Here is a 58,247-nt window from a genome sequence, read left to right as displayed (position 1 = left end):
ATTGTTAGGACAATGTGTGGTGAAAGAGGTATGTTTCCAGTTAGATCAGGCTGCACCATGGATTTAGTTTGAGCATGTACCCATTTTCCTTTGTCATATATGAGGTAAACATTTTCTATCGAAGATTAGACCCCTTGGTATGTATTGTTTGCAGTTGAAAATAATAGCAGAACATTTAACAAATTTTTGGTATTGGTTGATTGAGTTTCGGGGTTTGGGTTTTGAATAATTGTAAATGGATATAGAGTTGATATGTGGGATCCGTTTGGCTGAGGGCAGTTAGTGAAATTGTGAGTTTTTCATTTCTGTTGAGAAATAATTAGGAAATTGTTCTGTAATTAGGCAAGTTTTGGAATGAAAATTGAGAAGTTTGTGGAGCAACTCCCCCTCCAAGTGGATCCCTAACAATACCATCATCTCTCTCTCTCTCTCTCTCTCCCCAATTTCACACGTTCATCACTTTTGAGGTAACACTTTTTTATAGCATCCCAAAAGGAGGGCTATCAATTGGTACCACAGTGAGATCCTCGGAAAGATCATGACAAATTGGGACTTCAAACAACAAGCCTTGCTGCAAGAAATGTCTGCAACAATCCAAAAGATGATCCAACAGTTTTCCAGATTGTTGAAAACCTCCCAAGCATATGGTGAAGCACTTGATCGTCTTGCAAACCGCATAGGAGATAATAGCACGACAAGAGTTTGATGAAATTTTCAACAGGCCTTCATAGGGCGATAGTGCACTATCAACTAGCCAAGGCCATGATGGCTCGAGAGAGTGAGAAACCTAGCGAGAACCGGAGAAACCTGTATATATATATATATATATATATATATATATATATATATATATATATATATAGAGAGAGAGAGAGAGAGAGAGAGAGAGAGAGAGGGGGCCTTCCCTTTTTTTTATACCTTGGCTTGCCAAGTTAAACAAAAAGGGGACAAACCTAGGCTAGGTCTCCACCGCCCAAACCCAAAAGCCCAGACTGTGGGGTTGTGCCTAGGGGCAGCCTTTGACAACTAAGGACTATATATACATAATATCAGGTATGACACCGACTTTTATACTTCACCTATATCCTTTGGCAGTGTAATTCTATACCATGCCTTGTTATGGTGACCCAAATTACAACACTTCATTTTGTTGGATCATTTTTCAGATCACACAGTTTCACAATCGTCATCATGATATAATACACGATAGAAAACAGTAAATACAACAGTGTATTCATGATTAACAGACAATCGAAACAAAAACAGGGTGCAAGCATGTCAGTTTCCGCAAGCAACCAAACTCCAGACCACAGTAAACATACAAACAATTGCATAGAACACAATGAAAACAACGAAAGCATGTTAATACTGTGAAATAGGCTAAGGCGTACGAAAGTACTCTCCTTAGAGAAGATTCGCCCCCACATACTGTGCAGATCAGGGTCCGGCATCCTTCCCTCCACGAACCAAATGTTGCAGAACACCCTTTCGTCTGTCTCAGTCTGTGCGTAACCCCAACCCTCACCACACTTTTATAACCCACGAACGGTTATGAAACGTGAAAGGACCCGTTACGGATTCTGAGGTTACGGAATCCGAGGGGCCATAACGGGCATGGAATACGAGGAGTCGTGACCCGTTATGGCCCCATAACCCATTACCGAATCCAAATAACCGAAGAAACTTTGGGTAAAAAGATACTTTGTCTTGATTGGATATGGCCCTAAAGGGCCAATTACCCGAACTTGGCACGGCACGGCGGGCGGGCGCACGTGTGTATGGTGGTCATCCCACTCCCTTATTCTCAGGAACAAATGTATGAGTTCATTAGTTGCTTATAAAGCCCTCAGAAAACTCAAGCAAAAGCAATATGGGACTATTCCACCTCATCAAGACCACTATCTCTAAACAACCCATTTTCTTCTTTGAATTTTCTCTCCCTTCCTTCTTACACCTAACACATTTGACCTCTTTATTAGAGGTAAGCATTTTAATATTTTTTTGTCTGAAATCATCTTGCAGACATGAATACTTGATTGAAATGACTGTACCCAAAGTTTTGCCCTTTATGCTTGCCTTTCTTAATTAGAGGTTTTTTACATTTTTTGGCAGCATCATACTGCATTTTCGTACTTTATCCTCATCTATTATTAATAATGCCAGTACACGGCAAGCTGAGTACAGTACTTTTCTGGTCTAATGGCTTGCTTGTCTAAGGTCCAAGACAGGAGAGAAATATTATGGAAAATGTTCGATAGTTATGAATGATAGACAAAGTAATTGACTGTAATTCACACTCACACACACGTAAAACAAAACCTTGTGCTTTGTGTGATCATGCAAAACTGGAAGGGCTAATTGCTGATAAGTTTTTATATGTAGATTATGTATAGCTGACATATAGGAGGAATTTCTGTTGGATTGGATCAAGCTTCTCTTTTGTTACTGTCAGGCATGAAAGTCGACTCTGAATTGGTTTAGTTAATCCGTTATCAACAAGTGTTTACATCAGCAAACTGATACCTAATATGTTGATAGTTTAGAGATGATCCAAATTTTTAATTCTAAATTATACTGAAAAACTTTATCTTGTTTTAGTTAGAGGAATATTTTGACCATGAAATATAGACTTTATGTTTGGGCAAGTCGTGTGGTGGTTGGGTGTGAAAATCATTTTGAAAATTCCATGTTCGTCGGTTCTTAATCTAAAGTATCAAATGAGACACATAAAACTGAAATGTTTTATAACCTGCATACATATTTGAAGGTTAGAAGTTAAAAGTCTTCCTTGTTATAGCGTGAAGCCCCGTATGGAAGTGGAAGGCTTGAATACTGTTTTTTTTATAGAGCTTTGCTATAAATTCATAAAGATGCCCTCTAGGGCCCTGCTTATCTGGTAGGGGAGACTTGTAAAAGTCACCAAGTTGATGGGACGCCACGAGTTCGAAACCCATGGGGGAGTCCTTTGCCACAAGGTTGATGCTGGGTGTACTCAAGCATTTGGGAAGATCCTCAAGAGGCCTGCCAATGTGCCGTCAGTGATGGGGGCCTTTCCCCTTGGCTTAGCAAAAAAATAAATTTGTGGGAAATGTAAATGAATATAAACAGAGAATTTGTGGGAAATGTAAAAGAATTAGGATACATGTCTGGTCTCCTGTGCATCATCATCTACTATATGAAGTCCATTCCTGCCTGCTGTATGTTGAGATTTTGTTGGAACCCTTGCTCAAGCCTAGCTGACATTACTATTCTTTGAGATGATTGGGAATATGTATTTCTTCAGCGCCTTAACTGTGGAAACATGAACCAGTCATCACTAGTGAGCTCATGTCTGTGTAGGTCATTTCCAATTTCCGCCTAGAATGAGGATGTCTCTTTTGAGGTGGTGAAATTGTTCATCTTGAAAGTTTGGATAGGTATTTTTCGTTCTCTTCACAGAAGTTTGGTTGGAAAGACACATACTTCATATAAGGTCTTTGTTTTTCATTTGACTAATGTAAAGATAGGTGGAGCACCTTCAAATGCGAACAAAGTGTTCACCAACAAGTGCAAAATGCACAAGCACAAATGCCACTAAGGACACAATCACAAATGGTACGAAGAGCACAATCACAAGTGTCACCCAGGGCATATACAAGATAAAAATAATGTCTTTATTAAAGAACAAGTATGCAAGAAGCATTACATTTACAAGGATGGACCCCTATTTATATACATAAGAGGGAGAGAAAAAGAGACAAAAAGAGAGAGAAGACAAATTAGAGAGAGAGGACAAACCCAACAAAGAGAAATCTAGCTCTTGGATTCAAGGGTTGACTTGGTCCAACCTTAGTGTATATATATACAATATATAATATATATATATATATATAAATACATATATACATATATTTCTATACATATACGTATATTATTTTATGTATGTATAATTTAACACTCCCTCTCAAACTTATAGTACGATGACCGAAAGTTTGCCTAAAAGGAAATGAATCTAAGAGCAAAAAAAATTTTGGTAAAGAAATATGTCAGTTGGTACTCATATGTGACATAGGGTAGATCAATGATTCCTTGAAGATACTCCTTTTGAGTATAGTGACAATATATCTCGATGTACTTTGTTCTTTCGTGAAAAGTGTTGTTGCTGGCAATATAGATAAAGCTCTTATTATCACAGTATATTTTTTATGCTTGTAGAATTTTGATTGTCATATCAGCCAACAAATTTTTTAGCTACACCGCCTTTATTGTGGTTGTAACCATGACTCTGTACTCAGTTTCAGTTGAGAAGAGGAAAACTTTCTGATGCTTTTTGCACCTCCACGAGATTAATGAATCACCTAGAAAAATACAAAAACGCTTGGTTGAGTGTCTGTTATTAGGATCACCTCTTCAATATGCATCAGTATATGCAAGTAAATCTAGTGCAGACGAGGAAGACATAAATAATCTTCTAGAAATTGAATTTCTTAGATTTCTAATAAGACACAAAACAACTCTCATGTGAACAGATGTGGGAGTATGCTGAAACTAACTAGCTATGTGTATAACATGTGCTATTTCAGGTATAGTAATAGTTAAGAGAGTGCTCCGATAAGCTATCAATAAAGAGTTGGATTATCCATAGGCTCCCTATCACTAATTTTTATTTTGACATTCGTTACTTCAGGAGTGTCAATCTTTTTGTCATCTAATATACCAGACCTAAGAACAATATCAGAAGCAAATTTAGATTGAGTTAATAAATACCCTCTAGGAGAATAAGCAATATCTATTCTTATAAAGTATCATAAAAAACCCAAATCAATCATTTCAAAACTTTTGTTTATCTCCTCTAGTGATTATTATATCACCAACATAGAGATGTAAGATGACAGTACCTGCATCAGAATTCTTAACAAATAAAGTTGTGTCAGTCAAGCAAGATCTAAAGCCAATATTAAGCATAACATCACTAAATTTATCGTACCAATCTTTGGGAGCTTATTTTAGGCCATATAATACTTTTTCTAGACGAAGAGCCTTCCCTTGAGGTATTCTCATACCAAAAGGTACCTCCATGTACACTTCTTCTATAAGATTGTTATTTAAAAAGATATTTTTAACATTCATTTGATATATGGACCAATTTTTAATTGAAGAAACTGCAATGAGGGTTCTAATTGTGGTCATGCAGGCATCAGGTGCAAATGTTTCTTCATAAACTATATCATATTCATGTGCATACCCTTTGGCGACTAGCCTAGCTTTATATCTCTCAAGGGTTTCATCGCTCTTAGTTTTTATCTTATATACCCATTTACAACTTATGAGTTTCTTTCCTTGTGGAAGATCTTGGACAGTTCAAGTATGAGCCTTTTCTAATGCATCTAATTCTATCATCATGGCTTTAACCCATTCGAAGTGATCTTTGGCCTGAGACAATGAGGAGGGCTCTATATATGAATGTATTAGAGCTATGCATGCTTAATATTTTGACAAAAAAGAGCCATAGAATACAAATTTAGATGGATGTTGTGAGACTCTAGATGATTTTCTAGTTTGCGATTCTTTTTTCATTCAAGTTAGAAAATTTTTCAAGTGCACATGAAGATTTTTGATACCCCCATCTAGAATATTGTAAACAAGATTGATTATCATGAAATTTTTCATCAAGGCACTCACTATCTCTTGATTCAATAATATTTTCAAAATCATATTCACAATCACAATCATTAACATCTTAGTTGAATCCAAAGTCAAATAAGAATGAGTACTCAGTTACTTCCTTAGCTTGCTCTTTTCCAAAGAAATTTTCTTTTTTCAAGAAGGTAATATTTCTAGAAATATACAATTTTCTATTTTTAGGATAATAACACTTATATCCTTTTTGGTTATCAGCATAACCGAAGAAGGTACATGAAATAAATCTTGGTGAAAATTTGTCATTTTTGTTGGTTAATACAAAACATTTGCAACCACAGACCCATAATCTGACATAGTTGGCAAACCCGGCGAGTCGACTCAAAAATCGCCCGAGTCGACCCAGTTCGAACCCCAACAAGGTCACTGATTTAGGACTCCCAATCCACATGCCTCTTATGTATTATTTTTCATTCATTTTGTGATTTTAATGCATAATTCTCATAAAAAAATACTTGTTATAAAGAATTATATGTTTTTAAATTATAAATATTAACAATTATGTATAGTTGAATGCTTATATAGCTTAGTCATTGATGTCATGTGCTAGATTTAGTGATTATACAATATGAATTTTGATTTTTTTCATATCTTAACACTAGAAAATACATAGTCCTAACTCGGTCGAGTTGCCAAGTTGATCCGCTGACTCGCAAGTCAAGGGTTGGGTGATCCGACTCTTAGTCACGAGTTTGCCAACTATGTAATCTTGCATAGTTAGGAGAGATTTTAACAATTTTTTCAATTAGAAAAATGTCTTGTAAAGAAGAGGATGTTATTTTGTTTATTAGATAAACATAGGTTAAGACAACTTTTGCCCAAAAGATCTTTGGCACATCAATAAGTAAGGTACTTGAAGTTTCAATGATGTGCCTATATTTTCTTTCAGTCAAGTCATTTTGTTGTGGTGTGTGAGGACAAGATCTTTGATGTATGATGTCATATAGATTAAAATAATTTTTAAATTCATTTGAAACAAATTCTCCCTTTGAATTAATTTGAAATATAGAGATTTCATTTTCATACATATTTGTAACTAATTTATGAAAGTTTCGAAAATAAAAAAAGACTTCGAATTTATGCTTAGAGAAATATATTCAAGTATGTTTAGTAAAATCATCCACAAATATGCATATCCACCTTTAGATAAAATAGGTGTGGGACCCTAATCATCCGAATATACAAGCTAAAGTGGTCTAGATGAAATAAAAGTTTTATCATTAAATGGTAATCTCTTCATTTTTCTAAGAACATAGTCTTCATAAGAAGAATCATTAAGATTATATTTTTTTTTAAATTTGAAAAATATTGAATTTTGGATACACTTGAATGTCCTAATATTCTATGCCATACATTCAAATCTAAATTTTGGATATTACAACAAAAGGCATCTTTGAGTGTCTCTAAAAAATTTATATAGTAGAGACCTCCTTCTCTGTGGCCTTTCCCAATTAGCTTTATTGACTGTCAATCATATATCAAACATTCATTTAAAGAGAAGAAAATATTACAACACAATCAGATATTTGAGAGACGGATAAAATATTTAAATTTAGTTTAGGGATATGATGAACCTTTGAAATAAAAAAGCTTTTTGAGTTTGAAAGTTTTTTTTCAAAATTTCTTATTCCTTCAATTTAAAGAGATATACCATCAATCGTAAAAATATTTAACACATTTGAGTTATTATGATATTTGGATAAAATGTCTTTGTTTGAAATTATATGAAAAGATGCACTAGAATCAAGAAGCCAAAGAATTTTACCGATGTCGGAATAAGATGAAGCAACAATTCCAGTTGAAGAAGATGAACCCTTGAGAAGAGGTTGAAATGCTTCAATTAATTGAGCCTAATACATGCTTTCAATGGATGAATCTCGTGGTGTAGAAATATTATTGGACTCTTGTGGAGAGCCTACCGACACAACCTTCTTCTCATATGTCTCTATTGGTTTGGGACATTGGTGCCTGATGTGTTTTGGTTCATGACAATGATGACAAATAACTTTCATTCTATTATAGTCATTGTCTTTTCTATAATGAGGTGGTTTATATGCACATATGTAATTTTTTGGTCTAGAAACGGCCAAGATCGAGTCATCTTCACTTTTAGTTACATGCTTTTTTAATATATTTTCCTCCATACTCAACTCTTCTATAGTATCTTCAATAGAAGAGACTTTTTCTCTATGAAGAAGAATAAACTTTGTAGATTCAAATTTCAGTCTTAGACTGTTGATGAATTGATAAAAATGTTCCGCATCAATTTATCTTTAGTGGAGTTCTATATCTTTGGGATAATTCTATTTTGGCTCTAGAAGAGTCAATTCTTCTCAAAGTTAGGATATATGATTATAGTATTCTCTAATAGTTTTATCTTCTTTGATAATAGTTCAAACTATGTCTTGCACATTGAATATATGTGCAATATCCTTAAGAGAGTACATTATCTTAAGATAATCCCAAGCCTTGTTAGCATGCTCAAATTTGGCAAGGCTTGAATATTTTTTAACATCTACACTACTAATAAGTCAAGACATAATCTTGTCATGTCTCATCCTCAATTCCTTCCATTTCTTCTCACAAGTGGTTATAACATTGGTCTTTTCATTTTTTGTTAGAGGTATCTCTTTCTCACCCTCTACCTTAATGAAAACTAGCTTAGGTTACAAATCAAATTCATCTAGTAGTTCTCACAACCATTTTCCTCAAATAAGGTGCTTCATAATAGAAGCACATGTTATATAATTGAAATCATTGAGTTTTATGAGTTTAATGGTGACATTATCATTGCCATACACTTTTACAAGGACTAAGAGAAAGAAAAAAAAGAGAAAAGAGAAGACGAGAAAGAACAATATGAGGAACATGAGCACTCCTCCACCAATGGTTCACATGATCACTCAAACACTTGCAAGATCACCAACACTTAAAAAAAAGTCTTCAAATAAGCTTCAATACTTCCAAGCTCTGATACCATGTAAAAAAAGGTAGAGCACCTTCAAAAACAAACAAACTGTCCACCAACAAGTGCAAAATGAACAAGTACAAATGCCACCAAGGACACAATCACAAATGTTACAAAGAGCACAATCACAAGTGTCACGAAGGGCATACACAAAGTATAAAAATAATGTCTTTATTGAAGGACAAGTATGCAAGAAGCATTACGACCCCTATTTATATACATAAAAAAGAGTGAAAATGAGACTATAAGAGAGACATAAGACAAATAATAGAGAGGACAAACCCAACAGCTAGATTTCTAACCATTGGACCTAGTCAAGTCCACCTTTGTTGACTTGGTCTAACCTTATTGTGTGTGTGTGTATATACACACAATATGTGAATTTTTGTACATATATGCATATTATTTTATGTATGTAAAATTTAACAACTTAACCATGGAGCATCAAAATTGCCACTCTTTCTTACTCACCTTGTTGTTCCTTTAAGATGAGAAAATCATTTCTACAGAGCGGCGTATACATGTGTCAGTGTTAATCTCTTGCGCAGAAGCATGTAGTATTGATGTAAAGACGATATCAACCTATACCAATGCCTTCCAATAAGAATGATTGCTGGTACCTTTAATTACTCCTTTTCTATTCCTGATTGATGGAGAAAGCTTTATGTTGTGGAATAGAATGTTCTGGGGTCAAATAAGGTAGTTGGATGGTTAGGTTGGACTATCATAACTGAAGGGTCTTGGGTTTGAAATCCAACCCTGGCATGCCTATTAGAGAAAGGGGGGGTTATTGGGGTGGATTTTTTTTTTGTGCTATGTGAATTTTAGAAAAAAAGTGTTTGATATGATTGGTGATGATAAGTATATGGGCTATCAGAATTGCAGGTATGGTGCACCTCACGAATGATTTGGAGTGGGCTTGGAATGGGCTGTCATGTTCTTCTGTGGATTGAATAGCATTCGCAAAACCTCACTTTTTCCACATGATCCCCAGAGGCTTGCCCCTTGATCCTTTCTTATTACTAGTATGTATTTTTTGTTCTTTTTTCTCGTGAAATTTGGGAATTCATGATTTGTGGTAAAAAAATGAAAAAACTTCCACAATCATAGTTTTTGGCTAGTGAAATGAGAATTAATTGATGTAGGGAAGGTTTTGGAATCATTAACAAGTTTTTTCATTCTTATTATTTTGTTCCCTCTTCTATCCTTCTTTTGTCTTTACTCATGTCTGTTTGTATGAGCACTATGTTACATACACGATAGTACCACTTCCATTATAATTCTTAAATTTCATTTTTGCATTCATTTTATAAGTGATCCAGACTTCTTGAGACTTTAGATTTTGATGCACTTCTATTTATTGTTCTGAATTATTCGACCCTGCTATATTAGTCATATGTTCATAAATTTTTCCCTCTTATTTTATATATATATTGGTGCTATTGAAGGCACAAAACTATTGAGTATAAATCACCTTTTTTCTCACATTTTTAGTTCTTTTTTTATAGATCAAACCTTATGGATGTGATTTACAAGTTTTGTTTGGTAAAAATTGAGTTTTGAATAATGTGATTGTGATGTCTAAGGAGGTTTTTAATGGGCTTCAATAATGGAAAATGATTGTACTATATGGGTAATTTGACCCAATTCCTTAAAAATCCTATGATTTTTTATATTCTCCTAATATCCAAAATCGCAAATATTCAACCTCGTCAGGATACTTTTACCCTCCACAACTGTGAATTTAGGGTTTTTTGCGATAAAATTATACCGTCCATGTGAATATATTCAACACCTACTTAAATCCAGAATCACACATTTTTTTAATGCAAATTTAGACCTCACAAACTCGCATAAATTTATTTGCAAAATCTTAGTGAAATTGAAACCACCAAAATCACAAATCTTCTAGTCTTTCACATATACGTTAATATTTTGCATAAATATATTTATGAAACACTTACAACTAATTTCATAAATATCTTGTTTTTCGCATATATTGAATACGAGCGTAAAGCTATTTGCGAATCTATAAATATCCCAAATATCATACTTAAATATTTATAAAATTATGACAAATATGCTATATTTTTTATTTTTTATGAATTTCTTGAATCATATATATACCTATTGTGGATTTTCGCATATAACAATCCAAATAACATTCAAATCATTTATACATTCAAATGATTTGAAAACATATAAACAATGACATTATATACAAATCATTCAACAATGCTTTCAATTTAAACATTGAACAATGCTTTGACAGTGGTTTTAGTTTTATATTCAAATCATTTAAACATTTAATAGTGGTTTCAGTTTTACATTCAAATCATTTAAACATTCAATCAATGACATTATATACAAATGAATGACAAACCAATGACCTTGTATAAAAATTCATTCATAGAAATATTCAAATGACATTATATACAAATCAATAAGTAATCAATGAGTTACAATATTAATCTTCAAATATATAAAAAAATAAAAAATAATCAAATAAATTTCTATGGTTAAGGATGTTATAATTGTCGTTATCATAGTTCCTCGATTACCTTATTTGCGTTCTTCAGAAGGTCAGCTTGAGTACGTATCATATCCTCTTGAGTATGCACCATATTCTTCAACATACAAATTTTTTCAAGTCCAAGAGTTGACTCTCCCTTTGATCCACTTACGATCTTTCTATGATTCTTTCTAACTTTCTTCTCCCCCTGAAAGACCCTCTTTGTCATTGAAGAACAAACAATCTGTTAGGCAACTACAAAATCGTCATTGGTAGTACGTTCTATAGATGACATGTTGATGTGTTTGTCGCCCTCGCGTCGGTCTTGAAGTTTGAAGAGGAATATCGTAGGGTAATCCTTCGTGACATGTGATAGAAATTTGCTAATTGCACGAGGGTGACTGGTTGGTTGCAAAACAAACTCAAACTGCTAAACAACTCAGCTAGCCATTTGGTGCTCAACATCATTCATGTTGTGCATCCAAATATCCTTTTTAGCGATGTCCTTTATACCCACAACCACGTCAGTATTCTCCTCCTCATTCAGCGTGCATTCATAGGGGCATCGATTTATCTACATTTTCTTTATGGTTAAGCCTACAAACATGCATTTATTAAAAAAACATATGAAATATTGATAATACTTATGTTTGCCCTAGTCAGCCTACGAAGCGATGCTGTGCAGTCGACATGTGACATGCGAGGACCCACTAATCTTCGATCACGACCCTCTTTGTTGCATGACTGACTTCACATTGTGGCACATAGAAATTCATAGGCAATGTCACATAATTGGGGCCTTTCAATGAATATGTGCTCTTATATCCAAACCTGCATAACAAGGATTAATACACAATATGCATCAAAACATAATATGTAAGTATATGAATAACTAAAAATCAAAAGTTTATGTACAATAAATGAATAAATACCTCTAGCAACACTAATATCCTAGCAAAAAAAAAAAAATTCACTCATCGTGCTATTCAAACTTGCATACATGTGTGTAAGTGAGGTTGTTCCCTATGCAAATTGATCGACATGATTTATGTCTTCTAATAGTTTGATGTACGATGCATGAACCGACTTTCTACCAATGTCGATGAATAAGCATGAGTCAAAAAAGTTTAGCAAGAATGATCTCACCATCTTTTCCACCCTACTACTACTCTTTCCTCAATACACAATAGTTTTGCCTTCATCCTCCTCGCCTTACTGGGGTCATAATTGCTCCTAAGCCATGAAAACTTGATCTTATCAGCTTCAAACACACTATTATCTACTTGCAAATAAATATCACACATCTATTTGAAATTTCTCCATCACTGTCCACTAACTGGCTCCCCATGATACTTCAGTCCGATTATTCGTACCACGTCCTCCAACGTGATGGTCATCTCAAGAAGGGGTGACTAATGTCCAATGATATGATCTCCAAGAATTTGTAAAAATGCATTTATTTCAACAACTCTTTTGCTTCCTTCGTTAGAGTTAAAAACCATTGATGTGCTTGGTTCTAATAGAACTGATGCATACAGGATGTTGGCTCTTCTGAATCAATTGGCCGAGAATCCTGCAATCCAAATTAATTTTACTCAAATCAGTCAATTGCAATGAATTTCTACATGTTTCACACAATACATGACAAAATAATCAATTACATTCATGTATAGTAGCAATATATATATATATATATATATATATATATATATATATATATATATATATATATATATATATAATCAATAAAATCAATCAATTGCAATGAATTTTTACCTGTCTACGAGCACCAGACCTTCTTCCTCATTGCGACCTCTTCATCAGAGCATGCACTTTCTCCCGCACATGGAGAGCAACATTGAACTCCTGAGCGTTATTCATATTCGACCTAGCCACATGACCCTCACTTATATCTATTTCTTGAGGAGAGTCCACATTAACCTCAGCCCCTTGGTCAGGTACTTTCTCTGCCCTCTCACTACTGCCATTACAAGTGACCATATCTTCGGCTTCATTTATCCAGGCATTAAGGTTAGCAACAACCTCATAATCAGCCAATGGGTCACCCTCCCCTTCCTTACATGCTTCCAGGATGGGAGACAAGATTGTTCCTACAAACTGCTCAACTTTTTTTGCACATTCTGCCTTAGATACATGCCACTTTGAAACTTGTAGTTGTTCAATGCTTAAACACAGATGCATGTAATTATTTATGGTACATTTTTGTTGGAAAACATCAAATACCTACATTTTTGGCAATAGATGTGGCTCTCTCACTACTCACTTATGCACACAAAGTCGTGCTTCCAAATTACTAGGATGACCCAATTTATAGTTCTTCGTTATCTTTTGTTACTGTGTTTGAGAAATTTAAGATGATGTGGGTGTAGTCCCATTCTTCTTATTGGTCATATTGTATTAATAAATAAATTTAAATTTTTATACAATAATAATACATGAAATATTGAACAAGCATTGCAAAAAACAAATAAAAGTGAATATTGTTTTCAGTCATTAAACAAAATGAAACAATGTTTGATTCAATCGTTAAACAAAATAGAACAACATGTGATTCAACCGTTAAACAAAAGGGCATACTGTGCTTACTAAAAGAACATGTTGATGGTTCAACAACGATGAAATGCCTCCGATGAATGGTTGCCAAAAATATTTGTTGGAAGGAAAGTATGTTAGGGACCACTAGTTGAAGACAAAAGACAAAAGACAAAAGACAAAAGACAAAAGACAAAAGACAAAAAAAACCTTAAATTATGCAAAAATAATCAGGTTGGAGACCACAATGGGTTTATATATGATTCGAGAAAATATTTTGCAATAAATAAGCAATATCACATATGTGTCATGTTTTCGCAAATAGTTAAATACAATATTTGTGATATTAAGTGATTCACAAACTATGTTATGCGAGAACGTGTAGTATATGCGAATAAGTAAGATATTTGTGAATTTAGTGAGGTTTGAAAAAATGAAACTGTATTATAAATGTATGCGATATTGAGTCATATATATGAATAAGATATTTGTGAATTTGGTGGTAAGTGTAGTTTCACACATAAATTCATGCGATTTTGAAAAGTATATGCGAAAAATATGATATTTGTGAATTTAATAGTAAGTGATAAATGAAGTTTCACACATATATTTTTGTGATTTCATGAAATATATGCAAAAAAGTAGGATATTTGTTATTTTGGTGGTGTTATTTTCACCAAAATTTTGCAAATAAATTTATGTGAGTTTATGAGGTTTAAATTCGCATAAAAAACCCGTGATTCTAGATTTAAGTAGGTGTTGAACATATTTGACGAGCGGTATAATTTTATCACAAAAGGCTTAAATTCACAGTTGAAAAAGGTAAGAGTGTCCTAACAATGTCACATATTTGTGATTTTGGATATGAGGAGAATATAAAAAATTGTTGGGTTTTAGAGAATCAGGTAAAATTACCCATACAGTGCAGCCATTTTCCGCTTCAAGAATCAGTGGCCCATAATGCACTAAAAGTTCATGACTAAAAATAACTTAATATATTTAAATAAAAAACAACACAATCCAAGATTTGACCATTAACAAACAAATCATGTTAAATACACATATGTGGTCAGGTAGGTGGTCAGGTTGAGTTGACAACTTGACCCAAGATTTTAAGCTCAACAATTTTGTCCCTTCAATAACACCAACTATTCACCCATATATATATATATATATATATATGGAATCACGCTGGCTGTCCATCACGCGCGTGATGGACAGCAAGCACATAGCATTTTTGTGTACTCTTGGGCTTTAGCAGCAGTTCTGGACTGCTGCTAAAACCCTAGAGGATGTGCCAGGCATTAAACAAAAGGGGTTTTATAAAGCCCAAAAGTGTGTGTTTTTTAAGCTTTTTCAGCATTTTTTCAAAAAATGCTGAGAGTCCATCACACGCCCGATGGATGCTCAGCAACATCCTGTTTTCATTGTGTACCTATAGATTGTGCTGCTCTCTCTCTCTCTCTCTCTCTCTCTCTATATATATATATATATATATATATATATATATATATATATATATATATATATATATATATATATATATATATATATATATATATATATATATTCGGTGTGCGCGCGGATGTGCATACGGTATTAATGAGTTAAACAAGCAAAAATCTTATTGCTTATATTCTTTTAAGTGAATCCAACTTTGTAGATATGATTTACATGGGCCGTTTGGTGGGGAGCCACTTTTGAATTACCGAAATCTGGTATGTGTATGGGTTTTTTGTAATTAAAAAATCAATGGCCAAATATGCATCAATTTTTTATGACATAAATTTTTATTTATTTTTTGTCAAAACATGACCCAAAGCCAAGGGTCGATCTGACTGTGCCGAACACATCTGCATCTGCAGGGTCAATTGAGTCAAAACAACTTACACAGACGTCCGTGTGTGTGGACAAGTCTTTGATATAAACGTACCTATAGTGTCAATGAGTGGAAAGTTGTAGGTATGAGTATGGTGCCAATGAGTGGAAACTCATAGGTATGAAGTTTAAATTCTATGACACTAGTTATATTCAACATGGTCATTTGCTAAGTATTAGCCTTGGGTCCTGAAACATTTACAGCCGCTTTTTTTTTTTTTGAATTTCTGGAAAAACCTGTTCGCAAATTGGAATCTATATATTTTACTAGCTAAGTGTAAACAAATTGCGCCAATGAGTTTCGACTCGTTGATACCGTGTGCACGTCCACACCAGACTTACCCTAATTTCTCTCTCTATCAACGGGGCCTCCGCTTGTCTGGCAGGAGCAATTAAGCACTGTTTGGAATCTCGACATCCATGGTAGCTGGGGAAGGAAGTATGAAATCCATAAATCCTGTAGATTGGGTACTTCCCACCTGCTTGTTTGGGAGCACCATCAAAATTCCGGCTGGAACTTTCAAATCCATTATTGAAGCTGGCGGATTTCATAGTTACCTCTTCAGGTTCACTGATTCCAAACAGACATGCAAACATGCTATTTGCATTTGATTGCTTTTGAGAGGTTACTAAAGAGCCTACACCAATATATTGGAGCTAAGTAACATAAAAAGCATAGCAGGAATACAAATGACTAGAGGCTTTATGAGATGCAGCCAAGTCACATGAAAAGCATAGCAGCAGGAAAAGCACAAAAATAACAATACGATAGCAATATACAACATGTCGCAAACAGCAAAACTACAGATCCTACTGTAATTCTCCCGATGCTACAACAGTGCTAGCTCATAGAACAGGATCGCATCCAGCCAACAGATTCGTTCTGAATCAGACTAAACAACTGCAAGGTCTGTCTGTACCGACTCTCAGCCCCCTCCTTAACAACCAACTCAAGCATTAATTAATAAAAAAGCACGAGGTATTTCTTGATGTGGGCAGGCTATAATCCTTTACAGATCCATGGAGTTCAGACTATGCTAACATCCACAATTCTCACATGGCACTCATTCTTCACCAAATACATAAACACCAATCACCACAAGCCCACCAACAGTTCTCGACTCTAGTTAAAGGATTAGCCCTCAAATCCTCCAGTAAGGCTTAAAACTGTTCACCTATAGAATCACATATACAGACCATAGCTCAAAAGGACTAGAGCAAGCAATTCATGATACTAGAAAGAAAAGTTCTTCAAATGCTTAAAAAGCAAAAGCAAACACAAAAACAAAATACAGGAACATGGAAAAAAAATCTTTTATTTTCTCTTTTTAGCAGATCACTATTAGAACACCAAATAAGTTGTGCCACATTTACATTCAGACTAGAAAGATTGGGATCAGAACAGAGAGCATCAGCAAAATACAAACCAGTAGTAAACCCCCATCCCCACCTACAAGCTACTTACCTAAGACAGTTAAAACTGAATCCTAATGCTACCGCAGAAGCTCACTACCAAAACTAACACCATAACCTAATGCTACCATAAGCCACTGGCACTCCCATCAATCTGATCACTAGAGTTGATAATCAAAGTTTTGTACAAGGGCAGAAACATTGCAGTCCTCTTACTGTCTTATAAAATCAGTAAGAAGGAAAAGAGCCAGGATGCCTGGAAATGTACCCACTCCCACTTCGATTTACATGGGAGACAAATCCACTCGACAAAGGCGTTTGTAAATTGTCATTACCATTATAATTGTATGATTTGATTTCTGTTTTATAACCATTAGTACATTACTGACAACTCCTGGGCTAGATGCTGTAAAATGGAATGAGAAAAAAAAAGGGATCAAGTCATACTCTACAAAGTGGTTCAAACTGAAGATAACACTGCAAGTCCCTATCTCTTGTATCTAAGTCATGCCCAGAAACCAAATTATTTGCAATCTGTGTATGCATGTGTATAGAATCTTTACAAGCCACGCCACCTTGTTCAAGTCTATACACACCAAGCTCATATCAAACTGAATAGAAGCTATTTTGCAAGCTCAGATGAGCTCATTACCAAGCCAAACAGATCCAATTTGTGAACAGATTGTTTAATTTACCAGTCTTACAGAGCACACAGGTTTGTAGCTCATTACCAAGCCAAGCAAAACATTGTTTGGGAGCAATCACATTAAGTACTTGTGTTGGGGATGGAGCTGGCAACCTTATTTAGGAGCACCTTAATGCAGAAAAAACATGTGTAGATGAAGGCCCAACATTCTACATGGAGCAAGATAACAGGAGCATTGACATTCTGAAATACACAAAATGATCTGAAAAAACCAAGCACCATGGTTCATATTTTGATACTGACCTGACCTGAACCAACAAATCCAGGTATGTGAATGTCGTCCTCGATATTATTTGGGTCAACGCAAGTAGCATGTGTGTCAAGTTTGAGCTATGATTTTTTACTGATATCCGACCTATCCAGCCGACCTGGTGTTTTCAGGTGTAATTTTCTGTCCAACAACAGAGAGAGACATCATGCTCATTCTTGCATACAAGCCAACAAGCATATGTAAGAATACATCCAAATAACTGCTAGAATGTCTGGAGTAGCTTCTTAAAGAAAGCAAACAATAAAGATTTTTCTGTAACTATTACCAGATATAACGCATATGAAAAAAATCCAATATGCAGGAGCAATCATTGATTCGAGAAACCTTGGCACAGAAACAACAACAAAAAATCAATAACAAGAAGCAATTACACAAATCAGAGGAGGAAAAAGAAGGTAATACGAACGTTCATTCTCAGAGAAAAACAAGCCATAAAGAAAACAAGCAAAGATCACCCAATCAAAATGAAACCCAAAATCAACAGATCATAAAGAAACCCATCTTACCGAAAAGTATAAAATGTTCAGAATCTTGATCGGTGGAGAGGGATCGCCGTCCAGGACGATCATGAGGTGGTAGGCCTGGAAGAAAGGTTTGCAGTCTTGGAAGAAGGGGAGGCTATCAAAGTGGTAGGTGTGTGGAAATAGGGAAGTAAAGTTAATATTGTAGGTGGGGAGGGCATCGGAGGCAGCCGGGCGCACCGTCGGGAGTGGAGTCGGCATGGGATTTGCCGACTACCACCTACTGATGGTGGTAGTTAAAATGTGGAACTGGTGTCGGCAAATGCCATGCCAGTTCCATGATTTCTATCTTTTCTCTCCATCCCAAATGGAGAGAAGAGATGGAATCCACCCGTGCCATGTTTGCCACTCCGACAGTGAGATTCCAAACAGGGCCTTAGTGCACGTCACCTTGTGTTGGGACGTTGCAAGTTCCAACCCATGGTTGTATAACTGGTAGGGGTCTGCCAAACCTCAGCTTTCTCTATCAAAAAACTCTCTCTCTCTCTCTCTCTCTCTCTCAAACACACATACACACCACACCACGAACGTTGCCATCTTATGTTATGGGTTCTCACGTGTGTGTACGCACACACCCCATGAACAGCATCTTATCGTACCCATGAACTTTGGTATCCTATGGAATACCCTACCAGGAAGAAATTATCTCTAAAGGCAACAAGTAGAAGAAAGAAAGTGCAATTCAACCACAGCCTTAACATACATCCCAACTCCCAGCATTCCACCACAGTTGGTTGTCTACATTTGCATTTTTGTACACAAACAAAGACAACCAACTCTTGCGTCACCCTTTTCTTGATCATCAAAATTACAAATAAAGTGCAATTCAATCACAGCCTTCACATACATCCCAAGCTCCCAACACGATCCCACCACAAAGCTGGTTATCAAAATTGGCATTTTTTTGAGAGCACTAACTCTTCCCTTCACCCTTTTTCTTGATAATCAAAAGTACTTTTCCCCTATCTCTTTGTCCACAGCTCCCATCTTCTGTCTCCACTGCACCATAATTCCTACAACCCATGTTGTACTGCAGGAGGGGAGAACCCATTTCCACTCTCACCTCTAGGTGAGGGTGAGTGCCCCTCCCCTTCTTCCGTGTCATATGATGGATAGTCCTCTTCACCCATGACCCCCTCTTCTCTTTCCTTCAACTCTTCAATTCTTGCCAATGCTTCCCTCATGTCCCATCTATCCTCCACGTCCTCCTCACAACATGCTAACCCGATTTGTAGCAGCTTCAACATTTCATCTTGCCCTCCTTTAGTACCCCCCATCTCTTCATCAAAGATCTCCCCAGTCCACTCCTCCCTCAGCATAGAATTGACCCAACAAGGCAAGTCTATACCTCCCTTCCCCTGTCTGAGATATACTGAAGGGATCTTGCCTGTCAGTATTTCTAGGATCAACACCCCCAAGCTCCACACATCTGACTTATTTGTAAGAAGGCCATCTGTGAGATACTCTGGGGATTTGTAGGCCACCATCAGTTGTGCGGCATGCTGCATGTTAACAGCTGGTGAAAGGGCATAGTCAGTGAGCAGAGGCTCATAGTCTTCACCTAGGAGGATATTGGAAGATTTCAGGTGACCATGAGGAAGAAGTAAATTAGGAAGCTCTGAGTAGAGGTATGTTAGGCCTCTTGCCACACCCTTAACTATCTTCAGACGTGTTGGCCAATCAAGTGGCGCAAAAGTTTGATTGTGGTTACCTGCAAGGTGGCATAGTCATGGTTAGTTCATGAATTGTGGTTTTCATAATTGGGCATGCATACTTTCTTTTTATAAGCAAGCTGGGATTAGGGGGACCCCTACCAGAACAACAGCCACCCCATGTGGCAGAGGGATTCGATCCTGGGCCTTCAGCTTGACACAGGACCCAGCTTACCACATGGGATACCACCTCGTTGGTAATTGGGCATTTGGTGCTTGCATTAGTGCACATCAAAGTAATGAATGCACACATGAAATGGGGGGGGGGGGGGGGGGGGGGGGGTTGTGCGCATACATGCATTCACCTGCATGCATGCATGCAAAATACACCTAATGCAATTCTTGTTAGGTATGAAAGTGCATGTGTACTAAAAATAGCTGACATGCTGTAACTTATGTCACAAAGATAAGGGTATGACCCAACACATTACTCGAGTTTGACACGAATTTAAATTTTGTTGAAAAAAGAAGATGCAAGCAACTTGGATTTTTTAAAATTTTAATAAATAAAAGCTATTTTTTGATATTTTAATGTAAAAAAGTACATTTTATTGAAACATTTTTTAAAAAAAGTATTAAAATTTATTAAATAATATTAAAACAATGTCTATAAGTGTCAGCTGTGTCATTGTGACATAGCCTATAACAAGCACCAACAAAAACCGTTCTAACAGAAGACAGATCCCTCACTGGACATGTATGCCTTGATTATTTGGTAGCTAACATGGTTAAGGGATAATGCAAATTAGATACTGCAATATCCTTTTAGAGAATGGAACATATCATCCAGGTTACTCTAAAGAAACATATGGCCTTTAATCATGTAGGTGAAACCATGCTGTGTGCTTAATCAATCATGACAATCGCATATTCTGAATCCAATTATTTTCTTCTCTCAATATGAAAAACTAGTGGAATTTTCTTTTCCTTGGGTGAATTAGATAAAGTGTTACCAAGGGATCTTACCATGAAGAAGATAGACTAAACTCCCATTTATAACATAATCATAGACAAACAGCTTCTCCTCCTTTCTGTAGTAATAAGCCACCAAAGGCAATATATTGGGATGGCTTAACCTCCCAAATTTCCTCATGTACTCATGGAACTCCTCTCTCCCAAAGTTGTTCATCTCCCTATACCTCTTCACCACCATTGGAGTGCCATCCAGTAGCACAGCCTTGTATGAAGACCCAAAGCTCCCACTGCCCAGTACTTCAGCAGATGCTCTAAGCAAGTCTTGCAAATCAAATGGTGCTCTGTCATCCCTCACAAAGACAAGCTCATTTGTTTTGCTCTCCTTGATGGCCTTCTTGTTGGTGCTGCTGCCACCGCGCTTTCTGGATGAACCTTCTTCAGGAGATGCCACCTTAAAGCTATGCGATGAGTGGCCAAACTGTGGTTCACTCCGGCGATTCACTAACATGATTCCGGCACCGATGATTGTGAACAAGACGATGATTGCTAGAGCAGATACAGAAACTATTATGATTGGAACAAAGGTGTTCTTTCTGGGGGTCTGTTGAGGGCATCTTGTTTGTAATGGTAGACCGCATAAGGCCTTGTTTCCTGCATGGCCGGACAACAGTGCCACGGAAAACTTGTTAAGGGTCTGTTGAAGTTGGAAAGAAACCATTAGAGGTAACTCAAAGGCATGATACAGTAAAGAACATGAAATTAGATGATATTCTTTCACTATGTGTGCTTGGTTGAAGGAGAAATACATAGAATGATATGCAAAACAATAGCTAATGATCAATAATGGTTTCATCAGTAACAATGGCAGATAAACTGTGAGATATGTGGCATTCATAATGATGAGGATGACAGTTCGCATCAGTGACAATGTTGATTATGATGTTAACATATTACCATACAAAGGTAATGATGTTAACAGCATAAACAATTAATAGGTTGGTGGTGATGGCAATTAGTAATATACCCATGATGGTGAGTTATACAGTTATCCTACTAGGCACGATGAAGCCAGGACAATTCCATCAATGGCAAATATGCAATTAACGACAACAAGGAATTGACTACTAAGTTGATGTTAGTCGTTGCAGCTGTTTTCTTTTTCCTTTATTACATTTTCTCAAATTGACGTTTGTCAAGACCATTGAAATGATGGCAACGATTACTATGCCAATGATGATGATGATGATATAACAAACAATTAAGATATTCATGGCAACAAAGACCATTATCAATGATAAGACCAAAAAATAGTTAAGATACGTTTGTTCTTGATGACCCTAATGATGATGATGATCATATTAGTTTAACTATCAAGCCTCATGGCGATCTTGATGATATCTACCACTCTAATGTTGGTAAAGAAAGACTCCCAAGGTTATGCTGCATTGAGTAACTCACCTTCAAAAGCACTGACATTCATATTTTTTAGGCTGACTGGTATCTCCCCTTCTAATTGATTGTAAGACACATTAAAAATTGCCAGATGGGTTCGTCCAAAATCTGGTATTTCCCCACTAAACTGGTTCTGCTCTAGCCTCAATTCCAGAAGCCGAGAACTGAATGCAAGAGATGCTGGAATTGGCCCGGAAAAGTTGTTTCCAGACAACCATACCTTCTTCAACCATGCCATACTTGTAAACCAATCCGCGGTTATCTCACCAGAGAACTGGTTATTTGACAAGAAAATACCTCTAAGTTCCCCAAGCCTGCCAAGATTTGGCATCAGACCTGATAAGTTGTTGTTCATGAAGCTCACTGATCGCAGTGTAGGGATGCCAGCAAGTGCATCAACATCAATGATCCCTCTCAGGCCAAGCCCTTCAAGTTGTATGATTGTAACCGATCCGCTTTTGCACCTGAGCCCGGTCCATATGGCCTTGTCACCACTACAAGGTGGTTGTGACGTGTTCCAATTCAAAAGAGCATCAGCATTCACAAGGGATTCTTTGAGCTTCAATAAGGAGTCGGCATCGGAGTCCGGTGAGGCGGTTATGCAAGGAACCAGGCAACACATGGTTGCCCAAACGATGATCACGACGACAATGGCGCATCGATGTGCACTGGTACGTGCAAGGGAGATGAAAGGAGACATGGTGGGAGGTTTGCACGTGCTAGAGGTGCTGGTGTCACTCATGGATGCTTAGACACAGGGTGGTGAAAGAATTGAATCTAGAGATGCAGAGCTTTTTGAGCATTGCTCTTTCAGCTAACAGAAAGACAAACTTACTTTTTGTGAATGATAATGATCAAGAGGGATATGAGATGACAAGGAGGGGAGTTAGCTCCAATAACAAACGTGTGGAATTTGTGGAGCTGGACAAAGTCCACTATATATGGACAATATGAGCTGGCCTCAGAGTAATTTAAGGGTGGCCATCAATAATCAAATCTGTTTCTGTGCTGCCATCCTTCGGGAAGAATGTGTTAGCTTTTCTAAAAATTGGAACTCTCACCATGCACTAAGCTTAACAATTTGTCAAATTGGGAAACCTAAACAGTGTTGGGCACCTAAAACATGGAAGTATACCATTTACATGTAATACTATGATGTACACTTTTTGCCTGTAGGCTTCTCCTTTGCCCATATTCCTGGCATTACGCCGCTATGCTCTCTCTCTCTCTCTTTATATATATATATATATATATATATATATATATATATATATATATATATATATATATATATATATATATATATATATATATATATATAGTCAGCTTGCCGGTATTGCAAGCCTCTATTCTCAACTATTCTAAGTGTGCTCTTGCTCTCTCTCTCTCTAAAAAATGAGATGCCTAGACTCTTTTGAAGGGGCAGTCTAAGTTCGAATCCCATGGGTGTCATCTCCTTGCGTAAGCTAAAGCTTGGCAACTCCTTGGGGTCGAGGGGTAAGCCATCGAAGTTTTATGCCTCACAAAATTTTGTTTCAAACATAATGACAATCTATTTCGATGTGTTTTGTTCATTTACGAAAGGTGTGATTATTGTCAATATGATCATTAGGGTTACCAGATCAATCAAAGTTTGTATAAACAATTAAATTAGGAAATGAAGAGGATAAAAATAACTCTTTTGTTATTGTTTCTTTAGATATCTGATAATTTGCACGACAACATTCATGTGAATAGTAGTAGGAGCATTTTGAAATTGACTTGTACTGTGAATGATGAGCAATATCTGGCTATCTCACATGGTACCTCCTGTCGGTGGAGATATGGTGCCACCAGTGATGAGAGAGAGGTAGAGCTACATCAAAACCTCGTCGGAGGATGCACATGGCAGTAGAGTGGTGCTAGTAGGAGGTTGCAGCCTCTCTCGCTGGATCATGGAGGCCCACAACAGCATCTTGTGGAAAGGGGAAACACGGTGTGTGTGTGTGTGTTGGGGGGGGGGGTTGACTCACATATGACTCGTCTCCTCTACCGATCATCTGAATGAAGGAGGACATGGTCGGGCATCTTGGGTGTCACTAGTTTCTTCATCATCCAGCGGAGTGGGTGCTTATAGTGGTTTCAAACCACCGTCGTCGGATCGAGGGTGCTCACATAGGGAGGTAGGTAGAGTGGATGCACGGAGAGAGAGAGAGAGAGAGAGAGAGAGAGAGAGAGAGAGGAATGGGCAAATTGGGGGGTGGTAGGCAACGACCTTAGGCAAGCGTATAGAATAGAGGGAGGGTCCTCCAGCGTTGAGAGGGTTTCGGAGCTCCGGCATGGAGCGTCTCCGGGAGGGTTGGAGAGAAAGAGGGGCGGAGGGCACAAAAATGAAGAAAAGGGTAAAGGTGAGGTCAAAATAAGTTTTAATACTTCTTTTTGCGGCTGTTATCTCATTTGGATCCAACAGCCACAAAATGTGACCGATTAATCAGCTACCTCTCTCTCTCATATATATATATATATATATGATCAACAGTATGCTTTTTTGGAAGCAGATCAGGTCATGTTGAACATGAGGGTTTTTTCTCATGCTGACATCGTGGCCATCTGTTTGCATTTTGGATGAAAACAACGTGGTTTTGTTGACTTTTGAGCTTTTAAAAATGCAAATAGGATGGCCACGATGTCAGCATGAGCAAAAATGCTCATGTTCAGCATGACCTGATCTGCTTCTTGCTTTTTTTGGGTTTTACAACTTTTAGGGTGGTCTTAGACAGCAGCTAAAAGTTCAAAACATGAAAATAAGTAAACCAATGCCTCTTGCACGTTCAACTTCAAAGGCCTCTCACATTACAGGGCTCTCCTATATCTCTCTCTCTCTCTCTATATATATATATATATATATATATATATATAGAGAGAGAGAGAGAGAGTATGATGATACATCCGATAAAAGCATGCTGCGATCAGTGGCACACTTTTTCAGCTTTTTATGACTTCTAACAGTGGTCCTGGACCATCCAAAAAAAGTGAGACAGACACCTAGGGATGGCAGTGGACCTGGGGACAACTGGCCCCGCCCTGCCTCGTCCCATTTGGATTGGGGATGAAGGGCATGAAATGGGGATGGAGGCGGGGATAAAGGTTAAAATCTATCCCCGTGCGGGGATGTGCTTACGCTTTCCCCCGCCTCACCCCACCCTGTCCCCAATCTCCGTTTGAACTGGGGATGGAGGACTTGAAACGGGAATAAAGACAGAGTGGAGGTTAAAATCCATCCCCGTGCCGGGATGGAGGTTCCGATTTTGAAACGGGGTGGGGTTGAGACCTTGTCCCCCGCTCCCGTCCACTGCCATCCCTAAGGACACCTCTGGTGCATTCTAGGCCAAAGGCGTCCAATCCGACGTTATGCGTATATGTGTGCTCACATCTTGGCATTTCTTGGGAAGAGTGTGGTTTTCATTTAGAGAAATGCTGAGATGGGCGGCAGTCAGCGGCACTGCTACGGTGCTCTGAGAGCACCTACTCTCACATAATAGAAATCATAGCCGTAGGCAGTATCATGATAATTAAACCTTATGAATATAGTCAACATAGTTAATTTCATAGGAATCATGATTTGGATCATGTTTTTTGGCATAAAAATAGGATTTTTAAGTTTTGAAATTTTGATACATCGTGAGCCATTGGTTTTTAATGGTCTTAAAAAACCTACATATATGCTATAATCACACGATCCAAAACTTTTTTTACTAAATAATGGTTACAGATCATATCTATAATATCATTTTTTCATCCAAAATTCTTGATCCAAGTGTCAATTTCTAATAGATCAATCATGTTGAACACATCCACGGTATCAGAATTTTGAAAAAAAAACATCAAAAACCATTAACATGTTTTATTTAGCACTGACCCATTTTGTAGGTTTTCATTTTTCCTTTTTCTTTCTTGTTTTCCCATGTCCATAGACTCCCCACAGACCGTGTTGACAAACTAATATACTGGTAATTTATCGTTTACCATTTATATCACATATTGGCTATATACAGCCTAGATATTATTACTTTATCGGCAATCAAGTTGCTACCAAGACATGTAAAAAAACAGAAAATGACCCAAATTATCATACAATTTGCAAAATCTGCCTAATGTCTAAAATTTTGGATGCCAGACTACGTTTGATATTTTTTCTTTCACAAATATAGTATGACCTTTGCATATCATGCAAATGCCCTCAAAATGTGTGAAACACCTTAAATTAACACTCCTGACATACGACCTTTGCATATCCTTAGGTGAATGTTCATAAAATGTGTGAACTTCTTTTAACTAAACACCCCTCAAGGTACCACTTTTGCGAATATGGTATGACTTTCACATATCATTGTTATGAATGTCGCCAAAATGCATGAGCTCATTGGGTCAACTCATTAACTTGGCCCATATCACGCATTTATTGGGTCAAAAACCTTAAAAAACTCATTTTAAACAAAACTTGATCGAGTCATGGGCTGACGTTTTGGTCAAGTTTTAGAATGACTCTACCAAGTTTGCCCATGACTCAGTCGATGACTCTATCAAGTTTTCCCATGACTCAGTCGAGTCATATATATATTATGTATATTATATATAAAAATATAGTTATACATATATTAATAAAATTATACATTAAGCATATTATAAAATATATCATATAATACATATTACATATAATATATTAGTAACATACTATAAAATATACCTAATATATATTATATAAAATATATAGTTAACATGACCAGACCAAGTTACGAATCACTCAAAAATGAGTCAAGTAACAAGTCACTGGGTTTTAAAATTATGCCTTTAACTAAACACTCTTGATGTTCGACGTTTACAAATATGGTACAACCTTCGCATATCATTGGAAGAGTGTTTAGTAAAAAGAAGTTTGCACATTTTTGGGACATTTACATTAAAAATATGTGAAGATAATATGTCATGAGTGTTTAGTTAAAGTAGATTCATACCTTTTGGTGACAATGACATTCTTGAAGGTCGTACGTTCAGAGTGTTTAGTTAAAGGAGGTTTACACATTTTAGGAACATTCACATAGTGATATGAGAATGATGTACCATTTTCGCGAAGGTCGTACGTCAAGAGAATTTAGTTAAAAAAATCGCACATTTTGAAGACATTTGCATAATGATAAATAGAACACAAATGATAAAGGAAGTACGACCTACTGCGAACACAAATTAGATGCACCAGCATCGCTGTAGTGTATGTTAAAAAGACCTTTAGCGACAGTAAAAGTTTAAGGCAAAAAACAGGATTTAGCATGATTGCAACCGACCAAATGTCGGTTTTTGTTGACACATAAGCAGAAGTCTCAACCAACCAAATGTCAGTTTGGCCAAGGATTTCCCTAGCCCTTGCTTGTGATCGAGGTGCACGAGGCACGTAGGAAAAGAGGTCCAGCTTGTTGGGTAGGCTTGAACCACGCGCTATGATAAACCACAAGGCCAGAATGAAGGTTCGGCTGGGTCGAGGTTGGGGTATAAGCACAAAAAGTTCAAGCCTTCAAACCCTACTTACAAGCCTCGTATGGGCATGCCGGCTCTTAATACAAGTCTGCAAAATATACCAAAAAATCAACCCAAACACACACGGGAAATCTGAGGATCCTTTGTAAATCCATTGTTTTGTCCATCCTGTTCTAGCCGATCCTCGGACCAGTGGGGTCTAAAAAAAAAAAAATTTATAAAAATTGTAGGTTGTTCATTTTTGATACCTTATAATATCCTATCCATGCATCAAAATCAAATGCTCCAAGAAGTGATTCCTATGAAAACAGACATATAAATCACATCTGTACGGTCAAAATTTAAAAAAAAAACACAAAAAATTCAATAGCATATTTCATTTAGCACCGTTCCCATTTTGTAGGTTTTCATTTCCCAAGATTTACGTATTTCGTTACTTGGTCTCTACCTAATATTCAACCAAGCCACAAGGCCCAACCCGAACCAAAATTTGACTATTACATATCATTAGGACCATTTACATGCCTACCGAATTCTCACTACTACATATAATTTGGATTATGATCATTTACATCACTAAAGGCTATCAGAGGAAAGGCAAAACTTAAATATTGAACCCCACATCTCTTGTGTCTCAAATACCAATCCAAATCTTTTTTGGATTATCCACCTTTTTCGCTTTCAAGTTTGAGGTTCCATAGTCCCGTGGAGGAGTGCATTCCACCAATCAAATAACCCCACTTGGTGTTCATGCTAGATTCATGAGAGCAAAGAACAGGGCTGTCAATGGGTCAGGTTAGGGATGGGTCAGGATTGACTCGGACCCGCCATATAACTAATAACCAGGTTCGTGTTTTGTTCGTTCACAAAAATAGAATCCCAAACCTGGACTTCATAAATTTTGAAATTTATTTTTATTTAAAAAATATATAAAATACTATAATCGGGTTGGGTGCCCATAAAAATTCATGACCCAAACTCGGCCCGCATATTGCTTAGGTCGAGTTTGGATCGGCTCAAATATTATTGGTGTCGGTACTTTCCATGCCCATGGTCGGGAATTTGGGTTCAGGTCGGTTGGGTACATGATACAAACTGGACCCGTTAACTGTCCTAGCAAAGGGGAATGTTGATTCAGATTGAATCGGCCAACAGCGATTCTAAAAGGGACGATTCAATTCAGGTTTTTAATATTTTTAAGGAAAAAAGTTGAGCTCGACTTGATTGCGATTCATTTTTTTTTGTTATGAAGAAACCGATTCACCTGGTGAAACGGACTTTAACAACATTGGTGTGGTGTCTAATCCCTGCTGTCTAAATTTTTCAAAAAAACAAAAAGGTCAACTTTTTACTCAACTAATAAAAGTGTAATTGGTAGTTTGGATCTTTATTTTTTGTAAAAACTAATTTTTATTAGCAATATCTTGATTATAAAAATACAAGAAAGTTAACAAGTTCTTTACGAGCTCTCTCTCTGTTCCATCCACAGATTTTTTTTTGAAAGGCAAGCTGGGATACCCTACCACTACCAGTTATACAACTGTACCATTGGGTTTTGAATCTGCAACGTCCCAACACAAGGCGACGTGCAAAAGCTATTCCTACCAAACAAGTGGAGCCCCCCGTTGATTTTCCTTACACATAATTAGGGAGAACTACATGATCACTTTATCATGAAATAGGTGAATGTCAACTTTTCATTATTTTAATTCAAATTAAAATGAATATTATATTTATCTTAAATATTTACTTAGAAAGCCTTTTTATAAACCATATCCTACTAAGACTCTCTCTCAACCTCCTTCCTTTCCTTCTCTCTGCTGCCTGAATAAAATGTCTACATAATTAGTGAGAGCTAAATGAACACTTTATCTAAAAAGGTATTTTACTTGCAAAGCCTTCTATACACCCTATCCTACTAGGACTCTCTCTCTCTCTCTCTCTCTTTCAACCTCCTCCCCATCCTTCTCTACCACCTTAATACAACGTTTCTTCTCTCTCTCCCTTCTCTCTCTCCTCATACTCCCCTCGTCCCCTTCCTTCTCTACCACCTTAATAAAATGTTCTCTCTCTCTCTCTCTCTCTCTCTCTCTCTCTCTCTCTCTCTCTCTCTCCATACATACACAGCAAACGTTCCTCTTTTTTTTTGTGTTCTTGAGGAGGTTCCCCACATGGAGAATAGGCACCCCAATGAGACAAGAATAGGTTCCACCCTAGTGACCAAGAGTTGGTGGGGTACCACCTCACACAACGACTTCTTGCTTCTGATGCAGATTCATAAGAATTCAAGGACTTGATTGCCAGCATGGACCTCTACTCTTACGAGCCATGGAACCATCCAGGTTCTCTCTCTCTCTAAAAGATTAATTTGTATGTTACATCCTGTACTTTTATTATATAGACATGAATCTTTCCATTGAAACATTTTCTTGGAAAAAGATGCTTTGATCAAGTCACCGTGTGTTGCCAATGTTTGAATTCCAAGAAATAATAGTTCAAGATTCATGTTAATAATAATAACTATGATATAACAATAACAATATTTTACGAGAGGATGATATAATTGTACTTTTAATATATAGACATGAATCTTTTCCACAGAAACATTTTTTTGGAAAAAGATGTTTTGAACAAGTCATTGTGTTGCCGATGTTTCAACCTCATGAAAAAATGTTTCAAGTTTCATGCTGAAAACAAAGATTTAACCATATAAAATTATGTAGGAACACAAAACTATGCATTTCGGGTTACCCGATTTCCCGCTTTAGCCGTTCGGGCATAGATTTACCAAAAATGATTTTGTAAATCTGTTTTAAAGCATGATAATGAATTAAAAATACTTTCAAAACTTTTTTCAAACTTATTCCATATCTGATCCATCATGGATCAAACCGTAGAATCGGCAAGACACACAGTTTATGTATTTGCATTCAATCTATGCTATGTGGAGGATGAATCCTACCTGAAACATATTCTCGAATATACCAACACATTTGTCTCCCATCTTAGCACCTTGGAGAAGCTTCAATTGATGCTGAAAAAACTCTTAAGGAATAAGAAAAATTCTAATGAGAATGAGAGAGAGAGAAAAAGAACTAACCTTGTTAATCTTTCTCATGAGAGCCTCTATTTATAGATGAGCTTAGACAAGAGTCTCATCTTCAATATAAGAAGTTAATATTTATTAATCTCTTTTATTAATAGATTTAAATAAAATTATAATTTTTAATTCATTAAATTTTAAAATTAATTAAGCTAGAAAAAAAATGAGATCTTCTTACCCTGACTTGAGCTTCAGTGATAGGGTAACCTTTCGGGAGGCCTACAGACCCAAAGACTTAACAAAATTAGATGTTTAAATAATTGATTTGATAGCCCTCAAAATGTAGATCATCGTGGTGGTCTTAGATTTAATCATACACATACAGATCACCAATAAAATATTGTCAATATCGAAAAATATTGATTTTTGACCTACAATTAGGCATGAAATTTGATCGATGATAAACACTCAAATCAATATCAATTGGGCATGTAGATAGTCGATTCCGATGCCCTTGAAATAAAGAACATCAAGGTCAACTCCGATCTAATAGGTGAGCGACCAATCCACTAAAATTTTTATGAAAACAATAATAATGTTGTTTAGAGCGTTTGACCCTATGGGTTCAATCCAATGAGATTGGATCTTGAGTTATATTCAATCATATTCATCACTAATTATATCCAACTTAATTGGGTTGAATCTAAATAACATTAGTTAAATCCACTACATAATTTAAAGTCTAAATTCATATTGGACCCGAATGCTAGGATTTAGATCTAAATCCAATATCCATAATATAAATCATTTACTTTCTTGTTTAGTCCACATATTTTAAATTTTACAATTATTCTTGCAATTTTCTTCATAACTTGGGACTTAATTGCATAATAATTTAAAATCAAGAAAATCAATAAATTCAAGAATTAAAAAAAATTAAGAAATTGCACTCATATCATAGATGTAGATAAAGTTTATCATTTATTCATTTTAATTGCCAAAGAAAAATCTTGGGTTTTACAAGACCAGATATTGACATGCTAAATGTTTGCATAATAATTATAGTGGTAAAATCATGGAGTTGGAGCATGATAAAATACATTTTCCAAAATTTTTCAAGCAACAAACAACTTGTGTTTGTGTTATACTGTTCATGAAGAGTCAATGATCATAAAAAACTTTCTAAAGGTCTTGCATTATATCTTTGTCTAACAAATGTACACCATATATGCTTAATCAGAACATTAATAAAAAGGTGATCTTGAACAAAAGCACAAAAGCTTACAACGGGTGTCTATTGGAGACACTACAAGCACAAGCTACAAAAGGGTATAAATGAAAGAACACAAGATAAAATAATAAACTTTTATTTCTCATGAAAAATGCTTAAGAAGCATTGTAATACAAAGGAGGGGATCACCCTTATTTATAAAAAAAAAGGAAGAGTAAGAAGAGCTCTTCTTAAGAGCAGTTGGACCTAGTCCAACGACTATAAACTAGTCAAGATCAAATGTGATCTTGACTAGATTAAATCTCTAGTTCAAAATGAACTAGATGAAAAATAAAAATAAAGAAAGAAAAGAAAAAAGAAAATAAATAAATAATTATTATATTATTATATTATTATATTACATTTTTATAATTTTAACGAGAACCTGATATTTGGAGGTGTTTAACAAAATCTGCAAACATGTGCTTTGTCTTTATGCAGAATTGTCTGTATGCTGTTTTTATATTGTCCCTGTAATATGACGTCTTTTATTTTTTTTATTTTTGCTTATTGCAAGCATTTGCTTTGTTTTTATCATGCATTGTTCATATGCCGTTTTTATATTGTCACTATAATATGATATCTTGATTTCCATGCCTATTGCATCGTAATTATTGTAGATTGCTAGGTTGAACTTGACAAGAGTATGATCATGAGATATGGACATGGTGGCTTCATTGCTATATTCTTTTTAAAGAAATCATTTTGGGCTGCCTGTATGGAATAAAAAATACAATAAGTTCATGTTCTGTTCAACTTGCCTTTCGCAGACTAGAAGAAAAAACTGATTGAGTGTTCCATCCTTTTCCTCTGTATTAACATATCTCCTGAATACAATAAGCTCTATCAGAAATGTCATATTGTACCTACAAGTCTGTAACTGCTATCTGCACGATCTTTTCCTAAAGGGCTTCCCCATCTTTTGCCTGATAATTTTACACTGCATTTTATTGGCAGGGGATCAAGTTCTTTGAGCCAGAGGTGATGAAGCATTGCCTATAAAATGTGTCAAGAATCATCAATATTTAGCTTTCTTTTTTTTTCTTGGCTCATCATAATTTTATTTATATACTTTTTTCCATCTGCTGCCTTATTGACATGTTTCTTTCTACTATAAAATTAGATAAAAGGCGCCCCCTTAAGTAATAATAATAATAAGCATTCCCAATCTAACCTATATATGCATGCAGTTTTCTATACACAAGTACCAAAATGTCTTCCCAAAAGAAAAAGAAAAAGAAAGTATCAAAATGTTTCAGTTGTTGCATTATGCCTCAACAAGTACTTCATCATCTGACATATGAGAAATGCGGTGTCACAAATTTTGACTTGATAGTCTCTCACAGCATTGCCATTTTTCTGACAGGTAACATGGTAAAAGCAAAGTTGTCACTCGAAGAAGCGGGAGCGAGAAGCGATTTGGAAAGCAAAAGTAGGAAGCGAGGCACTTTCAAAATTTTAGAAAGCGGGAAGCGTAGGACGACTTAGAAGCGAACCAAAAATCATCTCGAAAGCGACCTAAGAAGCAAACCGAAAGCGAGGGAGAAGCGAAAAAAAGAAAGAGAAAGCACACTTCCCAGCACATTTGGAAGTGCGGCGTTTCACGCTTTTGAAATGCGCTATAGAAAAACATGACTCCCCATTCCCTATGACGCTTCCGGTAACTCTGGGTAAGAGTAACTAAAAATAACATACCACTTCTAGCACATAACAAGCAGCATTGCATATAAATATATAAGTGGCATTTATTTTGTATTAATACATATTTTGGTAAAACATTATATATATTGACAAATATATCTGTCACTAAAACTCAAATCATTTTTTTGATAATGACCATTAGTGACAGCTTTAACTGTTACTATAGGTTTTCTATTGTGACAGGTGCAGCTGTCACTAAACACCCTCTGTTGCAACAGACAGACTGTCACTAGTTCTTTTAGTGACAAGACCTTTTGTGACAGTCACTGAAGCCACTAGCGACAGCCACCCTGACCTGTAGTGACGAAAATGACAATCACCAATTGTCAATTTTGTTGTGCATATTCCTGCAGCCAAGTCCATATCCAAAATCCAAGTTCCAAGTCGAAAGGCTTGCCCTCTAAAGTGACCCTACACAATATAAACACTACAATGGCCTTACACCTTGAGTTTGGTTGCATCTAGTGTGATTTGAAGTCATATGATTTTAAATCACATATTCCACTGCGTAATTTAGAATCACATGAGATTGAATTTCAAATCACATTCCATTTCTCATTTACATGAGATTCCAAATCACATGTTTGGTTAGCTGTGCAAGTGAAATTCATTCTCATTTGCATGAGATTCTGAATCACATTTATACGCAACCAAACATATAAAAGTTTTTGAAAAGGGTGAACTAAAATTTAAGTAAAAGAAGTGAATAAAGGGTGAAACTTTCCTCAAAACCTCAAGGGATGCATTGCTTGAGCTAAGCTTGCAATTTATAGGTCAGTATGGTGCAAATCTTGAGCTGCTCTAAACTCACTTCTTTATATTGATAGGAGGACCCATCTGCTCTCATACAAATGGACTTTGATATTAAAAAAGTGCGTGATTAACTATTTCTATAATACTAAGGCTGGTAAACTAGCTGAACAAGACGAGGAATAAAATAAATATACATGAGAATTTTATCACTTTCAGGAAAATTATTCAATATCCCTTTATGCCTCCCAAGTAGAACAAATGAGAGAGAGAGAGTACAAGGTACTAACATTCACTTATACATCAAAGAACCAGCTATGATAAATACATGCAGGGTTATCTGTGCCTGTGCGTTACAACAGAAGGCGGCTGAATAGCCGCGAGAGGGTTCACTTGCATAGAAAATGCAAGCTGCCAGGAATCAACAAGGACCCTTCTAAGGCCTGATATTTGTTTAGCAGCAAACCTGCATGAAAAATAGAAAAATAAATGACCACTAAAATATCCTTGCTGTCACTTTTGCAGGAGAAAAATAAAAAACTGATTTATTGAGGGGGAAAAGCACCCATATGCTTGCTAACATTCCCATAAAATGCTAAGAACATGAGTTCAATCAACTGAGGCAATCTTCCACTTTTAAATTTTTTCACATAAGCAATTGAGGGACTCTTCCACCATTTCTTTTCTTCACAGGTATATAGAAAATAAACTTAGGTCATAGAAAAGAGATGAAGCAGATAGATTACCGCTTTAAAGTGTTCCTTTTCTTTTGAAAAATGTAGAGAACTGCAAAGATGAATAATCCCCCAAGCATGGGCCTTCCATGGCTGACGACTAAATGAGCATCCCCTAGCTTTAATGTGATAGCACGGAAGAACCAAAAAAATGGGTGAAAAGCTTTGAAGAAACAATCTAAAGCTGGACAATGAGATGTTGAAACTTTCAATTTGACATTATCATCAATGTCTGTATGTTGAATTTCAATTCTTGCATATTCCTCTGCACAAGATAGAGCAGAATCTGTGCTAGAAACAGCATGATCACATTCTACTGGCTGAGGCTTTCCAGGATCAAATGACGAGTCTGAATTCTTTGGATGACAGACAGTGTGCAATTGCTGCAATAACTCCTGCAGAATTTTAAAATAAATTCTGAAGATACAAGACAGGAAGTAAAACATGATTTTGAAGCATGTAAACCAACTAAAAAGGGAAAAAATAAAATTCACTTCTTTGCAGATATCCACTGAAACTAAAGTAATTTCTGTCCTTACAGAAACTAATAATGGATTTATTAATATTGAAAAAATAAATTGATCGATCTCTATATGCTTTATTCTTCCATTTTGAATAGGATTGAGAGATATCTTGAATGCACTTTGATTATCATAAAATAAGATAGAGCTTGACATCTGTTGATATAAACCAGATAATAGATATCTTATCCAGATGATGTTGTCGTCGTTGACCTATATTCAGCTTCAATGCTCGACCGAGCTACTGCCTTCTGCCCAATCAGCATCTGAAAAAGCTATAACTGATAAAGCAACTTTATCAATATCGTTTTTCCAATAACAAAGCCCATCACCAAGAGTGCCTTTCAAATATCTAAGAATTCTTTTGACAACCTCACAGCATGAGTCACACGAGGGCATTGCATAAACTGAGAAACTTGATTGACTGCATAAACAATGTCAAGACAAATAAAAGTAAGATATTGAAGCATACTCATAATACTCCTATACCTTGTAAGATCATAAAAAATGTCTCTATCACGTCCAAGTTTTTGTTGTAAAACACTTGGAATGAATATCGGCTTGCAATCTTTCATTCCAGCCCGATTGAGTAAATCAATAGTATACTTATGTTGTGTCAACACTAATGAGTATTTTCCTCGATCAACCTCAACGCCTAAAAAATATTTAAGGTTTTCAAGTCTTTTATTTTGAATCAACTATTCAGCACACTCTTGACAACATCAATATGGTCTTAGGAATTTTCTGCAACTATAATATCATCAACATAAATGAGTAATATTGTAATCTATTTATGACCTTTGTAGATGAACAAAGAATGATCCAGAAGCCTATTTTAGCCCATATAGAGCTTTGTTCAATCTACACACATAGTTGGCTGGATCTTTTTTATTATACCCTTGCGGCTACTCTATATACACCTCTTCTTTGAGGTCTCCGTGCAAGAATGTATTTTTAACATCCAGCTAACTTAAGTGTCAACCACGATCCACTGTTAGAGAAAGAACAACTTTGATAGTTCCCATCTTCACTATTGGACTAAATGTTTCATCATAGCCCAACCCATGTTCTTGGGTAAAACCCTTTACAATATGTTGTCATCTAGTTTATATTTTATTTTAAAGACCTATTTTGATCCAACTACATTCTTATTTGTAGGTCTTTTTACATCCCATGTGTTACATTCATATAAAGCCTGCATTTCTTCATTTAAAGACCCATTTGTTAGATTTTGAGGCCTGATTATATGATCGAGGTTCTTCATGGTGAGATACAACTAAAAATATTTGATGGTTCATGTTGAAATTTTCATAACTTACCCATTTATCAATGGGATGTTGCATTTTTCTAGATCTTTTGATTATTTGTCCTTGTTCATTGGGATTATCTTCATATTCGACATTTCTTGTTCTGAATTGTTGTCGAATGTATTTTTAGATTCAATATTTTGAGTCCTGCCTTCTATGCCATCAAAATAATCAACTTGTTGTCCCTCAACATTTGGTTTGTCTGACCCCACATGTGCACCTTCTAATTTGTCATTGTTTGCATTATTTGTTGTTGTTGCCTCGATATAGAACATACCATCATCTAATCAAGCCTGATATAGTTGTTTTGACTGTAGTTGAACACTTTGTACATTGTTGTCCTTTGAAACAAAATCAGATTCATCAAAAACAACATTTCTGGATATACAAATGCATTTATTTTTAACTTCATAGCATCTATATCCCTTATAGTCATTTACATATCCAACAAATTTGCACACATGAGCCCTTTTGTACATAACATGTGCAACTCTATGCCTTTAGATAATTATAATCTGAATGTTGGCCAAACAATTCATAATGTGGTGATTTATATTGCAGCCTATGTCACATGGGTGCGGGTGCGGGGATGCGATACTTTAAAAAACCTTGGGTGCGGGGGTGCGGCGGGGCAAAAATGTAAATATATATATATATATATATATATATATATATATATTTGAAGTTTTAATAGCTAACATTGTCATAATTTAACAATTAACATTGTCATAATATCATTCACATGCAATATATCAAATTAACAATTATATAATTTTATTCTACGTCATAAAAACTAACACCGCAATTAAATCAACCTAAATATCAATCAAATACGTAAAGCATAAAAAAACTAAATTACATACCAAAAGTATATCCTACAATATATAGGACGATGAAGTAATGAATCTTAATAATTTATTGTTTCATCATCAAATGCATCATAAGAAGGAAGACTGGGCTCAGATAAATCTATGTTTGTCATGTTGAAATCATGCTCTCCCTCGAAGTCACACTCTTCTAGGTTTATACTCCAAAATTTAGATGTTTCTTGTCCGCGTTACAAACCCAATTTAAAAATGTTAAATGCAATACAAGTATATTTAAATAAAAACTAAGAAATAATCAAGTATTCATCATTGGTTTGCGAAAGTAGTCGAAGATTTGAATGAACATATATTAAATCATCTACACGTTTGCTAGTGAGTTTGTTTCTCTTCATGTTGTAGATTTGAGAATATGTGCGCCAATTTCTTAAACAACAAGATGAACTAGCAGGCTGCGATAGCAATCTTAATGCAAGACGTTGGAAAAAGGGTGTTTTTGATCCAAATGTTGACCACCATGTAATAGGATCTATATTATCTTTCTCTCTCGCGAGTAATGCTTGTCCATATAATCTCGAAGATGAAAAACTTTCAAACTCTTATGTGACTTGATTTAGAAGATATGCTTCTGAAAAAAGTTTTGTCATACACATATTTCTATGTATTAATAGCTCTGGGTCTAAATTTGGAGGGACACGACCAATACCACCTACCTGCCATTTTTTTGCATAATATTTTGGATTAAGAGAATGTGGCATGCAATGCAAAGGAGTGTTGCTCTTATCACATCTTCTCACTAAAATTGAATGAATATGGTTAAAAAAAATTTAATAATCCAATGCAGGATTTTTTTCTTCATACTTGAAAACTACAACATGTATTTTTTCAATCATATTATCCCACATTTCATAAACTTTGTGAAGCATGATCTCATCCTTATCAAATTTTCTCAACATTTCTCAAATAGGTTGCGTAAATTGAAGGAAGTATACCACTATGTCCCAAAACTCATGAATTTCTTAATTTCTTGAGCCTTGACATCATCATCAGCACGATAGAATGTTCAATTTTTATCAGTCACCATGTTAACCAAAGCATTCTTCATTTTTTTAATCATCTTCACTATCACAATGATGGACGCAAAACGTGTTTCGGTGACCTTCAACAATTTCAAGTCAGAATGCCTATTAAATATAGCATTAGCACGATGGTGGTTAACAACAAAATTCCTAATGCTTTTGACATTTCTTTCTAAATCTTCAATCCATGAACATAAAACATATGTTTGTGAATTTTCTTCTTCTTTGGGGTTGCAGATGCTCTTTAGGGCCAAATTTAAGTTGTGTGCTACAGAGGGAGTCCAAAAAATATGAGAGTACTCACTCTCCAAACTCAACGTTGCACTTTTACAAACTAGAGTGTTGTCTGAAATGATTTGTACTACTTTCTGATCACCCACTTATTTTATGACTTTTATAAACAACTCCTTCAAATACTCTGCATTTTTATATTCTCCATATGCATAAACCGTTTTCGAGAATACTGGGTCACTAAGAGAACAAACAATGAAATTGATCAGTGGATGCCTTTGAATATCCGTTCATCCATCAAAAACAATAGAAACTCCATTTTGCTCCCATGAATATTTTTTAATCTCCAACAACCTCTCCACATTTGCCCTATCTTCTGCAAGAAGTGTGGTTCATAGTTTTTTTGAGTTTGGAGGCACATAGCCACTCAAATTACAATTTGCCAAAGATGTTACTAAATCCTTCAAATAAGGATTTCTAGCCGCATTAAATGAGAGTGAACTAGAATAAACATACCTCCCTACTTTTCTATCTATATCTTCCCTTCCATATGTATTGAATGCTGGTTGTATCGTTCATCTACCTCTTACATTGACTTTTCTTTTTTTTTCAGCATCTTCTTGGTGGCTTCCAAATGACACACTAATTACACAAGAATTACTCATTGTCTTTCTCTTCTCATATTCTTCTTATATTTTCTTGTATTGTTTTCGCATTGCCTCATCAACTTTTCTGCATCCTTAAATGTCATGTCCTAGTATCTTCAACAAATGAGTCTTTACTCTTATGTAAGACCCAACAAAATCTCTTTCACAGAGCTTGCATCGAAATCTCTTGTTTCCACTACCTCCTTCTCCTGTTTTTGCAAGCTTATCTACATGTACCCATAGTGGCTCCATATCATCACTTCCACCATAACTATCAGCAAAACTAGCAGCAGAACTCACATGTGGGGATGAGGATGAAGTCCTTTCCCTTTATCCGTCATTTTTGCCCTGAAAACACAAAAAAAAAAATTATATTAAAATCAATTATGCACACAATAAAGATTCAAGATTTATAATATTGAGTGCAAAGTCAATAACATATACAATAAGTTTAAAAAATATAGTAGTAGTACGTATAAATAAATACCGAAAGGTACGTAGTCGAAGCGGACCCAAACCCAACTAGAACGACAAACAAAAGGCCAAGGGTGGGCTCAGTTGTCAGACTGAGCCCGACCCTGGCTCGCAAAAGAAGGTTGAGGGGTGCGCTCGGTTAGTCAAGCCGAGCCCAACTCCCAGCTCACAAAGGAGGGTTGAGGGATAGGCTCGGTCTGTCAGGCCGAGCCCAGGGCTTGGGCTCGGTTGTCAAACTGAGCCCGACCCTGGCTCGCAAAAGAAGGCCGAAGGGTGCGCTCGGTCAGTCAGGCCGAGCCCAGCTCCCAGCTCACAAAGGAGGGTTGAGGGGTAGGCTCGATTTGTCAGGCCGAGCCCAGCTCCGTGGTCGTCCAGGAAAAACGAGGAGGGGGGGAAGGGTTGGGGCCTCGCCCCACCCTGACTGTCGAAAAAACAGAGAGCAGGAAGGATCTCACCCCCTCCCCTACAAAAACAGGGAAGCAGGGAGGGGCTCGCCCCCTCCCTTAAAATCAGAGGGAGCAGGGAGGGGGGCTTGACCCCTCCCATGAAATCAGAGGGCGACCCCCTTGCCGGACAACATGAGGGAGGGGCAAAAACCTTTGCTGATAGGTTACAGGCAGGCGGCAGGGGGTCGCCCTCGCCGAACTGCCGAAAAATCAAGGGGAAGGGGCAAAAAGCCCCAACCGATAGGTCAAATACAGGCGACAGGGGGCGTTGGCCCCGCCGGCCTGTTGAAAATAAAAGATCAGAAGAAGGAAGGGGATGAGGGAGAGGTTACCTGAGAAGAGCATGGCCGTCGTTGGGGTTGCGGGTGGGGTTGACGTCGGTGATCGTCGGAGGTCTATGATGAAGGAGAGGAGGAGGTGGCATCGGGCTCCCCTGAGAGACGTCGAGAGGAGAGGAGGCAAGCAAGAGAGCATAGGAGCACGGAAGAGGAGAGGATTAGGGCAAAAAAAAATGCCCTAATCCTCTCTTCGCAACCCATTTCATCAGGCAAAAAAAATTTTTTAAGTACAAAAATTGGACCAAAATGACCCTAGGTGCATTGACCGCACCCAGGGTCGGGTTGACCGCACGCGCACCCGCATAGCGTCGATGCGGGTGCGGCACCTGGTTTGCCGAATTCCTGTGACTTAGATTACAGCATTTTCATAGGCAATATATTAATGGTATGCACGACTCTATAGAAGACCTCTGTCCAAAGGAATAAAGGAATAGATCCTGCATTCATCATGGCTTAGTGCACTTTCAACAATATACTTGTGTTTCCTGTTAGCAAGTCCATTTTGTTGAGGTGTCCGGGAATAATATACCCTTTTATTACCTCAATTCTCCTTAAGATATCGAATAAAGTTATTTAAAGAGTACTCAACCCCATCATCACAGTGAAAATTAAGAATGGGTAAAGAAAACTGAGTTTGAACCATAGCATGAAAGTTCTTAAAAATTGTGAAAACTTCATGCTTATGTTTCATAAAGAATATCCATGTATACCGAGAACGGTTATCAATGAGAGTGACATAATATCGGCTCCCGAAAGAAGAAACAGTTGGAGTTGGTCCCCATACATCTGAATGCACGATTTAAAACAATTTAGAAGCTCTTTCATTATTCGAAATGAATAAAAGTACATGACTACTAGACACTTAACAACTAGGACAAATATTATTTAACTCATGACTCAAACTAGATACTAGAATCAAATCATTGAAAACAAGCCTCTCAATAAAGGCCTTATTATAATGGGCTAAATGACTATGCTAGACACTTGACTTATTGGAATCTAATTCATTGACCAAACAACGTGACTTTTCATCATCTTGAACTGGAACACAAGCCAACGGATTCTCCTTGAAGAGATACATATTCTTTTGTCTTTCTTCTTCAGTGAACGCCTCAGAAACTTGTGAAAATGTTTGCACAAGTTGGGTCCACAATTCCATAGTTGTGCAATCATCCGGAATGCTTACCAAAACCTCCTCTGACAGTGTAAAGGTGATATACACCACCAACGCCTTATCACGTTTCATCCAGGAAATGTATTCTGGGTTTCGAACCTATAAGGATTTAATAACAGCCCCTTTTCCATCCTTTTCTTCCCTTAATATGAATTTTGGTGGAGTCTGAATCGATCCATCGAAATGACTAGAAAGATCTTGGCTCCGAATAAAAGGAAAGATTTGTCTTTTCCAAGTAAGAAAATTTGAGGTATTTAATTTTTCAAAAACTAACTGATTGAGGAAGCTTGCTGAAAGAACTAAAGAGGAAGTAGAAGAATCCACTGTCTGCGTTTTTTTTTGCAGCACAGACTCGGTCACGAAGAAATAAATATTTGATCAGCAGTAGCAAAACGATATATTAATTCCTAAGTAGGAATAATATATATATATATATATATATCCCTTTTTTTTAGAAAAGAAAATGGGTTCACGAGTTCTAGATCTGAAGAGAAAACAGGTTTAGATCTAGAAACCTGAATCTGGATTCACTTTTGAAGGGAGAAACAGGTTCGGATCTGAATCCAGATCTGAAATAAAGCACGACAGATTCTCAGATTGAGAGATTAGGGTTTGAAAACAGATTTTGATCTGGACTCAGATTTAGATCTAAAACAAAATAGGGCAGAGGGCTTTGAAACTAACATGAAAGACAGATTCACGTCCTTAAGAAAGGGGATCTTATCTGAATCTTGGTCCAAATTCAGATCAGAAAAAGACTTGAGAAAATGAGGATAACCCAAAACCAAAATCGTGGTCTAGGGTATTGAAACTAAGGTGAAAGATAGATTGACATCCTTAAGAAAGGGGATTTGATCTGAATCTTGGTCCAGATTCAGATTAGAAAAGGACTTGAGAAAAGGAGAATCCAAAACTAAAATCGTGGTCTAGGGTTTCAAATTTGAGAAAAGAAGGAAAGGAAACACCAAGATCTTTCGGGACTCACCGCAATGGAGCTCTGATACCATATAAGATCTGTAGATCTGCACTAGAAAACACAGTTTGCAGGGAAGAAGAGAGAGGAAAAAGAAAGGATTGCAACAACCGATTCTCCATGCCATTCCTTACGAGTCATGGGTTTTTTTATATTAACCATTAGGTTACATTCCAATAGTGCCCCTAGTTATAATACATAGAAAAGATACATAATGAGGGCAACAAAAGAAACATTAAAATACAATTACAAGCAGAAACGTGAAAATCAAAACATGTCAATCAATCTGGATCAAGACCCAAAAGCTCACATCTCAATAGTGTCAGGATAAAGAATTTGAGATGTTGAAGAACACTTGTCATTTGTGATCCCATCAAATGTCCACAAAAGTCATACAATCTCCAAAAGAATGCTTATATTTTGACATGCCTGCAACATTGTCCTCACACCTGTATTAGAGCAGCTCCCATGACTTAGCCAACTTTCGTCCCTCATCATTAAGTATTTCTCAACCATTTCACAAAATGTAGTTCTCTTGACTACTGAGTCACTGACTTATTGATTTGCACGGCAAGAACTTCAATGTGAATGCCAGGAAGTCCTGAACAATTTCACCGCCCTAAAGGTCCCATTGTGCAATAACCAATAGGAGTGAAAGTGACAAAATACACAAAATGGCCAAAACTATGTAAATTTACTGCAATCAAAAGATTATGATGGAAAACTCCAAGTTCCAGATACTGACAATGTTACTGCAAAAGGAAATTAGAATAGAAAGATTACATGAAAGCATTCAACCATCAAGCTGAGCAACAGTCTGATAATCAATCCTAACATTTTTTAGTGCAATAGAAAGATTACATGAGAAGTGTTCACCTAGTCTGAGAAACAGACTAAGAATCAATATGGACACTTTGGAAGGACGCAAGCATCAAAACAAGATTTACACCTACAGTAGGTTGAAAATAAACCATCCTATTCATAAATTAGAAAACATGGAAAGAATTGACCTGGAAAACTGAACAAAAGAAAAACGACAAAAGAAGTAAAATGTGGAACCAAAACATTATCCTGCCTGCATTTTGTCTTCTGGCAAATCAGCTTTTTCCAACCAGAAACTAGCAAGTTCGCCATTGTTCAAAACCTTCCCAAGGAGACAGATGGCATAAACTTTTGCAACCTCCACATACTTCTCAACCGGCAAGGAAGAACGATGAATATACCATTCAAATGATATTTGCGGCGGACCTGCACTTTCAAGGATATAGTGATGCTTCTGTTCTGCATGTTTCCAGCCACCAAGGAACTCCTCCAAAGTTTCTTGAAGTCCAGACAAGCATTTTTCTGATATTAGCAAGCAAGCCCTGTTGAACATGGTGTTAGCATCCTTTTAGCATCAAAACACATCATGGCATTTGCGCCAAAACATAAGAATCAAAGCCACACAAAACTGCCATAGGAAACTGCAAACATCATGACCATGGCCTGTGGCTGTAAATTATCATGGAACTTTTAGGAGATCAATTTGAAGCTAAGTCAGGATTTTGGGTTACACCAAGACAAACACAAATCAGTTTTAACTCATATTTGGCAGATGTTAACTTAAATGGAATATGCCCCACTACAAACCTGTTTTAACCAACGAATATGAAGATGCAGATTAACCATCATGTATCCTATAGCAGAAATCAGTTCCCATCCCTTCTAACCATTACTTTGTGAATAGTTTATGCAAATACCTTAAATTTGAAATTTTCTTCTTCAACTAGATATTCTAGTTCTTTCTGTTGGCGTGCTCTCAGTAACATTAGGAATTGTCTCAGAACAGCCAAGATCCTCATTTCAGATACTTGGGTGTATTTCTGGTGATATTGGTTAGTGGAGTTAGTGCTATATTGATGTTTTTGTAATGTAATACAACTTTAGTAATATTATATAAAGTAGTTGGATAACACGGTACGTTAGTAATAAAGTAGTTGGACATGGTTCTAAGGACATCACAATAGATTGTAGCACATGCAGCCTTATCTTCCAGTGGCTTCTCAATAACCCATTGACACATTGTTTTATTGTTCATGTGTCATTTATGTTCTTTCTTCCCTTTTTTCTCTTAGTGTTCTTCCAAGTTTCTTCAGTCTGTACTCTCTACACAACAAAACCATCATCAAGCCACATAGCATTTCAGCAATAAGAATTAGAAAATACCCAGTAAGCAAAAGCGGCACAGGTATAGCCACAACTGAGCCAAAGAGAGACTGGAGCTCCTTCAGGATACCATGTGTCCTGCACAATATTAATCATACAATCAGTAGTATGTACATTTCATTATAACTACATAAAAAGTTAAACCTCAAACCACATAATGGTTTCTGCATGTGTGAAAACCTAATGAAGCCAAAATAGTAGTTATACATACAAATAACTCAATCATCATACTGTGAAGTTTTGAAATTTAACATCAATATTGCTCAGATAACAAGATTAATCCTTGATACAAAAAAATATTCGAAAAGTAAAGAAAACAACACCAATTAGACAGTCAATTATTTGGCACAAGGAATAAATTTAGTTAAAATCAAGCACATACAAGTATCATCTCTAGGATATGTCATATGGACTCTTCAAAAGGGTAAAAGAACCTGTGTCAACCGAACATGGGTGCCACAACAGACATGGCTGAGTGTGGGTTAACAACCCAACCATTTGGTCCAATTTTGGGCTTGGTCAACTCTGTCCAAGTGCAAAATAATCCCAAGTCAAAAAACCCTTAAAAACTTATAAGAAAAGAAAATTTATAATTGTATAATTGTAAATGCATTGAAGAGTGTGTATGTGTGTCGGTGTGTAGCCGCACCCCATTCCCATGTTTCCTGAAATTGTTGCGTCATAACCATTGTCCATACCTGTACCAGCACTCATGCGACAATGCCTCTAGAGTCTAGATTAAGTTTGAATGATATTTTGAAAACATGGAGTTGTATTTATTTGATCAAAACCATATTAAGGCATGTTTTAATGGACACAATTCTAAGCACTATCTGTAGATCAATGGACTATCAATGCTCCGAAGGACAACATACAAGGAGCTTCTTTCTAACTGTCCAAATTAAGATTAGTATCATTCTATGGATCAGATTTGGCATTAGTGAAAGGAAACAAGGTTCTCCAAAATATATTCACCAAGAGAACAAGGTAGACACTTAAAGAGTTATGCATGCACAACGTCGGGTCTCGTAATTGAGAGAGATGAGAGAGCTCCAACAAGTTGTTGTATAGTGTTGGATTTTTTAGTGGTTCCCATTATCAATCTTTATTTTGACATTTACAACTTCGAGAGTGCCAACCTGACCTGACAACAATATTTAAAGCAAATTTAGATTGAGTCAGTAAATAACCTCTAGAGGAATAAACAACTTTTATACCAAAAAAATACTTTAAAAACCTTAAATAAGTCATTTCAAAATGTGTTTTAATAAGTCTTTTTAATGTTTTCAACTCTCTGTTTGTCACCTCCTGTAATGATCATATCGTCCACATAAAAAAGAAGAAAAATAATACCAGTATCATAAATCTTAACAAACAAAGTTGAGTGAGTTAAGCAAGATTGAAATCCAATATCAAGTATAACTTGAATAAACCTATCATATCAAGCCTTTTGAGCTTGTTTAAAGTCATACAAAGCCTTATCTAAATGAAGAGTCTTTCTTTTAGGAATAACTATACCATACGGTGCCTCCATAGACTTATTCAAACAATTTATCATTGAGAAACACATTATTAGCATCCATTTGGTATATAGGTCATTTCTTCACAGAAGCAAGGGCTAGTACGGTTCTAACTGTAGTCATCCTATCAATTGGTGCAAAGGTTTTCTCATAATCTATTTCATACTCTTGGGTAGGGGTGGCAAAACCTGACACGACCCGTCCAACCCGTTTATCAAACGGGTCGGGTTAGTGTTAGGGGTATGCCAACCCGGCTGACCCGTTTAATACACGGGTTAGGCGGGCGGGTCAACCTATTTACCTGAACCCGACCCGCCAACCCGTTTACCCGACCTAACCCGACCGCCAACCCGTTTATTAAACGGGTTAACCGGGTTATGTCGGGTTACCCGTTTAATCAATGGGTCGGGCTCGTGTTTGCCACAGCCGACCCGTTTAATAAACGGGTCGGGTTCGTGTTGAGGTATGCTGACCCGCCAACCCGCCGACACGACCCGCCAACCCGACCCGATTGCCACCCCTACTCTTGGGAGTATCCCTTGTCAACTAACCTAGCTTTATACCCTTCAAGGGTTCCATAACTCTTGGTTTTTATCTTATAGACCCATCGAGAACCTATGAGTTTCTTTCCTAGGGAAATATCTTAGATAGTCCAAGTGTTCGTCTTTTCTAAGGCATATAATTTTACCCTCATGGCTTCTACTCATTCAGAATGTTTCTTTACTTTAGCATAGTTTGAGGGTTCTATGTAGGAACGTATCAATGCAATGTAAGCTTGATACTTAGGTAAAAAGGACTCTTATGACACAAATTTTCTAGGGGATTTTGATACTCTCGATGACCTTATAGTTTGTATTTCTACATGGCTTTCATTAGTATATCTTTCAAGGGCACATGGATGTTCAAAACTACTAATCCTGGAATATTGAATACAATCTTTATTTTGAGATTGTTCTTCACTTATCTCATTGTCATGAGATTCTTCTTCACTCACCATATCATTTCTGATGTTATGATCTTTATCACAATCATCAAACTTTGGAATTAGATCCAACTGAAAAGAATACTCAGTTATGTCCTTAGAATTTTAAAATTAAAAAAAAATAATTTTCTAAGAAAGACTCTTGAAACATATAGTTTCTTATTTTTAAAATCAAAGCATCTATAGTTTTTTTGGTTATTTGCATATCCCAAAAAGGCATAAAAAATAGCACGAGAAGAAAGTTTGTCGTTTTTATCAGTGAACACAAAACATTTGCATCCAAAAACCCTAAGTCAAGAATAATCAGGAGTAAGTTTGAAAACTTTTTCAACTGGTGATATATTTTTCAAGATAACAGATGGCATTCTCTTAATAAGATATTGCGGTCAAAGTGGCTTCGGCCCAAAATTCCTTCAGTACTTGATTTGAGATAAGCAAAGTTCATGTGGTTTCTATGATGTGCTTATGTTTTTATTCAACCAAGTTATTTTGTTGTGGAGTATAGGGACAAGATTTTTGACGTGTAATACCATTTGATTCTAGGTAATCTTTAAAATCTTTTGATAAAAATCCTCCCCCCTGAATCAGTGAGAAAGATAGAGATATCCTTTTAAAATTGGTTTTTTATATTTGAAAAAATAAAAAGACTTCAAATTTATGTTTGAAAAAGTAAATTCATGTGTCTAGTAAAGTCGTTAACAAATATCACATAATATGCAAACTCACCCTTAGATACAACAGATGTTGAGCCCCAAACATCTGAATGTATTAACTCAAGTCGTCGTGTAGAGACAAAAGTTCTTTCTTGAAATGACAATCTTTTCATCTTCCCAAGAATACAATCTTCACATGTAAAATTTTCAAGATTACAAAATTTTTCCAAAATTGAAAAGTATTGCATTTTGGATACATTAAGATAATCAAGTCTTTTATGCCATAAATCCAAATCCAGTAAGGTATTTTTGGGTACTTCCAAAAAATCCATGTAATATAACCCTCCTTCTCTATGGCCTTCCCCAATCAACTTTCCTGTAAGGCGATCCTGCACTCGACAACCAATAGAAGAGAAGAAAACATTATACCCATCGTCAGATAATTGAGAGACAGACCAAAGATTTAGGTTTAACTTAGGAATATATCTAATTTTTAGAATAAAAAAACCTTTTGAAATATTTTCAAAATTTCTTATTCCTTTTATCTCAAAGGATGTCCCATCAATAGTAAAAATGTTTGACTTGCTTGAATTATGACATTCGGATACGATATCACTATTTGATGTCATATGAAATGAGGCACCTGAGTCAAGAAGCCAAAGAGTCTTACAGGGGTCAGATATGCCAACAAAAGAAACTTCAGCTCTAGTTGATGAAGCTCCTTTGAGAAGAGGATGGAGAGCTTCCACAAGTTGAGTCAAGGACATGCTTTCAATGTTTGATTCTTGTGTAGCTTTGAGCTCACTTGTCTCTTGTACAACCGATGTTACCTTCCTCTCATAGGGCCTTTTTTAATTTAGGACAATACGTCTTGACATATCCTGGTTCATGACAATAACAAATAATTTTTCTTCTTAAACTCATTGTCTTGTTTTCCATAGGTATCATTGTTTAGTCTCCCATAATATGGTGCTCTGTAGGCATGGATATGGTTTTCCGGCTTAGACACAGCTAGGACCGAATCATCTTCTTTAGATATCTTTTTTTTTAGTCTATTTTCCTCCATACTTAGCTCTTCAATAGTATCTTCAATAATGAGAACTTTTTCTCTATGAAAAAGAGACTATTTGATAGACTCAAACTCCAGTCTTAGACCATTGATGAATTGATAGAAATGTTTTGAATCAATTTGTCCTTGACGGAGTTCTATCTTCAGGACAATGACATTGTGGTTCAAGAAGAGTCAACTCATTCCAAAGGTCAGACAACTCACTAAAGTATTCTCTAATATATTTTTTTCCTTGAGTCGTAGTGAGTACTTTGTCTTGTAAGTTACAAATATGGGCAATATCTTTAAGAGAATACATTCTCTTGAGATAGTCTCATGCTTTATTTGCATGTTCAAATTTAGCTAGACTCGAGCACTTCTTGATATCAACACTACTAATGAGTCAAGACATAATCTTGTCACATTCTCCATTCTTTCCATTTTTTCTCATACGTGGTCATAGCCTTAGTTTTTCCAACCTCTGTAAGAGGTATATCCTTTTCTCCTCCTATCTTAGTAAGGATTAGTTTGGGTTTTAAATCCAACCCATCCACTAATCCCCACAACCCTTTCTCCAATATGAAATGTTTCATTATTGAAGGCCATGTTACAAAGTTTGTGTCATTGAGTCTGATGGGTTTTAGGATGACATTATCATTGTCATCCATGTTTACAAGACCTAAGAGAAAGAATAGAAGATAGAGAGGAGATAATCAAAAGCATCACAAGCATTCCACCACCAAGAGAGCACCTCCAATGAAGAACACAAACCCACGAGCACTCCACCACCAAGAGAGCACCTCCAATGAAGAGCACGGACACACGAGTACTCCACCACCAAGAGGATACAACAATCTCACAAGTACTTGAGTAAATTTTGCAAAAGAGACTTTATCTCTTCAAAGTCATGAGTATCACATGCTCCAATGCACCGAAAAATCAGCTTGATCTCCAAGCTTTGATACCATGAAAGGAAACAAAGTTATCCAAAATATATTCACTAAGAGAACAAGGTGGACACTCACAGAGTTCCACCAACGTACCAAAGGAACACACACAAGCCACAAAATGGGCTCACACACAAACACCCACTAAAGGGGCAAATACAAGGAATAAAATATAATATTTTATTGATCAAGACTATGCAAGAAGCATGTTTTGAAGAAGGGCTTTGCCCCATATTTATACACAATAAGGAGAGGACTCATGGAGAGTTGTTGGGACCCCAATGACTCCCCATGATGACTAGTCAACAAATGTTGACTAGTTCAAAATCAAAAAGCAAAAAACCTAAAAAATCTAATCCCAGTTACACTAGTTATATTACATATAAATATATATATATATATATAGAGAGAGAGAGAGAGAGAGAGAGAGAGATATGTGTGTGTGTGTGTACATTTATTTTTATGGAAAAAACAAGTTCCCATATACAATATAAAGATCATGCTCCAACAGTAAGCAAATTTAATACACAGACTAAACCTGTGGTAATCGCATATATTCATGATACACAAATTCTAATTCAATCCAAATTTAAATCCAAACTGTATGTGCATGCACATGTATGTATATGTGTGAAAAATTCTTCTGGCTGCTTGAATATAGCAAATGGTTGGTACAGGTCAAGTTCCCAACCGCTAATCAAAATATCCTACCCACTAACAGAAATAAATAGGTGAAGAGATCTGATTATCGCATCCATTTTCAAGTTACATGCAGTCAAAAAATGAGCAATACTTGGCAATGAAAAGTCAAATCCTTTTTTAAAAGCATTATGTGAATGCAGTTACTTTTATTCTGATGTTGTTATCCCACCTATGTCATCTCCAAAAACTACATGAAAACCAAAAACAGTAGTAGTGTAATCACCAAACATCATCAACTCATTTTTGGACTTCTAGGCATTGGAAACTACCCATGGAAACTCAAGTACACAAGAAACTTATACAAACTTATAGTGTGTGCTATATTCACCAACACAATCCAACAGTTTTTTAGCGCCATTGGTGCTAGTGCTAGAACCCACTATATATGGATACTAGTCAATGAATTTTTCACTCTTACAAACATCACAATGTTGCCTAAATTAGTGAATCCAAATGTTACACACATCATTAAATCTTGGACAAATTATGGTTGGAAAGTATTTAATATGTCAATCAAACCCTAAGCACACTCCATTTTTACCTTGCCAAGCTGTGTCCTTGCAGTTTATACCAATCTAACCAAATACAAAATGGATGTGCTTTGGCTCATACCAGATTTAGGCCAACCCTGGTTTTAATTTTTCAAAACTGTAGCTTTCGCTTAGGGCGTTCATTAACCAAAACTAACACAAAAATACAATCTAGTTATATTCTAATAAATGGGGCTGCGTAGCACGCATGAGAAGGCATTTCCTAATGTTGCTGGACAGGGTGAAATACCATAAATTGACCATTAAACATTCAGTCATCTCACTCCCACAAATTCAAACCTCAAAGACTAATGTAGATGGTGAGATAAAAAGTGGAAGCCGGTTCAGAAGTACACCCATACATTGGTTCCAGAACTTTCATTGCTGAATAGTCCATCTTTTCAATCTTGCAAGCATAGAACAGGAAAAACTATGCACAACTATGATCTGCTCTCAGAAAGGCCTCGGAAATGAGATTAACTAGTCTCATGCCCTCACTTGGAGAAAAAAACGGTGCTTTTGCTGATTGATTTAGATATATATGAAAGAAGGGGAAAGAGTGGATCCTAGAATCTGTTTATAACATAACCGTGCCACTATTAATTAGAGCTTTCAATAGACTATGAAGATGCTTTATTTGCTAACTAATTGGATTACTAATGGTATAAGAATTGTTTGGATACTATTGCGTGTGTGCGTGTGTGTGTGCCCGCGTGCGCGCGTTGCACGTGCCATCAAGAAACCATCAATCTCCCTATCTCAAAAAATGATCACGATAACAACTTCATGGTAAGAGGGAAAATAAGAAACAGAACAAAATAAGTACCTCCCCAACTCTTTGTATGATTGAATCCACACCATCCCCGAACACTCCACCATATTTTCCAGCATGTCTTTATCTACTGATTCCTCAAATGTAAGCTTACACAGACGTTGCAGCATAGAATAAGATCGAGATGCAGCCTCCTCAAACATACACGAAACAAGGTAGCTGTCCATTGAACAAACACAAGCAATTTCCATTAAACAGGAACAACCATTTTGATCACGGCGTTCGTTTACGCGCGTGTACCCATAAAACAATTCTCACCAACCATTTAAAGAAGAGTTAAACAACTTTGAGTTATTGTAATGCACTGAAAATCTCGTTGGAATTAACGGGATTTAGCAGAGAACCATATTAGAACAGCTCAATGGGTTGATGGTTATACTCCAAAATCAAGAGAGAACTCAAGGGGAAGCAACAAGGATCCTAAAAATCACGTTGGATGGTAATGAATTGGGGATGGAGAAGGGTAGAGGGATTACCTCTCTGAGAGTTCGATTTCTTCCCAACTTACGGGGAATTCCATCTTCAGAAAGTGCGCAGTAGTCTCTCTCTGTGTGCGTGAGAGAGAGAAAGAGAGAGAGAGAGAGGTGGAAAAACTCACAACCTGGTTTCTAATTGAACTGAATTTCGAGACTTTTCGTAATATTACACTAGAACCAAATCATTTTTCTAAAACACACTTAAAAGTTTTGGCAATAACAACAACACGCCCAAGTTTTTTATATTGTTGTAAAAAGCAATGTTGTCACTATCGTTGTATAGGCCTGAATCGCAGGTTCGCATCGTATCGGCCTGATCATACGGTACAAGGATGATTCGGCTTATTTTTTATAAATTTTAAAAAATAATTAAAATAATTTTTAATATGAATATGGAAAACCCATCCAAAATGGCCGGTTTGTTCCCCATTAATCCACTTTGAATAAGAAGTCATTATTCATTTTAATTTTAACATTTCATCATTTGCAAGTTTGATAGCCAAGGGGGTTTGGCTGTGGGGTAGGGACCTTAGCCACTACACGGTGGTTAAGGTTCCATTCTCATTGGCCCTTTGGGCAAAGGGGCTGGGTCATGGGCTGCTCTTCAAACCCGAGCCCGTTAAGAACCAGGCCAAAACTCGACCCATTAGTAAATAGATCGGATCGTCTTCGGGTCGGGATGCACTTAAAACTTGACTGGCCGGCCTGATGCCCTCTCCTATACACAATGTTACATTGACTCTTATTTCAGTCTATCTACAAAAGGTGACACATAAACCAGGGACTAAGACAACCTAAGGTGAATATATGGATAACAATGGGAAAGGATATGTCATACAAGGGCAGTATATGTGGTAAGATTGGCCACATCAGGAGGAAGCACGCATAAAAGTATGTTTTAATAACTATTATTGTGAAATGAGTGTGTTTATATGTGTTTTTTTATATGTATTTGTTAATAATTATTTGCTTCTATGTATTTATCAAGAGTTTTTTAATGAATTATTTCAATGTCTTGTTCTATGTGTAACTTAAGTCTTTCACGATGTCACCTAAAGAAAAATATGACAGCATGAAGGAAATCAAACTCCTAACTCAACGCAAGGATCCAATTGTGGTAAGATGTATAATAAAATAAGTTATATGCGTATACAATTAGTGATAATACATGTATGTATTTATATTCAATTGCAATTGGTTATGAAAATAGGTTGATGACAATCAGCCATATGAACGTGAAGTTGTAAAGATGCTCAAGTATAATTTCTTCATAGACACTTTGTTGGTCAGTGATACAAGTGTTAGGTTTGCATATTTGTTTGTTTATAATGTTTGTATGTAGACTCATTTGAATCTAACATGATCATATCACATATAACGATTGTGTAGCATCTGTATATATTCATAAAAAGACTTATTCAAAATCACAATCATGACATGGTAGCAGAAAAGAAACAAACAAAAATTATTTACATTACATCCTATTTCTCGTAAAGCTCCAAAGCAACGTTCATGTTGTTTTTCTACCGACTAAGACAAATTAATTGTTGAACATTATTCACAGCAAATAATTGAATGTCCCAATAAGAAAGAAGTGGCTCATTTTTTCTTGGAGAACCAAAATATATTGTATCCTTTTAAAGAATGTGACAAGGTACCCATTGAACAACATTGCATAGTTACATTTACAAATGTCACCGCATATAATGTGTGCTTATATCTTGAACTCGATTTATGTAGTAGATCTTAATTTCTCTTAACTCGGGTAATCAACATTGAGTTTTATCGGAGATGATCGTGAAAGAAAAAGAGTTCAAACTCTACAATTCTATGAGAACCACATATAATGCAGATAAGGACATCAAAAATCTATTACAAACTTATTATTATTTTTCTCTCATATTAGGTATGATTAATGTTGTGTTGCAACTTAAATTTTTTGTAAAGTGTTTTGGCTACAACATTTACTATGAGTCTCATTGATGATATTTCCTAACAAAAGGCTGATTAATTACTTTGCACACATGTCTAAACTCAATATGTATGTATACATGTTATTGACTTTGTATATGATTGTTACAGGATTGGTTGTAGTATATTTGACATGATGTATATGTTATACTTGGATAGAAATACAAAACTTGTTTTTCTATCATTTGTTGCATTAACATAAAAATATGTTATTAGCAAACAATTAATTTGCTTACATTGCAAGAACACAAAACAAGACAAACACATACTACGAGAAATTAAGAAAAACAAAAACAAAAAAGCTCAGAAAAAGACAGAGAAAGAGGCAATAAAGCAAAAAGGACTGCAACACAAAACAAAAACAAAAAAAGCAAAGTCAACTACCACAAAAGATTCAAAGGTCAAGCAAAAGGCAGAGGATGACAAACAAAAGGAAGTAGAGGAGGCATCAAAGGACCTTGATGAAGAAGTTTGACATAAAAAAATATGAGATTTTCTGAGTCATTGTTGACAATATTATAATCAGACGTTTTGTAAATGACTATGATTACAAAGTTATGCACTTTTACAGTTTATTGTTACATTTATGTAGAATTTACTTTAATTATAAAGTTATGCAATAGTTATGTAATAACAGGTTATACAAAGTTATACATTAATTGGTATATAGGTCACAGTTCACAAACGGAGGACATTCGTGAATAGATGCTTATGTTGCCTATGTTCGCAAATATAGGTCATAGTTAGCGAATGAGAGACATCCACAAATAAAAGCATATATTTATAAATATAAGTCATAGTTCACAAATAGAAAACATCCATAAATAAAAGCCTATGTTCACAAATATAGGTCATGGTTCGCAAAATAGGTGCATCCACAAATAGAAGCCTATGTTCATAAATATAGGTCATAGTTCGCAAAAGGAGTACATTCGCAAATAGATGCCTATGTTCTCAAGTATTGATCATAGTTAACAAACGTAGGACATCTACAAATAGAAGCTTATGTTCATAAATATAGGTCATAGTTCACAAATGGAGGACATCAACAAATAGAAGTCTATGTTCACAAATATAGGTCATAGTTCACAAAAGAAATACTTCTACAAATTGAAGTCTATGTTTGCAAATATAGGTCATAATTTGCAAACATATGACATCCGCAAATAGAAGCCTATGTTTACGAATATAGGTCATCGTTTCCTAAATGAGTACATCTGTAAATAGAAGTATATGTTTGCAAATATAAGTCATAGTTCACAAAATGAGTACATCCGCAAATAGATGCCTATGTTGCTTATGTTCACAAGTATAAGTCATAGTTAGCAAACAGATGACATCTGCAAATAAAAACCTATGTTCATAAATATGCCATAGTTCGCAAACGAAGGACATCTGCAAATAGAAGCCTATGTTCGCAAATAAAGGCCATAGTTCACAAAATGTGTTCATCCACAAATAAAATCCTATGTTCATAAATAATATAATCCTATGCTTGCAAATATAGGTAGGTGTGAGCAATGGGTCAGGCGGCCCGATGAGCCAAGTTGACCTGACCCACCTTGTGCCAGGTGTGGGCCAAGGTTTTAAGCTCGGGCCTAAGCCAAAACCTGGTATGTTATATATGTGGGTCGGGATTGGGTTGAGCCTTGGCCAACCTATGGGCTACTAGGCCAAACCGATGGATCTGAGTTATTTATTAATATTTTAATAATATAAAAATAAAAAAGTAACTATTGCATAGTAACTTGTTAACTATTACTATTCACCTAATTAGTTACATTAATTTTATGAAAACTAGAAAGATAATTAATTTGGTGCATGGAAAGTTAAAAACGTGTTAATTATTACTATTGACAAATGGGTTTGGTCTAGGACGAGCCAGGCCAGACCCGATCCACTTCACATTGGCCCATTGGGCAAATGGGATGAGCCATGGGTTGCTCTTCAAACACGAGCTCTTTAAGAACCGAGCCAAAACCCAACCCATTATCAAATGGGCCAGGCTGCACTTAAAGCAAGGCATGTTGAGCTCTAAACAAGCCTAGGCCACCCTGAGAAGGCCTGATGCCCACCCTTAAATATAGGTCATGTTTTTTAGAATGTATCTCAGTTTTCATTCATCATTTTTTAGTAAATAAAATATCATTGGAAAGATATTTTCATCTAAATATCTATTTTTTTTTGTGTTTCTAGATTCCTTCATTTTCTTGGTCAAAAATTAGTGGCAAGATGAAGTGTTGCCGATATGTGTTTCACCAGAAACAGTCATCGAGGGAGGAAGAGGTTTGAGGACCATTAGTTCAAGACCACAAGAAACTCTAGGTTATGTGAAAATAGCCCTGGGTTTCACATTTGAAAAGGAATTTCACAACCAACAACATAAAACACTTAATGAAATTCAAGGTATTGTCACGATTTTTATACTATAACGTGAAACTCTTGGAGACATTCGCAAGTAGTGTCGCAAAATTCCTTTTCTTATGCTAAAATCATGACGCTACTTATGAATTTCGTTAACAATTTCGCATTGTTTGTTGCTAAATTCCTTTTCAGATGTGAAAATCATGGTTTTATAGTGGTTGATGAAATTCATAGGTAGTGTTGTGATTTTCATATTATAGTACTCTGAGTTTTGCATCTGAAAAAGAATTTCACAACCAAAAATGTGAAATTCTTGACGAATTTTGCAGGTAGTGTTATGATTTTCGCATTTGAAAAGAAATTTTGTGACACAATCTGTGAATTTCATCAAGAGTTTGCATTATAGCACAAAAA

General features: G+C 36.2%; 1 protein-coding gene and 1 pseudogene across 2 annotated transcripts; both read right to left on the bottom strand.

Annotated features, from left to right (window-relative positions):
• Window positions 1-19,177: 19,177 nt before the first annotated feature.
• On the bottom strand, window positions 19,178-23,322 carry LOC149837029 (pollen receptor-like kinase 2 pseudogene; annotated as a pseudogene). Its single transcript, XR_016432232.1, has 3 exons — window positions 22,624-23,322; window positions 21,180-21,822; window positions 19,178-20,212 (listed from the first exon to the last, which is right to left on the bottom strand). The product of XR_016432232.1 is annotated as a pollen receptor-like kinase 2 pseudogene (transcript).
• An 11,716-nt stretch (window positions 23,323-35,038) lies between these two features.
• Window positions 35,039-53,610, bottom strand: LOC149837028 (protein APEM9-like). The gene is made up of 6 exons (XM_090007211.1): window positions 53,499-53,610; window positions 53,017-53,181; window positions 45,809-45,886; window positions 44,679-44,967; window positions 35,602-35,984; window positions 35,039-35,321 (listed from the first exon to the last, which is right to left on the bottom strand). The coding sequence occupies exons 1-6, from the start codon at window positions 53,540-53,542 to the stop codon at window positions 35,192-35,194; spliced, it is 1,089 nt and encodes a 362-aa protein (XP_089863337.1). The 5' UTR covers window positions 53,543-53,610; the 3' UTR covers window positions 35,039-35,191.
• Window positions 53,611-58,247: the final 4,637 nt, after the last annotated feature.

This window comes from Nuphar pumila, chromosome 5 (assembly GCF_984573655.1).
Source record: "Nuphar pumila chromosome 5, dmNupPumi1.hap1.1, whole genome shotgun sequence".
NCBI lineage: Eukaryota > Viridiplantae > Streptophyta > Magnoliopsida > Nymphaeales > Nymphaeaceae > Nuphar > Nuphar pumila.
The sequence above is the reverse complement of the archived record's forward strand: the minus strand, read 5'-3'. Positions and strand labels throughout refer to the sequence as shown.

Coding starts and splice junctions, on each gene's coding strand:
- LOC149837028 (XM_090007211.1), bottom strand. CDS start 53,542: ATGGAATTCCCCGTAAGTTGGGAAGAAATCGAACTCTCAGAGAG. Junction 35,985..44,678: donor TGCCAGAAGACAAAATGCAG/GCAGGATAATGT, acceptor AAAATTCTGCAG/GAGTTATTGCAGCAATTGCA. Junction 35,322..35,601: donor AAAAGGAACACTTTAAAGCG/GTAATCTATCTG, acceptor TTTTTCATGCAG/GTTTGCTGCTAAACAAATAT.